Genomic DNA, 61,146 nt, shown 5'->3' with positions numbered 1-61,146 from the left:
TTAAACACAGATTTATTCTTTTCAAGCAGTTTCCAGGGAAAGGGAGAAGCACCACAGTAAGGGGCCCTCTTCCTCCCCCACCCCTTCACTCCGACCTCCCCCAAGGGCCTTCCAAGCTCTGCCCTCCTGACCGCCTCTCACGGCCAGCCAGCAGCACTGGGTGCAGGCTTCTGACCGGCCTGGGGACAGCAAGGCCCTTCCTTGAGCCCGCCCTCGCCCGCAGCCATTCGTGTGAAAGCACGAGTCCCGAAAGTATTTGTGTTCCTAGATCCAGGTTTGGGCAGCGAAACCCAGAGAAAGAGCCACCCAGCCCCACGGAGGAACCGTCTACAGCCTTAGGACTGGCCGCCCGTTTCTTGCCCAGAACTGTCTGTGTCGAGTCAGCTACTTTCTTGGCTGTGGACCAACTATGTCACGGGAAATTGGATGGGATTCCTGGCCACAGACAGTCCCAGAGGCCCTGGCTCTGCCATGGAGCATGCGCGTTCCAAGAACATTCTACTTAGCCCGAAGTTGGACGTGGAGCCCAAAGCCCAGGCATCACAGGTGGTGGTCCCTGAGATGACTCCGGTGTCAACGCCCGCCTCCTGGGATTGGCCGCTCCTCCCCTCAGGGCCTCTCAGGACAGCGGCTCTCCAGCCGGGTTCCTGGGGCACGACACACTCAGAAGGGTTTCCCTGCAGCGAAGTATTCCCCGGCTGCGGACCTTGAGGGCGGTGGGCACTTGAGGGGCTTGGTCCCAGCCTTTACGCTCTGGAGGGAAGGCCAGGTGCCCTCCTGGGTGGCACGCCCTCTAGGGCATCATACCGCCCAGTCGTGAGCCAGTCCGCCTCCCCTAGCAATTGCCAAGCAAGGCGGATCAGCTGACACCCGCTGGAAGAAGAGGCGCCTTTCCGCTGGCCCCATGCAGGATAAATCCCCGGCAGCCCGAACTGCTCCCTGGTACTATCTGACACAACCCCAGCAAACGCGCACATACCACATCACTGCTACGAAGCCTGCAGGTCAGAAGGGTTTCCTTAGGCTCCCAACCCGCAACTGCCTGCGCCCCTCCAGTGCAGGCCAGAAGGCGCAGCACCATGCACGATACCTTTGGGAGACATGCTATGAACACGCCTAACTACGCGCCGCGCGGCGCGCTTCAGCCAGCCCAACCCCAATCTGGATTCACGGTGCCCAAGGATCCAACGCGTCCCTGCAGGCAGACTGCCACGCATGCTGCATAGACTCAGCTCGGACATGGCCGGGAGACACGAGACCACAAAGCCTCAGAGTCTCTGAGAATTCAGCTCCCGACCTGGTACTTGCTCCACCTAGCACACAAACCCTACATGACGGAAGCCTCGTGTTTTCTAGCACGCCTGGCCCACGGCGACCGGCACAGGCCCTCGAGCAGTCACGCAGCACTCGGGTGGGCTGGGGGTTAGAGGACTTTCCTGATCCACGGTCGTTCCAGCTATCTGCTCTTAAGACAGGCACACGCCTCAAAGCTCCTGAGCCTTCTGTCCCACCACACCATCTTCTCTCCCCTTCCTGCCCCAAATCCAGACCCCGTGCAAAGATGCCCTGCTCTCACTGATGCCCGGGCTCTGGGTTCGAGTCCTGCCTACTACCTGCTCACCAGCCATCCAGGTGCCCTGTTGTCCAGCCAGACACCTCACGAACACTGAGGCAGATGTGGCTTGGTGGGGGAGGAGGCAGTCCTGGGTTTCAGGACCCAAAGTGTTGCCTTGCCCATCCGGAGCATGAGCAGACAGGCCCAGGCTCCCAGCAGGTGCGCCCCTGCCACTAGGATGCGGCACCCTCATCTCCCTCCCTCCTGATAACCACTGCTTTCCTGAAGGCACTGACCGGCCTCGCACACCGGAAGGGGCTAGAGGGTGCATGCTGCGTCTTGGCCTGGCAAAGGCTGATCAAGCTCTTTTGGTTCGTTCTGCCCTGCCGGGAGGAGGTAAAACTGAGATGGGTTTGATTTGGGCACCTGGACCATCATTTAGTGGTGCCCAGGAAACCATCCAAGGCCCGGGTCTCCGGGGGACGAGATTTGGAATGCGTGCGGAGGACGGAGCGCCGCTTCCCACTGGATTCCCCCGTGCGCACAGGCGTCCGTCGCTTTGGTCTGGAGGTGGCGCACCCCGAGCATCAGTGGAGAGAGGCTTCCTGGGGAGCAGCCGCGCTGCAGCTCTTTGCAACCAAAGGCCAAGGCCAACAAAGAGGAAGGCCAAACACGAGTGCTTCAAGAGCTATTAGAATTTAATGTGAGCGAGGCCAGGTGCTGATGTCCAGCGGGGCTGTGAAATAGATACGTGTGTGTGAACTCGGGCAGATTAAGTGGACTGCAGGGCTCTGGGAGAGCCCTCCTCTTGGTACCAGCAGCCTGGCGAGCTCTGCCCGCGGCCCCTGAACAGTTTCTGGGTAAAGCGGATGGTATATGTTGCCTCAGAAGAGTTAGTCGGGATCCTATTCCCCTTCAGAGTGAGGTTAGAGCATTTGCGCAGCCAGCGGTTCTGAGGAAGAGGTGCCATCGGGCAGCGGCAGCTGGTCGCACCTGCAGTCAGAACTGCTGCGGCGATCAGCCCCGACCTGCCTTAGCGGAAGAGACAGGTGTCGGGCAGGCGCCTCTGGCCCACAGGTGCCTCTCCCTTCCTCGCCCGGAAGAGCGAGACCCCTGCTGAGCAAGGGGCTCCTCCCCAGGTCTGCCTCGCAGGGGCTCTCTGGGGATGTCGAGGCCTTCAGGAAAGAAGGGTCTGAGGAGAAATGAAGCCCATAAACATTTCTTTTTGGGGGAGAGGGGTACTGGGATTGAACCCAGAGGCATTCTGCCTCTGAGCTGCACTACCAGACACCCTTTTTTGATTTTGTTTTGAAATCAGGTCTCACTAGGTTGCTGAGGCTGGCCTCCAGCCTGTGTCTCTGCCTCCCAAGCACTAGGATTCCAGGCATGTGCCCCCACGCCTGGCTCTGCAGGTATTTCTTTTCCAAACGTAAGGTGGAAGTAGAAACCAGAAGGAACGGCTCCCTGGGGAAGGCTGGCTGGAGTGCGGCAGAAGGAACGGCAGCCATCGCAGAAGAAGCGACACGTAGGCCGAACCTGCAGGGCCAGCGCCATGCCAAGGCGCTCAGGCGCGGCGTGGAGCATTCCAGCCCACGCCCTCGGGGCGCTCTGAAGGGCCACAGGGATGCCCTCTGCCCCCTGAACTGGGCCAAGGAATAGGGCGAGCCCGCGTGGATTCCTATTGCCAGCACCCTGGGATCAGTACGCCTCTCCCTCTCCAGCATTCCACGGAGAGGGGCAGGGGCCGGCGGGCGCCATTTGTCTGGGCTGACATAGAACAGTAACGTGAGGAACTGGTCTCAGACCTGATGGTTACAGTTAGACGAATCGGGTCTCCCGGCCTCTCGTCCCCATCCCACCTACCACCCGGTCCCTGCTGTCGCCCCGGGGTGAGGAAGGTGGGGCCTGGGGGACCGGGAGGGTTGGGTAAAGGCTGAGGGGGTGGCATCCGGACCCAGGAGGACCGCCAAGCAGAGGATGGAGCTGCCCTCAAGAGGCCGCAGGTGCCGGCCGTCACGTGGAGCTCCGCACACTGGGGAAGGCGTGGCGGAGCTTCTCCATGATGTCCTCCAAGCACAGGACATCCTGGCGCTTTGACCCCACATCATCTGAGATGGAAAAGAGATTCGGGAAGATAGCCCGCCACTTTCTCCATGAGGCCGAGAAGCCGAGGGAGCGTGCTGCTAGGTGGACAGGACCCGAGTGTTTACGCCTTCCCATTGCAATGGCTGACAGGAGGCACTCGACGCACGTGTATGTGTGTGCGCGTGTGCCTGGAGACCGACCCCAAGGGGTACTATCCCGGAGCTATATCCCCGGCCCATTTTTAGATTTGGCTTCGAAACAGAGGCGAAGTCGCGGAGCCTCATGAAATCGCTGAGGCTGGATTAAACCTGCGACCCTCCCGTCTCAGCCTCCCGAGAGCTGAGATGACAGGTGTGCGCTATTTGTAGAAGACACAAATGAGCGAAGCGGTCAACAAACCAATCAAGCCTGACCCTAAGCTCAAAGCCATGAGAAGCCAGCCCCAGCCCTGGGCCGGGGAGCAGGACCAGCCGGGAGCCGGGAGGAGGCAGCTGAGGGGCCGGGACTCACCTGCAGCCTCCGTGTCTGGAGTGGTCTGTCCCTTCTCCCGAGTGTGGCTGCCTTCCGACTGCTGCGGAGAGGAAGCTAAGGACGAGCCTGCAGAGCCTTGGCCATCAGATTCACTGGGTGGCTAGCAAGAGGGAGGGCCGGATTTAAGTACTTTCCTTCCCTGGACGGAGCCCCGAGCTTGGCGGTGACCCGAGAGACCTCAGGCACATCCTCTACCCTTGAATCTGAGAAGTGTTGGGCAGTACTCCAGTGATTTCCCCTCGTAGGAAACTTGTTATAATATTTAATTACTAGTTAACTACTTCTTTCAGCAATGGGTATCAAAGACTCCCATTTAAAAAAAAAACTGTTTTACTAAATTGGAAAGGAACCTGGGGCATTCAACCCCCTAGCTACACCCCCAGCCCCTTTTATTTTTTATTTTCAAACAGGGTCTCAGGGCTGGGCATGGTGGCACATGCCTGTAATCCCAGTACTCGGAAAGTTGGGACAGGAGGATCACAGGTTTGAGGACAGCCTCAGCAGGTAGTGAGACTCTTATGAACCTAGCAAGACCCTGTTCCCAACCAAAAAAGAAAACTGGGCTGGGATGTAGCCTGGAGGTAGAATGCCTTTGGGTTCCATCCCCAGTATCACAAATAAAATAAAAATAGGTCCTTACTATATGGCTGACGGTCTTGCTAAGTTGCTGAGGCTGGCCTCGAACTTGTAATTCTCCTGCTCCTACCTCCCAAGTACTGGGATTACAAGCGTGTGCCACTATGCCTGGCAGGCTCCTAAGGATAGAGCCTTGCTGTCATTTCAGCTACAATTAAGTAGTTGAACCAATTTTCTCTGAAAACGTAGAGCTGCACACTTGAGCCTCGGTTGGCGGCATAACGCATGTCAGAAACCCCAGGGATGCATGTAAAGGCGGGCCCTCGGAAGATCTGGGGTGCGGGTGACTGGGGGTGGCAGGAAGTGTTCTTGCCCGTTGCAGACAATGACAATAATAGGTAACATTTGTGAAGACGGTACTATATTTCTGACACCATACTAAATTGTGTAAACGTATTGTTTCATTTTATGGCGACCACAATCTGTAATGGCGGAATTATTCTTTTCTCTGTTTGACCAATGAGGGGACTGGGACACAGCAGCATTAAGTAACTTTCCTTATGTCCCACAGTCGCTAACTGGCAGGGCCATCTTCAAAACCAGGGTGACTCCAGAGTTGTATTACCGCCAGAGATGAAAGGGGCTCAGAGTGAGAAGAGACCCCTGTATGGCAAAAATCTTTCTTTCACTAAACATGTGCGAAACTGCTTCTTCCTAGAAAATGCTATCCCAGCAAAATTAACATTTGGTGTGATTTTTGAAGTTTTCTTGTTTTTTTTTAATTTTTATTGTTATTATTCTTTGTACTGGAAGTTGAACTCAGGAGCATTCTGCCTCCACGCCTCTCCCCCAGCCCTTTTTATTTTATAAATTAAATTAAGCTTAAATTCAGCCAGGCATGGTGGCACATGCCTGTAATTCCAGTTTCATGCCTGTAATTACCGGAGGATCTTCAGTTCAAAGCCAGCCTCGGCAACTTAGGGAGGCTCTCAGCAATCTAATGAGACCTTTTTCCAAATAAATAAAATCAGGCTGGGAGTGTAGCTCGGAGGTAGAATGCCCCTGGGTTCCATCCCCAGTACCTCAAAAAAATCATTTTGGAATAGGGTCTTGCTGGGTTGCTGGGGTCCTGCTAAGTTACAGAGGTTGCTCTGAAACCTGAGACCCTCCTGTCTCGGCCTCCCAAGTACTGGGATTTAGGAAGTGTGCTGCCACCACTGGCTTGCAGTCGGGGCCTTCCAAGGGGATCCCACTGGGTTGCAAAGAAGCAAGCCCTCAAAGTCCTCGCTCTCTAGGCCGAGGGCGGCGGCGCAGGCTTGTCATCCAGCATTCGGGAGGCGGAGACCGGAGGATGGCGGTTCGCGCCCAGCCTCCGTAGCGAAGCCCTTCGCAACTCAGTGAGACCCCCTTTCAAGCAATAAAGACTAAAAAATAGGGCTGAGGATGCAGCTCGGAGGCACAACGCCCCCGGGTTCCACCCCCGGTGCTGCTCGGCCTCGGGGCTGGAGGGCGGCACCCAGGGTGGGTGGCAGAGCCCCTGGGGCGGCTCCCAGCCTCACCTGCAGGAGCAGCTCCCGCAGGCGCTGCAGCTGCGACTCCAGCTGCTTGTTGTGGTCCTCCAGGATCTGCATGCGCGTCTCCAGGCGGCTCTTATGCTGACGCAGGATCCGCGCTTCCGCCAGGAGCTCCTCGTGGCGCTGCTCCCGTGCCTCCGAGCCCTCGGCCAGGGCGGGGGCCTCGGCCGCCTCCTCGTGCCGCCACTTGAGGCGCCTCAGCTCTCCCTGGAGCGTGCTGCCCAGGACAAGCAGGCCCGCTGCGTTCCCGCGGCCCCTCTCCTCCGGGGTGAGCCTCCCGCCGCCCCCACCCCAGCCCGGCCGGCCCACTTGGGCATCCAGACACCTAGTGCACAGAGGGCTGACATTTCACCTAAGAAATGGCCGGGGCCTCCGAGTGCTGCTAGGGGATTAATTCTGACATTCACAGCAGGCAGAAACCTGGTCTGCAAATAAAAGAGGCATTAGGGCCTCTTCACAGCCTCCCCCAGTTTGCCCCACTTTCTTTTGTGGTGCTGGGGATGGCACCCAGGGGCTTTCCACCTCTAGGCTACGCTCCCAGACCTATTTTCTATTTTATCTGGAAACAGGGTCTCATTAAGCAGCTGAGAGCCTCACTAAGCAGCTGAGGCTGGCTTCGAACCTGCGCGATCCTCCTGTCTCAGCCTCCTGAGATTAGCCTACTGGGATTACAAGCGTGCGCCACCACGCCCGGCTTGCCCCGCTTTTTCTTTTTTGTACTGGGGATTGAACCCAGAGCCATGCTACTTTTGAGCTACACCTCCAGCTCTTTTTATTTTTTTGTTTTGAAACAGATTCCAAAGAGATGGCCTATGTGGGGGAGAGCACCTACCTACCTTTCTTCCATTCTTTCTTTCTTTCTTTCTCTTTCTTTCTTTCTTTCTTTCTTTCTTTCTTTCTTTCTTTCTTTCTTTCTTCCTACAACAGGACAGACTCACTCTCGGGGCTTTTTCACTCCTCGATGAATGATGTATGTTCCTAACAAGTATGCCTGGTCCGCAGTTCACACCACCCATGACCTGCCACGCCAGCTGGACCACTGTCAGCGTGCTCACTGGCGTCTGCACGGAGCTGGCCCTACTCGGTATCTGCTCGGGTGTCACGGCAACGTCAAATCGCTCCAACTTTCTAGAACCCTACTGTTTCACAATGCGTCTTTCCTGGACTGCGGACAGATGCTGTGCCGACTGGCCCTTGTCCGCCCTTCCCACCTCCACGGCTCCGTTCCAAAGCCTTGCCACTTCAAGCGTGGCACCGCTGTCCCTGGGGGCTACTTACAGAGGCAGGAAGGCGGCCCCCAGACCTGGGAGTCAGAATTCGTCTCTTTCCAAGCTTTCCCAAGGGAGCTGTGCGCGCTGATGTTTAAGAAGCGCCGCTGTACGGCCCGCAGTCGTCCTCACTTGCTCAAAGGGACCCGGCCTCCCTCAGCGCTCGGCTGCTACCTCTGCCTCATGGAGGCGAATGGCAGCCCTGTGGGTCTTCACTTCCCTCCCCCAGCCCTCAAATGCTTATGCAGTGCCAGTGTCTTCGGGTATCTTTAGTAACTGCCCACTCGCTCCTTCTACTGGCAGCATGGAAAGTCCTGGAGCCAGCACGTGGCCACTGTCTTCTCTATTCTCTCTGTGTCCCTTTTGGTTGCATCTAGTAGGTCCATAGGAAATTGGGGTTCCATTAGAGGAGTCAGATGATCATCTTAAGAGCTAGCACTTACTGAACACGTACTATCCAGTGCAAATGGCAGCACATGCCTCTAAGCCCGGCATCTGGAAGGCTGAGACAGGAGGATCGCAAGTTCAAAGCCAGCCTCAGCAACTGAGCAAGACCCTCGGCAACTTAATAAGACCCCGTTTCAAAATTCAAAGGGCTGGAGGTAGAGCCTAGAGGTAGAATGTCCCTGGGCTCAATTCCCAGGACCCAAAAACTAAAAGAACCCTTACAGCCAGGCATAGAGGTGCACACCCGTATCCCCAGTATTTGGAAGGCTGAGACAGGAGGATCCCGGGTTGAAAGCCAGCCTTAGCAACTTACTGGGACTCTCAGCAGCCCGGTGAGCCTGGCTTCCAAATAAGAAAAATGGAATAAAGGGCTGGAGGTATACCTTAGAGGTAATATGCCCCTGGGTTCAATTCCTAGTACCACCAAAAAACCCCCCAAACATTACTATAAGCCAGGTACTTGGCTAACACAGTGTACGCCTGATCTCATTTGATCTTCATAAGTGAGCCTATGCTACCTTATAGACAAGGAAATGGAGGACCCGAGTCTAGGCTACTTGCTCCAGGTCACACTGCTAGGAGGGGCCAGGCCTGGACTCAAGCCCCGCCTCTGAGCTGCCCGGGCCATGGCCGTACCCACCGGTTCTCGTCTTCTAAGTGGGCCAGGATCTTCTCGAGCTCCCCCTTGCTCTCGGAGGCCCCCCGGTCCGTGATGGGGCTGGGGTGGCGCAGCAGGTACTGGTCCTCGTCGCTGTGGGGGTTGGGGAGGAAAGGAAACGGCTTTGAACAGAAAAATTGCGCAGGGCATGAGTTGTGTGCAGGCCCCAGGAGATGCGTGCTGGGGGAGACACTTCCAAGCTACACAGGGGCCTGGAATTCCCGCTGGGGAGGGGTGAGGGACACGGCGTGGCAGGCGAGGTGCTGTGGGTGGGGCCTGAGAGCATGTACAGGATGCAGGGGCGCCTCCCTTCCCTCCTCCAGCACCCATCCCCCTTTGTTTCTTCTCCCAGGGGTATTTGAGACCAGCTGGCTGGGTGTAGGCTGGGGGGCGGGGGCAGGGGGTGCCTGGAGTTTCAGGGCTGCTTCCCAGGGTCCTGGCATCAGGGACCTGGCCCTTAGCCATTCTCAGTCAAGTCAGTGATGTCTCCCAGGATAGGAGTGGTGCTGGCATGAGGCTTATGGTAGCTTGCAACTTTGGGAGACGGCAGTTCTCCTCCCGCATAGAAGTTGGGCATAGAAGGCTGGGAGGCCCCCAGGGGAAGGGGCCTGGCTTGCTGGCTCAAGGGGGTGTGGCCTTCACCCCCTCCCCACAGACGCTCAGGGAACGCCATGTCTGAAAGCAGCCTCCTGGCTAGGGAGTCAGGCCCCTAGCGCCACACTCCTGCACACAGGCCCTCCCCAGAAAGAGGCAGAAGGGTCCCGAGGAGACCTAGTTCCAGGAAACAAGCCGCGGAAACTCACATGCTGTCGTCTGGGGACAGGCTGTCGTTAAAGAAGGAGCAGTTCTGACTTTCCATCTCAGCCAACCTGGGGAGAAGGGGCAGAAGGCGGCTGCAGGGATCTGCTGGCCCACCCACGATGGGATCTTGACTTCTGGAACTGCGCATGTGCCTGGCACCGAGCCCCCTCCCCTAGGACTTCCTCCAGCCCCTCCTCCCACGCCCCAAACCCGCTGGTACCTGCTGGCGAAGTGCTCAATGCGACAGTGTGTGTCGGCATGCGGCAGCATGGGCGACGAAGCCGGCCTGGGAGGGGGCAGAAGACCCGAGGCTGAGCGGCCCGCAGCAGAGGGTGGGCAAGATGGCCCGAGCAGGACGGCCAGCCGCGATCCTAGCCTCGGGGTTCTAGGCCCGATTCTCAGGCCTCGGGCGTCCGGGGCAGGCCCGCCGCGCCGTGTGCCCTGGACTGCCCATGTGCCCTGGACTGCCCGCCACCGCGCTCCGCAGCCCTGTCGCCGCACTCACGTCTCGCCGCAGTCGGCCTCCAGCACCGACTGCACCGGCAGATAGCCGCGCTGAGGGTGTTTGCTGAAGTAGCGCTTTGAGCGGAACTTGTTCTTCAGGGTCGTGGCCAGGTCCCTCACGTTCTCGCTGGATGTGGTCTGTGGGTGGCAGGCCAGGGAACTCACTCCAGTGGCGCCGGCAGTCGGCCGCCTCTCTGTCTGTCTGTCTGTCTGTCTGTCTCTCTCCCTCCTTCCCTCCCTCCTGAACCCTGGGGTATTCTAAGCTACAACCTCAGCTCTTTTATCGTTGGCCCTGGGGATTGGACCCAGTGCCATTCGGTCTCTGAGCTACATCCCCTTTTATTATTGTTTTTGTTTTCAAATCAGGGTCTTGGTTGAGGGTCTTGCTAAATTGCTGAGGCTGGCCTTGAATCTGAGATCCTCCTGTCTCAGCCTCCCAAATCCTGGGGTTATAGTATTTGGGACTAACTTGCTCTCCACTCTTGTTCATGCCTAGCACAGCCCACTCCTAGTAAAAGCTCTAGAAAACTGAATCCTGAGCCGGGCCGAGGATGGTTGCAGGTCGGTGGGCAGCTTCAGGAAGCAGTGAGACTCCCGTCAACCTAGGGAGACTGCGCTTCCAAAAAATCAAGCCAAGCTGGGCGTGGTGGCGCACGCTTATAATCCCAGCATTATGGAGGCTGAGACCGGAGGATCGCAGTTCGCGGACAGCCTCAGCTACTTAGTGACGTCCTCTGCAACTCAGTGAGACCCTGTTTCAAAATAAAGAATAAAAAAATAGGGCACGGGGTGTAGAGGGAAAATGTCCCTGGGTTCCATCCCCAGACCCGAAAAACAAAACAAAACAAAACAACAAAAAACAAGCCGGGCTAGAGCCGGGCGTGGTGGCGCACGCTTGTCATCCCTGCACTTGGGGGGCTGAGACAGGAGGATGGCACAGGTTTGAAGCCAGCCTCAGCTACTTAGTGAGACTCTGTTTCCAAATAAAATAGAAAATAGGTGTGGGAGTGTAGCCCAGAGGTAGAAAGCCTTTGAGTTCCATCTCCAGTACCACCAAAAAAAAAAAAAAGATTAAAAATCAAAAAGGCTGGAGTGTATGGAGTGTAACTCAGCAGTAGAATACCCCTGGACTTATTTCCCAGTAGCACGCACGCGCGCATACACACACACACACACACACACACACACACATATTTGAGGCCGGGGATTACCACTACCAGCCAGTTTTCTGTCTTTGACTCTTACAGTGTTTTCTTTTCTTTTTTTCTTTTCTTTCTTTCTTTTTTTTTTTTTTTTTTGGTGGTACTGGGGTTCCTGGAAGCCCTTCTACCTCCGGGCTACACTCCCAGACCTATTTTATACTTTTTTTTTTGGAAACAGGGTCTCCTAAGCCAGCACAAGTGGCCTCGAACCTGCGCGATCCGCCTCCGAGACGCAGGGATTACAAGCGTGCGCCACCACGCCCGGCCTTATTCTTTTTTTTTTTTTTTTTTTGGTGGTACTGGGGTTCCTGGAAGCCCTTCTACCTCCGGGCTACACTCCCAGACCTATTTTTATTTGGAAACAGGGTCTCCTAAGCCAGCGCGCGCGGCTGGCTTCGAACCTACGCGATCCTCCTGTCTCTGCCTCCCAAGCGCGGGGATTACAAGCCACCACGCCCGGCTTTACAGTGTTTTCTTTCAAATGATAAGAGATAAAACGTAAAGGGCAGCTCCCTGCCCCGCCCCGCTCCCTGCCCCGCCCCGCTGGGCCACACAGGTTTCCGTTCCAACAGCATTTGGAGAAGAGATGCGAGCTCGGAAAGACGGCTGCGGGCAAGGAGCTAGGAAGCCGCGTGGCAGAGCGGTAGCGGGGTGGCGGGGACGTGCCTGGGGCTCTGGGAGGATCTGGGGTGCGGAGTCAGCTCAGGACGCCACACATGGAGCCATGGCCCGCAAACACACCCGCACAGGAGCAGCTCTGTGGCTGAGTCCCGCCTTTGCCGGCCTGCACTGCGGGCTTTGAAGGGGACATTTGCCCGTGGAGACAAGTGGAACTTGTGGGCCAGGTAAAGCACACGCCTTTCTTTTTCTTGAACTGAGCACATGTGTGAGTGCTCCTTGGATTGGGCCGAGGGATGTTCTACCTCTGAACTGCGCCCCAGTCCTTTTATTTCCTTCTGAAACAGGATCTTGCTAAGCTGCCGAGGCTGGCTTCAAACCTGAGCTCCTCCTGTCTCCCTCTCCCAAACACTAGGGCTACAGGTGTTTGTCAGCAAGTTTGGTGCCGAGTCACCGATTCTAGCACAAACTGCGCAGCAGGGGAAAGACCAGGCGCTCAGCTCAGGAGCCTGCAGGCCGCTAAGGGGAAGCCCAGAGCGCAGTGGTGCCCCTGGAAAGGGCTCGCCTTCCCGAGACTCCGCTGTGCGGTAAGACAGCGACTGTTTTTAAAGGGCTGAGCGCCCCCCGACCAACTGCAGGGAACTGGGCGGAGCTCGGAGGTCCCGGCCGAGGGCAGAGTGCGGAGGCTCGTACCGGCGTGTAATATTCCATGATGGGGTAGTGCAGCTTGTTGCCCTTGCTCGCCCTGCCGGTCAGGAAGCAGGTCTGGCAGATGTCCACGTTAAATTGCTTCAGACTCCGGTACCTTGGGGAGAGGAGACGAGGGAGGGAAGACAAGCCGGTGTGCCGGTTCCCTGGTCCCGAAGGGGTGAGGCGCAGACAACGTCCAGCTCCCGCGCCCACCGCTGGCTGAGTCCTCAGCAGGCGGCAGCGTGGCGCTGGACACGGGAAATCTCCAAGACACCACCAGCCCACACTCGCCGGGGCATGGGCAAGCATGGGCCCCGCCCTTCCTGGCAACCCTGCGTGAGAACCGCAAGGGTACAGAACCGGGTCTCTGAACGAGGCTGCCCAGAGGGCCCAGACCCCCAGGTGCCAGCGCGGCTCTTGGAGAAGTTACGCTTCCAGAACAAAGGCAGCGTGTTCAGCTGGCCGGCTCAACTCAACTAGGTCACTGCCAAAGGTTCTTTACTTTCTCTTTCGCTTTTGCAGCGCTAGAAATCGAACCCAGGCCCTAATGCAAGCTAGGTAATGCTCTACCACTGAACGACACTCCCCCGTCCAAAAGTTATTTGTAGTGATAACTTATTACAGAAAATATAATAGCTCTTCAGGTCTACTTCCAAAGCCTGCAGAACCACCCACATCCTGAATTGCTGAGGCTGACCTCAGACCCGCAAGCCTCCTGTCTCAGCCTCCCAGGACTTAGAGGAGTCCGATGATGCAGTAGCTGGTCCTGGATCTACCACCAACTAGCCGTGTGAACTTGGGCAGTTCACACCCCACTTGTGTTTTACATTCGCTCATCTTATAAGAAGCCGTGTTCGTACAGACAGGTACATGCTAGTAGTCTAAAAAGTTGAAAAGTTGAGCCGGGCATGGTGGCACACACTTAGACCAGAACAGGAGGATTGCAGTTCGCGGCCAGCTTCACTACTTAGTGAGCCCCTTTGCAACTCAGGGAGACGCTGTTTCAAAATAAAGAATAAAAACTAGGGCTGGGGGTATATTTCTGAGATAGAATGCCCCTGGGTTCCACCCCCAGCACTGCAAAAAATAAAAGGTTGAAAAGTGGAGCTGGGTGTGGTGGTACAGGCCCATGAACCCAGTACTTGGGAGGCTGAGACAGGAGATCGCAGGTCTGAGGCCAGCCTCAAAAATTCAGCAATGCCCTGTTTCAAAATAAAAAAAAAAAAAAACAAGCTGCCGGGTGTGGCGATGCATGCTTCTAATCCCTGTGATTGAGAGGTGAGACAGGAGGATCTCACGGGATCAAAGCCAGCCTCAGCAACTTAGTGAGACCCTGTTTCCAAATAAAATATAAAATATAGGTCTGGAAGTATATCCTGGAGGTAGAAAGTCTGTGGGTTCTGCTCCCAGTACCACCATAAATAAATAAATAAATAGATATAAAAAGAGCTGGGGGTGTAGCATGGAGATCAAATGCCCCTGGGTTCAATCCCCAGTGTCTGTATGTCTGTCTGTCTGTCTGTCTCTCTCTCACACACACATACACACACACACACACACACACACACACACACACGAGTGTTTTATAAAGGAGGGTAATGTTAACAGGGAGAATGTATTGTAATAATGTTTTATTCCTTAAAAATGGTTGAGAGTATACACAGCAGGGGGCTGAAATGGGTTCCTATCAGCTAACAAGAGCTAACTATTAAATTAAGGGTTATTAGAGACTTCCAGGAAGATGGCAACCGAGAAAAGAGGGGCTTAAGAGCCCCGCTAACAACCAATCTCTATTACCACAAAATCAGCGCCTTTCATAGCCAGAAAACACCATCACCAGAGAAACAAAAAAATCACCAGGCTCCAGAGAGGAGGGGGTCTCATAACAGAGCTCAGAGCCACAGAGGAGATACGCCGGCTCATGGCTGAGGACACGGCAGCAGCGCCTTACTGCCAGCGGCAGCGGCGAGCTCACCGGACGGCTCCAGACCAACGCACTCAACAGCCCACCAGGCTCCAGAGAGGAGCAGCAGACAACAAGCCGAGGTGAGCCGCTGCGGAAGAGCCCGGACAGTGAGCCGAGGTGAGCCGCTGTGGAACAGCCCGGCGGGATTCGGCAGATTTTTTGGCGCAGGAAGCATCTAAAGCTCCCAGTGGCTGGGCTCAGCACACGCTGCAGGGACTCAGAGTGGAGCTCAAAAACAGAGAAGAAATACGCCAGCCTCATGGCCGAGGGCGTGGCAGCAGTGCCATATTGCCACCAGCGGCAGCGGCGGCAGCAGCGAATTCACCGAGTCCAGTACAGCTCCATCTGCATATTCAACAACAGTGAGTCAAATTGCGGGCCCCAGAGGAGAAATCCCAGTACTGACTCCCAGGGACTTGACCCAGTGGGGGAGTGGCGGTGGCAGAGATATCACACCATAGGAGAACGCGCAACCTGGCACCCCCCCCCCCCATAGTCTAAAGCAGCCTCTATCGACTCCCTGGGTCAGAGACTCTGTGATACAACCCAGTAAAGGAGTAGTGGGGACTGAGATACCACAGACTCGAGATCCAGAGCACCTTAAGTGAAGTCGTAGTGACCCAAGGGAAGAACCCAGAGAAGGCACAAACTTCTGAAATCATGGGAAAGAGGAATAACAATGGAGCAATGAATGCCCACAACCCCACAACATCAGAACCCGATAAGACAGAAATTCAGAGATTTCTAGAAGATCAAATCAGGAAAATAACTGTAGAAATAATAGAGGTGTTTCGAAAAGAATTCAGAGAGAGCCAAAAAGAGATAAAGGATGCAATTAATGAAGTAAAGGCCTCAATTCAAAGCACAAACAACCCATTAGACCACATGGAGAACAGAATCTCGCTCTTAGAAGATGATCATTCAAAAAATGAACGCATAGTTTCTAATCTAGAAAAAAAATATCCGACAGCAGGAATCTGACATTGAAGAAATATGGGCCCACTTTAACAGAGCTAACCTAAGAATAATTGGAATAGAGGAGGGGATCAACAATGTCTTCAAGGAAGTAACAGCAGAAAAGTTTCCAAACATAGAGCAAGAGGTTGATACAAAGGTCCAGGAAACTTATAGAACTCCCTTTAGACAGGATCAGAGAAGAGGATCCCCACGCCACATAATTGCCAAAATGACCAATGTGGAAGCCAAGCAGAGAATCTTAAAGGCAGCAAAAACAAAGGGCCAAGTGACCTTCAGAAGCAAACCAATTAGAATCACTCCAGATTTCCCAAACCAAGTCATGAGAGCCAGAAGGGCTTGGAGTAACATATTCCAAACTCTGAAAGAAAACAACTTCCAGCCAAAAATTTCCTACCCAGCAAAACTTTCTATCAAATTAGATGGAGAAATAAGAAGCTTCCATGACAAACAGAAACTGAAGGAATTTATGTCTTCAAAACCAGCGCTAGAAAAATACTCAAAGAGATGAACTACAAAGAAGAAATAGGTAACACACACCAGAACCAGAGAAACAAGAGTTTCCATCCAACAGACAACTGAGATTGGTTATCTGTGGAGATTCATTATTTATGTTAGTCTTTTACCTATCTCTAAATTGTATTGTTTGCCTTTATTGTTGCTAATTTTTAGGATTTCTAGTTGGAATATTAATATACCTTCAGATATAGCATTTGGAAATATTTTATCCCATTCTATCAGTAACTTTTAACTCTGTTTACATTGTCTTTGGATATACAATATTTTTTTTATTTTTTAGGGAGTTTGTTTACCCTTCTGTTGCCTGTGCCATTGAAATCATATCCAAGAAATCATTGCCAATTTCAATGTTGTGAGGTTTTATGACCCAGATTTTCTCCTGAAAGTTTATAGTCTTAAGATTTATATTTAGGTCTTTTATCTATTTTGAGTTAATATTTGTATATGGTATTAGGTAAGGGTCCAATTTTATTCTTTTTCATGTCATTATTATTTTTCAACAATATTTAGTTAAAAGATTAGTATTTCCTCCACCAAATGTCTGTGGAAACCTTGTCAAAAATAACTTGACAATATATGGAAGAATGTATCTCTAGGCTTTTATTTAACTCCAATGGTTTATATATCTGCCTTTAGAACAGTACTACACTGTTTCAATTATTGTAGCTTTATATGGTTTGAAATTAGAAAATATATATCTTCTAGCTTTGTTCTTTTTCGAGATCATTTTGGGTATCTAGAGTCCATATTCCATATTAGGATAGATTTTTTTTCTGAAAAATAAATATATAAATATATGATAGTTTCACCTAAAAAATAGAAAAAAATATTCTCTGGCAAGAAAGAAAGCAAAAAGAAACATTGAAATGTTATCTTTAAGTCATCAAAAGCTTGGTATCAGACAAATGAAACTATTATGTGAGATTATCATTGTTAATTTTGGATAAATTGCTATAATACTAGATGTCAACCACTAAGCCAAGCATGGGAAGGAGGGATGGGGAGAAAATGGGGTGGGGATTGGGTGGGGGCTGACTGGGCGATGTGTGCATGTATGTCTACAAAAGTTTTTTGTATCTCACTATGATGTATGAATACAGTGCACCAATAAAAAATTTAAAAAAATTAAGGGTTATTAAAGTTCAAGGGTTTTCTAAGCCAGTTGGTTAAACAGAGCCATTATTTAAAAATTAAATTACAAGTCGGGCCTGGTGGCACATGCTTGTAATTCCAGAATTTGGGAGGCTGAGACAGGAGGATCAAGGTTCCCCGATAGCCTCAGTTACTTGATGAGGCCCTCCACAGCATAGTGAGATTTTGTTCCAAAATAAAGAATAAAAATAGGGCTGGGAGTGTAATTCAGAGGTACAATGCCCCTGGGTTCCATCACCAGTACCACAAAATAAATAAATAAATAAATAAATAATAAAAATTAAATTATAATGCCAGGCATAGAAGTAGTACATGTGTATAATCCCAGTAGTTGGGAGCCTGAGACAAGAGGATCTCAGGGTTGAGGGAAGCCTCAAGAAATCAGTGAGGTCCTGCTTCAAAAACAAAATAAAAAGGGCTAGGGGTGTAGCTTGGAAATAGAATACCTCTGGGTTCAATTCTCAAAACCAAAAACTAAAGAATTAAATTATAAATTTTGCTAGGCATGGTGGTACATGCCTATAAACCTAATACTTTGGAGGCTAAAACAGAAGGATCGCAGATTTGAGGCCAGTCTCAGCAAGTTAGCAAAACCCTGTTTCAAAATTTAAAAATGAATGAACAAAACAGGACGGGGGTGTAGCTCAGAGGTAGAATGCCCGGGTTTAATCCTTAGTGTTCCCCAAAAAGGTTATAAAAGCTCACAAATAAGCAAATGATATTAACTAAAGGTAATAAGTATACAAACCTCATCACTTCTTTTTTGGGGGATTGAATCCAGGGGCATTCTACCTCTGAGCTACAAGAAGCCCTATTTTTTTCTTCTTATTATTTTTGCTTATTTATTTCTTTAGTAAGTTGCAGAGGCCTCACTAAGCAGCTGAGGCTGGCTGTGAACCCATATCCTCCTGTCTCAGCCTCCCAAGTACTGGGATTACAAGCTTGTGCCACCATGCCCAGCATGTGGAATGCTTAACTTTGTAAAAACTTGGAAGTGATGAACTCTTGTTTTTTAAAATTTTACTTAATTTTATTGTTGTTGTTGTTGTTGTTGTTGTTGTTGTTGTTGTTGTTGTTATTGGCGGCACTAGGGATGGAAGCCAGGGGCATTCTACCTCCGAGCTGTATCCCCAGCCCTATTTTTTATTTTTTATTTTGAAACAGGGTCTCCCTGAGTGGCAGAGGGCCTAAGCAGCGGAGGCCGGCCGCGAACCGCGATCCTCCGGTATCAGCCTCCCCGGCGCTGGGATGACAGGCGCCCACGCCCGGCCCCCTCATCACTTCTAGATCACTTCTGGCTGATCTGTGCTCGTGGGAGCAGACGTGCCTCCAGTTCCAGCTCCCCAGCCTGGGCGGTGCTCGCGCAGGCCTTGCCGCGGGCATTCTAGGCCAGACTTGGGGTTCTGGAGCGCTCACCCTGCGGCTGCGCGGCGGGCGCCGTCTAAGTGCGCCTCGGCAGGCTCTGCTGGGCCCTGCTGTAGGAAACCCGACAGGAGCGGGCCTGGAAGCATCCGCTCCAAATCAGGCGTCCTTTTCTTTTTTCCTGACGGTTGATTGCGAAAGTTTTGCTGGCACGCCATTTACTAAGGGATAATTAGAGTGTCTGCTATCCATTTTATGATGGGCGTCAAGACCTCATATTGCAGCTGAAACAAAAGGAGTTCAAGCCGGGCGTGGTGGGGCGTGGTGGCGCACACTTGTAATCTCAGCACTCAGGAGGCTGAGAAAGGAGGATCACAGTTCAAGGCCGGCCTCAACTATGTAGGGAGGCCCTTTGCAACTCAGTGAAATCTTGTTTCAAAATAAAGAATAAAAGAGTCGGGCTGGGGGTGGAGCTCGGAGGTAGAAGTTCCTGGGTTCCATCCCCAGCACCACAAAGACCAAAGTTAAGCATTCCACAGTGGGAAGGGTTATGACCGGCACGCCGAGGCCCAGCGGCTTGGCGGCAGCGGCCGGCCATCGCTCGCCGTCCCGTCGCCGTCCCGCCCGTCGCCACCCCGTGCGGTGCCCGGCTCGCAGCCCACCTGAAGCCCTTGATGGGGCACTGCCGGCAGATGGAGCACTTGGTCTGATGCTTCACTTGCTCGGCCATGGCGACCCGGTGCAGGACGGCCAGCCACACCATGGACTGCGGCTCCAGGCTGACCCACTCCAGGAACTGGGAAGCCTCGATCACTGGCTTCCCGGTGCTCTAGGGAAACCAGGCGGAAGGGCTGGGGCGCAGCGTCAGCCCAGACGGGCTCTCCAAAGGACCGCAACCGGGCACCCCAGGGCGCTTCTGTCCGGGGCATCCCGACAGACTCCCGTCTCGGCTCGGAGCGCTCCCCCCGCGCCTGCTGGGTCCTCTCCCTTCACGGCTCGCCGCCCCCTTCCCTCCGAAACGCCGTACTCACGAAGCGGAAGCAGCTCTGAACACTGGGCTCCACGTTGCTGCCCCCGAAGGCCGCCACTTCGCCCAGCTGGCGGGGCACCTGAATGGCCTCGTGAAGCAGGACGCCCAGGTGGCGCTGGTCACACTGGCTGCCCGAATTGGCCACTTGGCTGAACAGGTCTGCGGGGCCAGCCCCGAGGCAGGAATGGCCAGGGAGGTGCGGAAAGGAGCGCGGGGAGACTGCCTCAGCATCACCAAATCTCCCCATCGCCGAGCCTCGAGCCTCGCCGTCGCCGAGCCTCGCTATCACTGAGCGGTACTGGGGATTGAGCCCAGGGGCATTCTACCTCTGAGATATATATCCCAGCCCGATTTTGATTCTTTATTTGGAAACGAGCTCGGTAAGTTGCAAAGGGCCTCACTAAGTAGCTGAGGCTGGCTGCAGACCTGGAAGCCGCCAGTCTCAGCCTCCGTGTACTGGGATCACAATTGTGCACCTCCACCCAGCCCTCCTGCTTATCTGATGTCTGGGCTCCTCCCGCAGGCCCTCTCCTCCACCCACCGCCACGCCAGGCCTTCGCGCTGTACTCACACTGGAGCTTTTCTTTGACTTCCGTGCCACACAAGCAAGCGATGCCAGTCTTAAAGGACAGCGCCCGCATCTTTCCGCTGCGGCCACTAGGTTTAAAAAAGGAGACTGAGGACACGAAGGTATGCAAAGAGTTAACATCTTGCCAGCCATTTTCCTCACCAGTGGACCCCAGCGGAGCTCAAGCCAAGCGTGCACGGAGCTGAGCTGGTCCCACGTCCTCCCGCTATGCCCACCGGAGGAGTCCCATCGCGTTGCGTGCGGAGGCTGCCGGCCAGAAAGCCCTCACCTGTCAAACACATTGAGCAGCCAGTTGAGGCTCATGTCCACGCAGAGAGGCACGTTGACCAGGATGCCCCTCTCCTCCTCCAGCCGCTCGTACAAGGCAGTCAGGCAGTGAATGACCTCCACCACGTCCATCACCTGCTCGCCGGCCTGCAGCTCATGCTCGTTGAAGACCTCCAGGGCTGTAGACAGAGTCACCAGGTCCACTGGAGAGAAAGCAGAAAGAGGCCACTGTAGCCCAAAGTGGCCCCCGGGTTACCCAGGGCGGTGAGGCGCCGCCGCGCCCAGGTCCGACTCTCATTTGCCAGTGTGAACCAAGCTTGGAGGTAGAATGCTCCTGGGTTCCATCCTCAGTACCACAAAAAATAAGAAATCAATGAAAAAAGAGTTGGGGGTATAGATCAGAGGTAGAACACCCCTGGGTTCAATTCCCAGCACCACATTTCTTTTTAAACGGGCTTTCTAAATTGCTTCTGTGTTGTTTTGACTCCTATGGGATCCTATCCCAAATTGAGTTTTTCAGTCTTTATGTAAATAATAATTTTTCTCCTCCTCCTCCTCCTCCTCCTCCTCCTCCTCCTCCTCCTCCTCCTCCTCCTCCGTCTCACTGAGGTGCAGAGGGCCTCACTAAGTAGGAGGCCTTCCGTGAACCGAGATCCTTCGGTCTCAGCCTCCCGAGTGCCGGGATTACAAGCCGTGCAGCACGCCCGGCTCCTTTATGTAAATTTCAACTGCAGGTCGATCTGTCCTTCTTCTCAGAACCTAGGGGCTCTCTGTGAAGGCTCGGGTGCGGCTGAGCGCGCCTGGGTAGGAGGTGTGAACAGCCAGCCAGGAGGCGCCTCGGCCTGCGGCCATGCTGACCCCAGCCGCAGGCATTTGCTTCTGCGGTCGGTTCTGTCGCTACGCCCGGTCCCCAGGGTGCCCGCGCGGGCTGGGAGACTCCTGCCCTGAGTGAGTTGCTTGATTCCCCACGTTGGGGTCCACTTGTGGGTTGGGGTTGGGGTGTGGAGGGCTGGAAGGCAGAGCCCAGCCTGCGGAGGCTCCCCGCCAAGCCGGCTGCCCTGGCCCGGAGGGCGCGGAAGCAGGAAAGGGCAGAGGATGTGGGAGAGGAGGGTGGGCGCAGGGAGGCGGGACGTACGGCGCAGGGCCTTCTGGACTCTTCGGAGCTTCATGGCGGTGCGGTAGGCTGAGAACTTGATGTTGTTCAGGTCGGCTGCAGAGATCAGGGAGATGCGAGTTAAAGCCACAACATACCGCTTCACACCCCCAGACTGGCCCAGAGCAGCATGCGTGCACGCGGAGACGTGCACGCGGAGACGTGCACGCGGAGACGTGCACGCGGAGACGTGCACGCGGAGACGTGCACGCGGAGACGTGCACGCGGAGACGTGCACGCGGAGACGTGCACGCGGAGACGTGCACGCGGAGACGTGCACGCGGACGCGGCAGCGCCGCTGGCAGCGGCAGTGTGCGCAGTGTGCGCTGATACGATGACCCTGGAAAACAGCTCAGTGTCATCTGGGCAGACACCGCAGCGAGCGCTATAGCATGGCTCAGGAAACACACACTCACTCGTGTGTACATGTGCACGTAACTTCAGCTTTTCAGAAAGCAATTTAGAACTACTTTAATAATGTGAGAACATAAACTAGTACCAAATCTGACTCTTGCTAAGGGTATATTGATATTTCCTAGTCTAGATCAATTCTTAGCGTGTGTGTGTGTGTGTGTGTGTGTGTGTGTGTGTGTGTGTTACTGGTGAGTGAACTCAGGGCTGTTCTATCTCTGAGCTACACCCCCAGCCCTTTTCATTTTAATTAATGTATTTGTTGTGGCACTGAGGATTGAGCCCAGGGGCATTCTACCTTTAAGCTACCCCCCAGCCCTTGTTTATCTTTTGCTTTATGAAGCAAGCGCGCAGTAAGTTGCTGGGCTGTTCTCAAAGCTGCAGCCTTGCTCCTAAGGCGCCCCGGTGCGGGGCTCATAGGCCTGCAGCACTGCGCTCGGCCCTAGGCCATTTGCATTTAAAATGCTCATCCCAGCGCACCAAATCCATGTCACGACCTGGAGACTGAAAAACACGCCCTGGGGGAGTACTTGCACGGAGGCCATGTACGGGAAATCCTCAGCAGCGCTGCTCTCTTTAGCTCTGACCAGAAACTCACAGCCCATCGGGGTCCAACGGGTGAAGAAGCTGCTCGACCCAGGGGGTGCGCATATATATTCCCAGCGTTTGGGAGGCTGAGACTGGAGGATCGCAGTTCGAGGACAGCCCCAGTAACTTAGTGAGGCACTAAGTAACTTAGCGAGAACCTGCTTCAAAATAAATGTTTGTAAAAATAGCAACTGCTAGCCGGGCGTGGTGGTGCACGCTTGTCATCCCAGCATCGGGGAGGCAGAGACCTGAGGATCTGGGTTCGCAGCCAGCCTCAGCTACTTAGTGAGGCCCTCTGCAACTCAGTGAGACCCGGTTTCAGGATAAAGAATAATAAATCAGGCTGGAAGGTATAGCTCGGAGGTCGAATGCCCCTGGGTTCCACACCCCCACAACAGAGAAGCAGATCACACCTGGCATCCACAAGTGTGACAGCCCAGGGCACCGCCCACCCTCCACTGAGGAGGGCAGAGGGGAAAGGATCTGAGAAGGCAGGTGGGCACGCATGTGCTTGGAGTCCCACTATGGGAGGCCAAGACAGGACTTGAATCCAGGGATGTTCTACCTCTCAGCTACCCCCAGGCCAAGTTGATCTTTTAGAGGGCTTCGCTCAGGTGCTGAGGCTGGCTTTGAACCTGCAGCTGCCTGTCTCTGCCTCCCAAGTACTGGGATTCCAAGTGTGCGCCACCACGCCCGGGTATCCATCGTTCACGATTGACATTTTGTAGCCTTTAAACCACTACCTCCCATTTCCCCTCCCAGCCCCCGACAGCTACTATTCTGAGTCTGACTATTTCAGATTCCTTACGTAAGTGAGATCGTGTGGTGTCTGCCTTTATGTGCCTGGCTTATTTCACACAGGAACGGCCCTCAGGTCCACCCATGTTGCCGCGAATGGCACGACTTCTCTCTTTAAGGCTCACTCGTGTTCCATCGTGTGCATAGCACATGCTGTCCATCCTTCACTGTTGCTGGAGGTTAGAGGACAGACAGTCGCAGGCCCCACCCCCGCGGGCCACCCGCACTCTTACCTAGGGTTTGGTACAGCTCAGTCATCTTGGGGTGGTCCCAGCAGGTGGTCTGAGCCTGGTGGCTGCAAGTAAAAGCGTCAGTAGCGCCGGTGTGTGCCCACCCCAAGCACGCACGAGTGCTTCTCAGCGAGAAGTTGCATGCGAGAAGCCCGAAGATCCCTGGGGACGGGCTGGAGGATAGAGGGGTGGGGTAGGGAGCGAGTGACAGGCGAGGGAGGGTGGGCATGGACAGACCGCTTCTCGGGACCACTCACTTGATGTAGTAGGGAACTTTATTGGGTGAAATTGCTCTTTCCCAGGGGACCTGGACGGAGGCTGGTAAAGAGAAAGAGAGTTGATGCCGAGGCAAGGGCGCTCGGCTCAGGGGAGGCCTGACTCTCTCACGGCCCCCGCTTACTAGAGTCTCGGGGTGGCAAGCACTTGTGCGTGTGCGTGTGCATGTGTGTAGGGTGTTGGGGGCTGTTCTAACTCTGAGCTACATCTCCAGTCTGTACATCTCCGGCCTATTTTTGTTGTTGTTTTTGTTTTTGTTTTTGCAGGACTGGGAATGGAACCCAGGGGCATTCTACCTCCGAGCTACATCCCCAGCCCTACTTTTTAGTATTTTTATTTTTGCGACAGGGTCTCACTGAGTTGCGTAGGGCCTCCTCGCTAAGTAGCTGAGGCCGTCCGCAAACTGCGATCCTCCGGTCTCAGCCTCCTAAAAGCTGAGATTACAAGTCTGGATCACACCCGGCTATTTTATGTTATTATGAAACAGGGTCTCGGGTCTTGCTAAGTTACTGCACACTAGCTTCAAACCTGTGATCCTCCTGTCTAGTCTCCAAGTAACGGGATTACCGGTGTGCACTCCCTGCCCAGCTATGGATAAACTCTTAGAATGAACACATTTCTCTCCCTGACGTGGGAAGAGGAAGCGCTTGTCACTGATGCCCTAACATACCAGGATGTGGCTGCGACGGACACACGGTTGTGCCCTGGCCACTCCCACACTGCCCTCCCAGAGCCTTTCTACCCAGCTAGCTGCACGCGGCTCGATTGCTCCAGTGCGCCAAGGAGACCCTCCCCTCCTCGCGGGGGGCACTTCTCAGCCTGTGGGCCAGAGGGGCCCCGACTGCCTATTTCTCTTGCCTCTCTCAGCCCTGTGGCTTCATCTCCCAGCTCTCCCAGGAGAGGCTAGGATTACCTGGCTGGTCAGCTCACTACCGGTTTCCCTGAGTACAAGAGCCCTCTGCAGGTATGGCTGCATGCCCCTGAGAATAATAGCAATAATTCTAACCGCGACTAACATTTACTGAGTTCCTACCCTGTTCCAGATACTATGCTCCTGTGTGTGTGTGTGTGTGTGTGTGTGTGTGTGTGTGTGTGTGTGGGTGGTACTGGGTATGGAACCCAGAGGTGTTATACCTCTGGATCACACCCCCAAGTCCCTTTTTATTTTCAAACAGGGTCTTGCTATATTGGTGAGGATCTCACTAGGTTGTGGAGGCAGGCCTCGAACCTGTTATCTTCCTGTCTCAGCCTCCCACCATGGCTGGCTTTTTCCTCTTTCTACAGATGAAAAAAATTTAGGTTCAAGAAAGTTAAGCTGTTTTTTTATTTTTGTGGTGTGGGGATGGAGCCCAGGAGCATTCTACCTCCAAGCTATGCCCCCAGCCCTATTTTATTTTTTTATTCTGAAACGGGGTCTCACTAAGTTGCAGCGGGGGGTCACTAGTAGCTGAGGCTGACTGTGAACCTGCGTTCCTCCTGTTTCCCAAGTACCGGGATTCCAAGCGTGTGCCACCGTGCCCAGCTCAAGAAGGTTAAGCTGTTTGTTCAAGCCTGCACACCCGTTGCGTCGAGGCCCTGACCCAGCCCAGGTCTCTGACAAGCGCCACACTCCACCGCTTCTTGGATGCCAAGCCCCAGGGGACAAAAGATGATTCTCTTGGAAGGAGGCCGGCTGGACTCACGTACAGGAAAGAAAGTGCTGCGAGCCAGGTCCAAAGTCCCGATGGGCGTCCTGTAGCTGCTTCAGCCTGTCGCCAACTGCCACCTGTGGAAGGGCGGCGGGGACGGCGGGTTCCCAGGGACGGTGACGGAGGCTCCTTGCCATCCTTGCCATCCGCCCGGCTGCCTCTGCCCTGCTCCGCCCTCCCACTGTCGCCTCCGAGTCCTCCCCCACGAGTGAGTCCTCCCCCACGGTCCCTAGTTCCAGGCGCAGTCACTCTTGCCCTACCCACCCGGCGAGCAGGAGGGCGCTCCAGCCCAGGCAGGCCCTCCCGCTCGTCCGCCCCCTCGCTCCTGCAGCCGCTTCTGAGCCCCACGGTCGCCACCGCTCTTCCAAGGTGGTTTCTTGGTGTGCGGCACCCGGGACCGAGCCCAGTGGCATCCTACTCCTGTGCCTTGAGCCTGCAGTCCTCCTGTCTCAGCCTCCCAAGTGGGACTCGAGGCGGGCGCCACCACGCCCCGCTGGCTTCATTTCAGTGCCCTCCGTCCCCAGCCCGGCTGCCCCTCTACCTGGAGCTGCTTCCACCGGATGTTGACCTGCTCCAGGGCCCGGGAGTTCTCCATGGACAAGTGCACGTCAGAAATGGCAAGTTGGTGGGCCAGGTCATTCACCAGCTTCACTCCGTCCTTCGCGGGGGAGAATTCTTCCCTGAAGAGCTGGAGATCCAGGACCCCAGGCCACGGCACATACAGTGGGAAAGAGGACCCGTCACGCACTCACCTCAACTCCGCCCTCGCGCGTCAGCTTTTCTTTTCTTTGTGATATGGTTTGGGTTTAGAAGTCCCGCGGCTATCCTGGAGATGACGCTGAGTGGCCAAGGAGGGGTCCCCGGGCATTACGGAAGGTCCCGCCTCCCCTCTTCCTCTCTCTTGTTTCTGGTCCCCATGATGTTAGAGCAGAACCTCGTGCTCTTCCTCCCTCTGCCGCCCGCCTCTAGGCCCTGAGCTCTGCAAACCCAGCCTGACGTGGACTGAGCCTCTGAAATCTCCAGAACTGTGAGCAAATCATTCTTCCTTCCTCCAAGTTGTGTGTGGTCAGGTTTACTGGGTCGCGGCAGGGAGCATGCTGACCGAGACGCTTTGGTTCGGTACTGGGGATTGATACCAGGGACACCCTAGCTCTAGCTTACACCCTCAGCATACTTTATTTTTTAATTTGAAACAGGGTCTTGCTAAGCTGCTGAGGCTGGCCTCAAACCTGCCATCCTCTCATCTCAGCCTCCCAAGTATTGGGATAACAGGTGTGTGCCGCCACGCCTGGCCCCAGAAGTTTGCTATTAATAACACAACTTAGGTACTTTTCTCTTAGGGCAAGTAGACTAAGGTGTGGGTGACTGCTATTCTGCTCCTCTCCTCATCTCAGAAAACGAGAGGAAGGGAAGAAAGTGAAAGAACAGAGTAGACTACAGCCAAACCAGCCCCCAGTGGAGCACGTAAGTCCGGGCGGGCTGAAACACCTCGGCAGAAGGAGCACGGTCAGGGCCAGGAAGCATCAGGTCTGGGGGAGGGGGGGCATGCCTTAATGGCCTGTATGTGCTCCGGGAGTGAATCAATAAAGAGGTCCCCGATGGGCTCCCAGGTCGCACGGACTCCCTCGGCTTGGGTGAGAGCGGAGCTCAGTTCCTCCATCGCCCCTTGCATCTCCAGGAGCTGCTCCAGCGTGCGCTCAATGTGGCGGTGCTGGTCCACGCAGCGCGCCGTCAGCTTCTCCCAGAGTTCGCTGGCCACGGTCGCCTGCTTCCACACGAAGCGGCTAAGGTTCTGGATCCGCTGTCTGGGGGAGGAATCTGCAAGGGCAGGCAGGCAGCGAGTCGGTCAGGATCCTCAGGCCACGACGCCCAGAGGAGAGCAAAGAGGAAGACATTCCTTTGTACAAGGTGCGCGCGCGCGTGCGTGTGTGCATGTATTCACACTCACGCGAACACATTTTCCAAGCCTGAGCTCCTTTTGCACATTGTTTCCTTGTGTGTGTGTGTGTGTGTGTGTGTGTGTGTGTGTGTGCGTGCTGCTGGGGACTGAACCTAGGGGACTTCTAACTCCAAGCTACACCCCCAGCCCTATTTTACTTTTTATCTGGAAACAGGGTATTGCTAAATTGCTGACAGCGTAAGTTGCTGAGACTGGCTTGGAACCTGCAATTCCAGTATTTTTTTAAAGAAGATTACCTTTTTCTGTGGTACTGGGGATGGAACCCAGGGGCATTCTACCTCTGAGCTACACCCCAGCCCTAATTTTTTATTATTTATTTTGAAACAGGGTCTCACTGAGTTGCAGAGGGCCGCACTAAGTGGGCGAGGCTGTCGGCGAACCATGATCTTCCTGTCTCGGCCTCCCGAATCCTGGGATGACAAGTGTGCACCGCCACACCTGGCTTTCAGTTTCTTTTAAATAAACTGTTTATTTTGAGATTATGTCATAGATTCCCATGGAGTTAGAAGAAATAATACAAAGACCGTATGCACCCGTCACACAAGTAGCAACACCTTGGAAAATGAAGAGTCCTCACAAGCAGGACCCGTCGTTGACGCAGCCGCCCGGTTTTGTTGAGCTCCCGTTCATTCCCTGTGCATCTGCACACGCGTGCATCTATGCACTTGGGTCACGTGTTGGCCGTGTACCTACCATCACAGTCCAGAGATCATTTGGGTTTTCCCCACTTAATACATCACAGTGTTTCCTCATAATTTAAAAAACCGGGCAAGGCAGCTGGATATGATGGCACAGACCTGTAATCCCAGTCACTGGGAGGCTGAGACGGGAGGATCACAGGTTCGAAGTCAGCCTCAGCAACTTAGAACTTGTTTTAAAATTTAAGAATAAAAAAGCAGCCGGGCGTGGTGGCGCAGGCTTGTAATTCCAGGCTGAGACAGGAGGATCGCAGGTTTGCAGCCAGCCTCAGCTAGTGAGGCCCTCTACAATGTAGTGAGACCCCGTTTAAAAATAAAGGGTAAGCCGGGCGTGGTGGCGCACGCTTGGAATCCCCGCGCTTGGGAGGCTGAGACAGGACGATGGCGCAGGTTCGAAGCCAGCCTCAGCTACTTAGTGAGGCTCTCAGCAACTTAGTGAGACCCTGTTTCCAAATAAAATATAAAATAGGTCTGGGAGTATAGCCCAGAGGTAGAATGCCTCTGGGTTCCACCCCCAGCACCACCTAAATAAATAAATAAATACAAATAAATAAAAGGTAAAAAATACAGCTGAGCTGTAGCTTGGAGGTAGAAAGTCCCTGGCTTCCATCCCTAGTTCTGAGCAAAAGGGGAGCTGTGGGTGTAGCGTGGAGATAGAACACCCCTGGGTTCAATCTATAGTACCAAAAAATCGGGTGGGGTAAATAGTACCTTATTTCAAGACGCGTGTCTGCGGCCCACTTACATCCCTAAAGAGAGCATTTTATGACGTGCTAGTGAGACGGGTTGGTGGGAAATGCCCCGCTTTTCTACCTAGGCTTCTAACTTGGAAATTCCCTCTTCTGCCCTCAGAAGACTCAGAACCCCAAAGCCCCAGGCGAATGGGAATTGTCTTGCTCTCCCTTGGCCGGGGCCCAGTGGGCAGCAACAAGTGCTAGCCCTCCTGTTGCGAGGCTGGAAATACAGACAGGGTGACCTCTCCACCAGCGGAAAGGGCCGGGACTCATCAGGGGCAGCACACAGCCACATCGCTTTTCCTCTCAGATTTTCACCGGAATTTTCATATTCTGACAACGTTTAAAAATTTTAAATTAATCCTTTATTGGTGAATTTTAATCCTACATCCCAGTGAGTCATAGAGATACATTCATACATGCACACAAAGTCACGTGGTCCCTGCTCTCCCCAAGGAAAAAGACCAAATAACGGCATGTGCATATTTGGATTTGAAAGGGTTTTGTGTAGTTGCTGATGATTTTGTTCATCTATTATGGAATAAAGTAGTATGTTTTTATAGTTATTTATTTGGTACTAGGGATGAACCCAGGGGCATTCTACCTCCAGCATACGTAGATCCCCAGCCCTCTTCATATTTTGTTCTTTGAGAGAGTCACTAAGTCACTCAGGATCTGGCTACATTGCTACATTGCTGAGGCTAGCCTCAAACCTGTAATCCCCCAGCCTCAGCCTCCCATGTACTGGGATTACAAGTGTGTGCCACTGAGCCTGGTTCAAGCAGTATTCTTAATTTTTTTTTTTTTTTTTTTTTTTTTTTTGTGGTACTGCGGTTCCTGGAAGCCCTTCTATCTCCGGGCTACACTCCCAGACCTATTTTATATTTTTATTTGGAAACAGGGTCACTTAAGCCAGCATGGCTGGCTTCGAACCTGTGCCATCCTCCTGTCTCCGCCTCCCAAGCGCGGGGATTACAAGCGCGCGCCACCACGCCCGGCTTAATTTTTTACTTTATTTTATTTTATTTTATTGCAGTTCTGGGTATGGAACCCGTGCTGGTATTGGGAAATGGCTTCAAAATGTATTTGAAACTAGCTGTGGTATTAGTACGTCAGAGCTTGGATACAGGCGGGCACTCAGGCAGAGAAGGAGCCCTGCAGAGTTCCCAGCACCGAGGAGGACGCTAGGGAGAGCCCAGGGCCTTTTGCATTTTATTTCTTTATTTTTTTGAAAACTTTTTAATTTTTTAAATGTTTTCTTTTTCTGTGGGTCATATTGAAAATGGCACGCATTCAGACGGTGCTTGGTGCCCCCACTTCCCCTTGTTTCTCCCAACAAGGAGCGTCCAGGCTGACCATGCCAAATTCATACTTTTACACGTATTCGAATGTAGCTCCTCCATGAATCAACCTCAGCCTTCCTCGCCAAGATCTGGAACCAACCCAGGCCTTTTGCATTTGAAAGGCAAGCAAAAATTCCCCACGGATGTGGGAGGCAGCCACAAGCCTTCAAGACATCTCTGGCTCTGATCATCACTTAACACATTTTGGGGCATAACAAAAGGCTGGGGGTCTGTAAGGAGGCTGGGTGGCCGGAAGGAATCCCGTGTCAGAAGACCTGCCGAGAAGGGGCGGAGCTAGTCGGTCAGAAGATGATAGGTAGAACAAGAAAAAAGATAATGTATCTTTATAAGACTGTTCTGTGTCCAAAAACCTCAGCAACTTATTTTCATGTTACTCCGCTGCATTTATTTCTTTAATGCAGTGCTTTAACCTGTCCTATCCTTCTGTCTTTTTAATAATAAAATTGATTAAGCTTACAGCAAAAAAAAGAAAGTTCTGGCTATTCTTTTCTAAGATAGTTAAGAACAAGAACCCGTGACTACATCTCACTCTGTTACAGAAGCCAGGGGCACTCTACCTCCCAGTGACACCCCAGCCCAAGTTTTTTATTCTTTACTTTGAAACAGGGTCTGACTGAGTTGTGGGGGGGAGCTCACTAAGTAGCTGAGGCTGGCTGTGAACCGCGATCCTCTGGTCTCAGCGCCCCCACCCCAATGCTGGGATTACAAACCTGTGCCACCACGCCCAGCTCACCCACAATATTTTTTAAAGGGCCAAGAGTGAAGCTTAGAGGTGGAAGGCCCTTTGGTTCAATCCCAGTAGTAGGAAGAGGAGGGGAAAGAGAAGGAAGAGGGAAGGAGGAGGGGAGGAGGAGGAGGGGAGGAGGAGGGGAGGAGGAGGAGGGGAGGAGGAGGGGAGGAGGAGGGGAGGAGGAGGGTGGACAGAGCACCCACCTTTGCTGTGAGGAAGCGGCTCCTCTAATTCTTCCAATGGGTGCTGCGACAGGAAGGCCTGGGCCGACTCGAGCACAGAGTAGATATAGGGGCCCCGAGACTTCACTTCTTCCATAAAGGCCTGTGAAGTTGAGCAATATGGTCAACAAGAAAGGGAAGTGGGTCACTTTCAGTTCCATCCTGCAACTTGCAGCCTTTCTCCTCAGTGGCACTCCATCCCTAGGCATTGCCAGCTACCTCTGAGTTACCCAGACAAAAGGACTGGCGCTGTCTTCCCCAAAGGCAGACGAACGCGAACACTAAGTCACGTTCAAAGAAACAAGCTTGGTGAAGCCACAGGATGCCGAGGACCATTAGGATCTGGCTTTTCTGGGATGCTCATAAAGTCCCTACTTAAGGGCCTTAGAGCAGTCAAAAGCAAGATGGACAGGATTTGCATTAAAGTTTTCATTCATTTTGGTGACATATACAGAGTACACCAATGAAAGTTTACGACTTCATGAACTTCCAGAGAGTGATTCCACCTGTGTAACCAGTACCAAGATCATCGTCCCTGGATTCAATTCCCAGTACCTCCCCCAACACACACACAAAGAAACTCCACCAACAGCCAGAAGGCCCCTGGTGGCGCCTTCTGGTCACTATCTCGTCCTCCCCCTAAAAGGCAACCACAACCCTGACTTGTAAGCCCCCCAATTTGTTTTGCCTATTTTTTGAACTTTCTATGAACGGAATCATACAGTAAGTGTTCTGTTTATATCCGTTTTGTTTTCACTCAACATGCCGTCTGTAATTTAACCTCAGCATGCAGTTATAGTTTGTTTTCCTGCTGTATTATATTCCATTCTGTATTTATTGCTAAGAAATGTTATTTTCTGCCGGGTGTGGCGGTGCACGCTTGGAACCCCAGCATTTGGGAGGCTGAGACAGGAGGACCTCGGTTCCTGAACAGCCTCAGCTACTTAGTGAGGCCCTTTGAAACTCAGTGAGACCCTGTTTCAAAATAAAGAATAAAAAATAGGCTGGGGATGGGCTCAGAGGTAGAATGGCCCTGGTTCCCTCCCTAGTAACACACACATACACACACACACACACACACACACACACACACACACACACACAATGTTATTTACTTATTCTAGAGGCAATTGGTGTCATGGAAATATCAAAGATTTCAGAAAAGTATAATGACTAAAAGCAAAGAAATTCCAGTTTCTCCGTGTAGCAGTAACCATGGTTAACAATGAACCATATCCCTCCTGTGTCATGTATGTGCGCACACGTGCACACATATCCATAGTCTTCCGCATGCCACTGAGATCTATCTGTATATAATTTTGCATCTTGTGTGTGTGTTTTGTGTGTGTGGCACTGGAGTGGAACCCAGGGCCTTTCTACCTCCGGGCTACACTCCCAGCCCTATTTTCTATTTTATTTGGAAACGGTCTCATTCAGTAGCTGAGGCTCCTGCGTGCTCCTCCTCTTTTGAACCCGCGCGGTCCTCCCGTCTCAGCCTCCCAAGCGCTGGGATTCCAAGCAGCGCCGCCGCGCCCGGCTGTGTGTGTTCACTTAACATTAGATTATGTTGTTTCCCCATTAAAAGTCAAGGTGGGAGCTTAGGTAGGAGAGAAAAGTCAGTGTGCGGCGCGGCCCACAGTGCTCTGGGCACCTCCCCGCCCAACGCCTCACACCAAGACTGGATTCGAACGCACCGCGTGTGTCTCCTTCTCCTGCTGCACCAGGGCCACGTCCCCCTGCAAGGGCAGCTGAGCAGATAAGTCCTCATCCTTCTGGCTGAGCCAGTCGATGATTTCCTGGAGAGGGAGCTGCAGTTTTCCGCTGTGATCTGAGAAGGCCTCCAGACGAGCCCTGCACACAATGGGCAAGAGGCATGATGGACAGTCTTCTTTTCAAGTGCTAAAACATATTTTTCCCAAAGCAATACTTGTGTGCAACCTTAACCTCTAAAACGGATTCAAGAGGCACTGTTCCAGCTGAAGTGGAAGAGGCCGCGGAGCTCCTCCCTCCCCTGCCGCTCCGGAGGCCCTCCAATGGAGGCCCTCCTATGATCGCAACTGAAGCCAATAGGCGGGAGCCCCGCGGGGAGGGAGCCCTGGACGCAGCTGCCCTGCCGTGCCCATCCGGAGCTCGCCAGGCGGGTGGAGCGCCCAGCGGCAGGCCGGGAAGGGCCGCCAGCCAGCGAGGGCTCAGGGGCCCAGCCCTTCCCCTCGCCCTGGAATTGCAGCCAATTGCCGCGCACAGAGGCTGCCCCCAGAGCAGGAGAGGGTGTGGACGGGGAGAGTGCAAGGGAGATGGTTGAGCACGGGGGCACTACGTGTGCAAGGATGCACACACCTCCAAGCAGCTCAAGGGGCCCAAAGGATAACAAAAGCATCGGCTAGAGCTTTGAGGTATGGGAGAAGAATCTGTCCCATGAAGCCGGCTCTGTCTGCCTCCCGGGGCCCCGCGTGAGCCCTGAGCAGGCTGTGTGCGGCCATTGCGCCATCCCCCTTAGCCACAGGGACACTGTCTGTGTTCAGTGCTTCCCTCAACCCATTCCCACGCCCTTTCCCATCTGGGTCGCCATTCCCTTTGCCCAGAGGCCTGCGTACTTTGCCCGAGGCCACACAGTGGAGCTCCGCGAGCCCAGGTGTGTGACGCAAGGGCCTTCTCTCAGCTTCCCACGCTGCAAAGCCCGTCAGGAGCCAGGAGCGTGGCCTTCCATGACGGGATGGAGGGCATGGCAGGCACACGCGTGGGAGGGGCCGTTGCCTCAGGCTGTGCCCGGGGGGCCTGGACAGGAGTGGCAGTGTAAAGGGGCTAGGAGGACAGTGAGCGGAGAGGAGGAGCACTCCAGTCCTTCCCGTGCTCATCAGCACGCAGGTTTAGAGGACGCTATAGGCGGTGGGTGGCGCACGCCTGTCATCTCAGGGCTTGGGAGGCGGAGACAGGAGAATGGCAAGATTGAGGCTAGCCTCAGCCACTTAGTGAGGCCCTCTGCAGCTCAGTGAGACCCTGCTTCAAAATAAAGAATAAAAAATAGGGCTGGAGTATACCTCAGGGTAGAACGCCCCTGGATTCCATTCCCAGTACTGCTAAATAAATAAATAAAAAGCCAGGAGTGGCGGCGCACGCTTATAATCCTCGCGCTTGGGAGGCTGAGACAGGAGGATCGCATGGGTTCGAAGCCAGCCTCAGCTACTTAGTGAGGCTCTCAGCAACTTAGTGAGACCCTGTTTCCAAATAAAATATAAAAAAGGTCTGGGAGTATAGCCTGGAGGTAGAAAGCCCCTGGGTTCCACCCCCAGTACCACCACAAACACACCACAAGGAAACGCTGTCCATATTATTTGAATAAGGCCTGTCCTGTTGAGGTCGTTGACACATGTGTTATTTACTCCTCGGTTTTGCAAAGTGTTACGGGTGCAATATAGTCGACATGACGGCCACATGCACAGCAATGCGCGCACGTGTGCACTAACATGATCTGGTCTGTTCATTGTAACTATTTAAAACGGAGGCTCAGCCAGACATAGCACAGGCCTGTAATCCCAGTCCTGAGAGGCTGAGAGAGAAGGCGCGCGGGATCATGGGTAGCCTCGGCTACTCAGCAAGGCTGTGTTTTTTTTTTGAGTGGGGAGGTGTGGGTTACTGGGAATGGAACCCAGGGACATTTTACCTCCGAGATATACACCTAGGCCCATTTTTTATTCTTTATTTTGAAGCGCGGTCTCACAAAGGGCGTCACTAAGTAGCTGAGGTTGGCCCAGAACCGTGATCCTCCTGTCTCAGCCTCCCGAATGCTGGGATTACAAGCATGTACCACCACACCCGCTGCAAGATTGTTTCTAAATTAAAATTTTTTAAAAGCCTGGAGGTGTAACTTGGAGGTAGAATGCCCCTGGGTTCAATCCCCAGAAACACACATGTGCACATGTATACACACACACACACACACACACACACACACACACACACACACGATAGAGGCTCAGATCAAAAAATCTGAATTTCTCAACCAAGGTTCTATCCCCAGTTCTATCCCCAGTGCCAGGGAAGGAAGGGGAGACGCGGACGGTGGTGCTGAGGACCCAGGATGGTCCCGGTCCCTAAGGTCCCTGTTTGCAGGGCCAGCTCTTACCGGAGGCTGTGAGACTTCTTTTTAATTTCGTTCCAACACAGATTCATGGCTGATGGTTCCGAGGGGCCCACAGCACCAAGAGCCCCGTTCAGCAGCTTTGGACTTAGGCAGGGGACCCCAGCACCATCCCGAGGCGGCGTGGGGCCGCTGACAGCAGCTCTAACCTGGAGAGAGACAAACACAGATGGCCTGTGACCCGAGCGCGCCCCGCCAGTGCCAAGGGTGGGAACCCCGAGTGCAGGGCGAGTCAAGGCTCACAACCCTGTTCTCTGCAGAAGTGATGGGGCAAGATACAGAAAGACAAGCGGGCGTGGTGGGCACGCTTGGAGTCCCAGCATTCGGGAGGCTGAGACCGGAGGATCGCGGTTCGCGGCCAGCCTCAGGTACTCAGTGAGGCCTCTGCAACTCAGTGAGAACCTTTCAAAGTAAAAATTTAAAAAGGCTGGGGGTGTATCTCAGAGGTAGAATATCTCTGGGTTCAATCCTCAACACAAAACAAACAAACAAACGAATGAATAAATAAGCAGACGAGGTAGTAGCTAGGAAGTAGAATGCCCCTGGGTCCATCCCAGAACTAAATAAGTAAATATAATAAAAGAGGCTGGGGGTATAATTGGGAGGCAGAACATCCCTGGGTTCAATCTCTGGTAACAACAACAGAAGCCGGGTGTGGTGGCGCACACCTCGAATCCCAGTGCTTGGGAGGCTGAGACAGGAGGGCCACAGGTTCAGTGCCAGCTTCAGCAACATGAGACAGAGACTCAGCACCCCATTTGAGACCCCGTTTCAAAACAAAATAACAAAAAATTAAAAGTGGCTGGGGGTGTAGCTCTGGGCTAGAACACCCCTGGGTTCAATCCCCAGTACCACAAGAAAGAAGGAAAGAAAGAAAGAAAGAAAAGCAAGCTGCCTCTAGCACAGTGCTGGGGGCAGGAGCCGGTGGAGGGAATGGGAACTGGAGCAGGGAATCTCCGCGCGGACGGCTCCGCCCTGGTTCCGGAGACCCACACCGCCGTCTGCCCTGCTGCAGAAAGAAGCTGGCTTTGCTATGACTGAGATTCCTGGGGCTCCCTCTCCCTCAGACCATACTTCCTCCTGGAGTAAGATGCTTCGGGCAATTTAGGAAACCCTGGGTTCAGTTTTCAATCTCACACACACACACACACACACACACCCCAAAAACCAAAAGCACGGCTCAGCCTGGTGTGGTACTGCAAGGAGGCTGAGACAGGAGGATTGCAGGTTCAAGGCCGGCCTCAGCAACTTGGCCCCTCAACAATTTAGCAGGATGCTTATTTCAAAATAAAAATAAAACTGGGTGTGGTGGCGCACGCTTGTATGCCAGTACTTGGGAGGCTGAGACAGGAGGATCACAGGTTCGCAGACAGCCTCAGCTACTTAGTGAGGCCCTTTGCAACTTGGTGAGACCCACTTTTAAAATAAAGAATAAAGAATAGGCTGGGGGTGTTGCCCCTGGGTTCCATTCCCAGCACTGCAAATGAATAAATAAATAAATAAATAAATAAATAAATAAATAAAAACTGGGAGTGGTGGCGCACACTTGTAATGCCGGTTCTTGGAAGGCTCACAGGAGGATTGCAGGTTCTCAACTTGATGAGCCCTCTGCAACTTAGTGAGTACCTGTTTCAAGATGAAAATGATAATAATAAAATAGAGCTGGGGTGTGTTGCTCAGAGGTAGAATGCCCCTGAGTTCATTCCCGGTACCACACACACACACACACACACACACACACACACACACACACGGAAAGTACTAATAAAAACGCCTGGGGGAGGGGTATACGGCAGAGGTTCCATCCCCATCAGCACTAAATCTGCAAATAAATATAAATAAAGCCAGAGCTCCCAGGCCGTGGAAGCGAGGGAGGGAGCCGCCTCAGGGCTGAGCCTACCTGTGCCGCCCGGGGAGTCCGGGGCAGGCTCCGGCAGCCCCATGCTGAGCCCTCCCTCGGCAGGAACCGGGAGCAGGGTCCTCAGCGGAGTAAGGCTGCTCTGGAGGCCAGCGGGCGAGCAGGGCCAGGAGGCGGGGGCTGTCTGTTTACTGACCCCCCAGGAATCCAGAGGGGGCGGCCATGTCAGGGGCCTGGCCGGTGAATCGGGCTTTGTTCCTGGGGAATTCCGGCTGGCTCCCAACTGGGCCCGCCACACCGGGGCCAGGCTGGCCCTCCAGGCTGGCATGGGGGAGGGCGGGCCTGCCATTCCCTGGTACTGGGGGCTTCGGCTTCAGTGCTTTCTTTTTTTTCTAGGGCTCCTTCTGCCTCTAGACCCAGAAGACCTGGGCGCGTCGGTGCACACTCCTGGTAAGCAATTTCTCCAGGGCCAGGCAGGAGGGCTGGGAATAGTCCTCAGCTGTGCGGATGGGCGGTGAGCCGTGTCCCTGGGGACAGAGCTGCGGCCGCAGCACCGTGTAATCTTAGGATCCTATTGTTTCTACTGCAGATGAAACCCAGGGACATCGCCCTCCAAGCCACACCCCAGCCCTTTTTCCGTTGTATTTGGAAGCAGGGTCTTGCTAAGTTGCTAAGGGTGCCCTTGAACCTGCCATCCTCCTGTCTCAGCCTCCCGAGAATGGCGCCACCACGCCCGCTGAACGTGGTCATCCTTGAATGAACATGGGGCCGAAGCTTCAGGGGAACCCACTGTAAGAACACCGTGCCAGGCCGACAAGCCTAACCCTAACCGAGACAAGAGCACCGCGCCCTCGCGGGGCCTGGAGGACGGGCATGGACCCAGCAGCCCCCCTGTGTTGCCCGGGTGTGGCAGCCTCTCCTCCAGTACCAGCCACTTGCCCGGGAAAAGGTTAACATTCCGCGCTGGGCCCCAGCGCTCCGCACACGGGCAAACGCTGGCTTTTGACCAAGAACAGTTCTGTTCTGTCGTCTCTCCCACAGATCTTCTGGGCCCACATTGTTCCCGAGCTGAGGCCCACACACGGGAACAGCTGGACAGCCGGTCGACCCTAGGGGTCCGGGCTGGAGCCAGGGTGAACGGGGCCTGAGCTCCCCTGGTGCTCAGAACTGGGCTCAAGCCAGTCTCACGAGACTTGAAGAGCCCTGCAGTAGAAAACAGCCCTTGCTTGCTGGGCGCAGTGGCGTACACCTCTAAGCCCAGTACTTGGGAGGCTGAGACAGGAGGGTCACAAGTTCAAGGGCAGCCTTGGCAACTTGGGGAGACCCTGTTTCAAAATAAAAAGGGTTGGGGGTGTAACGTCAGGTAGAATGTCCTCTCTTGGGCTCAATCTCCAGTACAAGAAATGGAAAGGAGGAAGGAAAGGAGGGAGGGAGGAAGAGGAAGGAAGGGAGGAAATAAAGAACGGAGGCTGGGAAAGCCGTTTGCCTCTCACGCCACACTCCGCACAGGGTCCTCTAGCCACCCCATGAGTGTGGCGACCAAGGCTCTGCGGAGGGGGGAGAAGCCAGTCCTGGTAGAGGAGCGGACAGTCAGATGAGGCCCAGCCCCTGCCTGTGGCCAGTCTCGGAGTGGTGTCCAGCGAGCAGGACTCACCTTCAGGCAGGATCCAAGCTCGGAAAGGCTGGGTTACTGGGAGGCTTTTTTTCGTTGCTGTTGGTATTGAAGATGGAACCCAGGGACATTCTACCTCTAAGCTGTACCCACAGCCATTTTGAAAAAATTTGAAACAGGTCTCACTAAGTGGTTGGGGTCTTACGAAGTTGGCTGAGGCTGGCCTGAAACCTTCGATCCTCCTATCTCAACCTAAATCCTAGGATTACAGGCGTGCAGCACCACGCCGGGCTTGAGAGACTTTTTTTTGTTTGATAGTGGGGGTGGAACCCAGGGGCATTCTACCTCTGAACTACATACCCAGCTCTATTTTTTATTCTTTATTTTGAAACAGGGTCTCACTGAGTTGCAAAGGGCCTCAGTAAATACTGCCATCCTCCTCTCTCAGCCTCCCAAAAGCTGGGATTACAAGCGTGCGCCACCACGCTCGGCTTTTAGGAAACTCTTAAACGGGCCCTGGATTTGAGAATAAGTTGGAGCAGCAATTCCTTTCCAGCCAGATGTGGGAAAGAGCTCGGCAGGACCTGACCTCCACGCCTCTCTGGCTTCACTTTTCCTCCTTGTCCTCCCCAGAGCCACATTCTTCAGCAGGCTGCTTCTCTCTTCCCACCCCCTCTGGGAAATGCAGCGGCTGCCTGCTTCCAGAACAGGGGCTCTCACTGCAGCCCTCTGGAGAAGCGGCGCTCGCTCCCCTGCTCGGGAGCGAGCCAAGGTGTGCTTCTGCGTGCCCTCCCTGCGTCCCTGGGACCTCCCTCCCAAGGGTCAGGAAAGCTGGCTGTCCTCTCGATTACTGCCTCGGGCGTGTCTGTCCTCCAGACACACACAGCACACACGCCACCATCACCGCACTCTTGGGGAGAAGAGAGGGCAGAGGCAGGCGTGAGGCTCAGGCAATGCTCAGCGCGGCAGAGCCGGGAGCCGCAAGGAAGAGTGGGCGCTGAAGAGCATCCCCAGTACCGAAAAACAGAGGCCTCGTCAGCGACACAGGCCGGGCCGAGGAGGCCCGGGCCACCCAAGGGTTTGCGGACACAGCACCTCTGAGCCCTGGGAAGCTCGGGTGCTCCAAGGACAGTGCCCCCTTGTCATTCCTTCATCCGGGACTCTCACCAGAGGCAGGGGGCAGGTGCTTCGGAGACTGGCGCTGTGATGGAACCTGTCAGCAGCCCGCCACTCGTGGCATCGCGGGAGGGTGGAGGGGCATCCCTGCATGACCAAGGTTCATGCGGTGGGGCTGAGCAGACCACCGGTGAGCATTAAGCACCTGGAAGACAGACAGGAGAGATTGATTGATTGGTTGATTTTTTTGCGGGTCTGGGGATGGAACCCAGGGGCGTTCTACCTCTGAGCTCCACCCCCAGTCCTATTTTTTATTCTTTATTTTGAAACAGGGTCTCAGTAAGTTGCAGAGGGCCTCACTAAGCAGCTGAGGCTGGCCGCGAACTGCGATCCTTCCGTCTCAGCCTCCTGAGTGCCGGGATTACAAGCGTGCCCGCCACGGCCGGCTAACAGGAGATTTAGGTCCAAAACCAAGAAAAGGCCCGTAAGCCAGGGGTGATGGTACACCCGACATCCCAATACTTGGGAGGCTGAGACAGCAGGATCACAGACTCAAGGCCAGCCTCAACAATTTAGCAAGGCTCTTAGCAACTTAGGGAGACCCAGATTCAAAATAAAATAGGAGCCAGGCATGCTAGTGCGAACCTGTAATCTCAGTACTTGGGAGGCCGAAATAGGAGGATCTCAGGTTTGAGGTCAGTCTCAGCAACTTAGCGAGGCCCTATTTCAAAAGAAAAAAAAAAAAAAAAGGCCAGGGGTGTAGCTCAGAGGTAGAGTGGCCCTCGGTTTACCCCCAGTTAAAAATAAATAGGGCCAGATGTGTATGTCGAAGGTGAAATGGCCCCAGGTTGCACCCCCAGGACCACATGAACACACAGGTCCAGCACGCACCCACAGGTACCGTGGTTACTTCTGGAAACAAAGGTCCAAATCTCACAGCGTCTCCCGGCTGCCATTAAATAGAGGCTTTAATTGATGGAGGAAGCATTTCTTTCGTTCATTGGGGCCCGCGGCCTCACATCACCATGCGGATCACTTGACTCACGCCGTGCTCGGCGCCCCTCGCCTTTTCCCTCCTCCCGGCACTGGGCGTCCGGGGTCGCGATGCAGGGTCACAAGGGTCACGTACTCAAGCGTGACTTTTCCATGAATGAACCCAGCCTTCTTCCTCCCCTCCGCTGCCTTTCTGGCTTTGCTGGGTTTCCCCTCCGTTACCTGGAGTCCCCGATGCTCCCTAGCCTGAGCATAGTAGAGAAAACATACGCCAAGAAAGTATTTTATACCTGTTTATCAACACATTGTAATTGTACGTCATAGTGAGATTCAGTGACTGTGTCTGGGTGGGTACTGGGGAGGGAACCCCGGCGCATTCTATCTCAGAGCTATGTCCCCATCCTGATTTTCTTCTTTATTTTGAAGCAGGGCCTCACTGAGCTGCGGAGGGCCTCATAGGTTGCTGAGGCTGGCCTCGAACCTGCGATCCTCCAGTCTCAGCGTACCAAGTCCTGGGCTGACATTCGCATCAGAGTGGATTCAGAGTGCAGTGTCCTGATGATTGCCCTCCAGCCCCTCCCTCCCTCTCTACATTTAGCGAGCTTTGCCGCAACCTTCAGAGGTGCAAGGGGCATCATTTGAAGGGTTCGCTTCCCCAGTCGTCCTCTTCCCCTCCACACTGCCTCCCCAGCCCCGTCCGCCATGCTCCTGCGCTCTTGCCTCCGTTGCTGGACGTCCCTTTGCGTTCCGGTTTCCTCACAGGTCTCTGCTCGCGTTCTCGCGCGTCGATGCAGTTCACTTGCCTGGCTTCCACGCGCAAGAGGAAACATGGCGGCGCACTCTGTGAGGCGGGCTGATCTCGGGACCTGCCCACTTGCTTCCACAGAACGCCATTTTGTCCTGGCCGAGCGCTTGCCGTGGGCCCGCCCCGTCGTGCTGACGCGCTCACCTGTGGCAGGCGCCTGGGCTGCTGCCGGATCTGGGCTCTTTGTGAATTCTGCTACACACCTGTGGCCGTGGCTACCACTGTGCATTCTGACTTGAGTTCCATCCCCGGCCTCCGAGGAGCCTCATTCTCATCTCCACAGTGGTTGCACTAATTTTCCGTCCCACTAACAGTGTAAAAGACTTCTAATTTCCCCACAGCCTCGCCAGCCTTTGTTATTGTTTATTGATGGTCATTGCTTATTGGCTTGTTTTTGATGCCTTCCCTTCTGCCTGGCAGGAGATGGAATCTCCGTGTAGTTTTCACTTGCATCTCCCCGATTTCTAGTAGTTGAGCGTTTTGACTTGTTGGCCATTTGTGTTTCTTTTGAGAAGTCTCCGCAGTTCGGTTGCCTACCTTTGGGTCGCGTTGTGTTTTCTTACTGTTGAGCTCTCTGGGTTCAAGGAAGTCCTGACTGCTTACCTAATATGCTCTGTGCTGAAGATACAGAGATGAACAGCTGTGTGGGAGGGGTGGGGAGGCATTGAGGTGAGCCAATCGGAACAGAGTGCTTAAGGGCAAATACTTGAGGAGCACAGGGTGAGGAGCCAGCCCGACTCGACACGTCCACCGATTCGGACATGCTGCGTCTGAGATGGGTCTCTTTTTTTCTTTTCTTGTTTTTGCGGTAGTGCGGATGGAACCCAGGGCCATTCTACGTCCGAGCGACACCCCAGCCCTGTTTTTATTCTTTATTTTGAAGCAGGGTCTCACTGAGTTGCGGAGGGCCTCACTAAGTAGTAGCTGAGGCTGGTCGCAAGCGGCGATCCTCCGGTCTCAGCCTCCCAAGTACTGGGATTACAAGTGTGCGCCACCACGCCGGCTGAGATGAGTCTCTTCCCTGCCTGTGCAGGGAAGGGGAGACGACGACTGGGCCACCTGTGCAAAGCTGATGTCACAGAAGGGCACAGCAAATTCAGAGAGCATGGAGTGGAGGAAGGCACCTGCCCCTGAGCTCGCGTAGAGAAGGCGCACAGGGGCAGTACAGAGCGTCAGGCACCGCTCCGTTAAGGATACAGGTATTAACAGTATGGATGAAGAGGCAGAGGAGGGAACACCTTTCTCGATCTGGTTAGGTCAAGCAAGGTCTTCCTAGAGGAATGCTCTGGAGGTGAGCTGGGAAAAATGGAAGGTGCCTTGTGGGACAGAGCAGGAGAGAAGGCTAGAAAAGGAGGCTGTGGTCAGATTGGGCAATACCTTGAATGGCAAGGCTAGAAAATTCTACCCTTTGTGTTAGAGACAACAGGAAGGTGGCTGGCTGTGCTGGGACACACCTGTAATCTCAGTGCTTGGGAGGCGGAGACAGGGGGAGCTCAGGATCAAAGCCAGCAGCAAAGTGACTTAGTGAGACCGTTTCAAAATTAAAAAAATAAGCTGGGCATAGTGGCGCACGCTTGGAAGGCTGAGTCAGGAGGATCGTGGTTCACGGACAGCCTCAGTTACTTAGTGAGGCCCTCTGCACTTAGTGAGACCCTGTTCCAAAATAATAAAAATTGGGCAGGGGCTTTAACTTGGAGGTAGAATGCCCCTGAGTTCCATCCCCAGTGCTGCTGCAATACATACATACATACATACATACATACATACGTACATACTAGGGCTAAGGATGCAACTCAGAGGTAGAATGGCCCTGGGTTCAATACCCAGTGCAAAAGAAAAAAGGAGGAAAGAAAGAAAACCTAGAACTGCCACTGCCCTGCTTAAAATCTTCTGTATCTGTTTTTTGGGGTACTGGGGATTGAACTCGGGCATTCTACCTCCAAGCGACATCCCCGGCCCTTTAAATTTTGAAACAGGGCCTTATTAAATTACTGAGACTGCCCCCAAACCTGTGAAACTCCTGTGTTAACCGCCCGAATTCTGGAATTACCGAAGCACACCACCACACCTTGACTTAAATTTACATGTTAGAAAAAGCTTTATTACCAGGCACGGTGGCGCACGTCTGTAATCCCAGACAGGAGGATTGCAAGTTCAAGGCCAACCTCAGCAAGTAGTGAGACTCATCGACCTAATGAGACCCTGTTTCAAAGAGAAAATAAAATAGGGCTGGGATGTAGCTTCGAGGTAGAATGCCCCTCAGATGAATCCCCAGGAGATAAAGAAGGAAGGAAGGCGGGCAGGCAGGCAGGCAGGCTGAGCCCTGTTGTCGGAGAGGCAGGTGTAATTGGCAGGGGCTGCCGGGAGGTGATCAGTCAGATCCGTCAGAGAGCTGACCTGCGGGCTTGTGATGAATGGGAAGAGAAAGGTGAGGGAGGGAGAGTTGCTAATCCGAGAGCTGGCTGGCTGTGGCCAACAGCGGGAGGCAGACGCAGACTTGGTGCACCGAGGGTGAGGTAGAGACATCTCGTAACCTCTTCTTTTGTGCGTGGAACTGGGGATGGAAGCCAGGGGCACTCTACCTCCGAGACTGTCCTTCTTTCTATTCTTTATTCTGAAACAGGGTCTCACTGAGGTCCGCAGGGCTTCACTAAGTAGCAGCTAAGGCTGGCCGCGAACGGTGATCCTCCTGTCTCAGCCTCCCAAACGCTGGGGTTCCAGGCGTGCACGCCCGGCGGGCTGTAACCTCTCGATGCCGGGAGGTGGGCCGGGACCAGGAGAGCCAGGAGCACACGACTTAGATGTGCAGACAGCCGACTGTGCCGTGAATGCCCACACGTGTGGGGAGGGCACTGGCAAAGACGCTCTCACGTGGCCAAGGCCCTCTCTTGTCATCCGGGCTCAGACCTACAGTCCCTGACCCGAAGGACAGGTGCCGGGCAGCTTGCCCTCCTCGCGCTGCTGACCAAGCAGCCGCCATTTCGAGATTATTCCAGTGGTTCCAACATTTTAGGTGTTAGGCCTCTTCTGAAGATAAAGAATCGCACTTCACCCACTCACGCCCACGATAGGAGCTGCACTTTTAGAATTTCCAGGGCGAGAACGGCACATACATCTAAAGATCTGTGGGCTCCTCCGTGAAGAGCCTCCTCCGTCCCGCAGCCGTCTATGGCGCGGACGGGGTGGCTGCAGGCTCAGGGCTCAGGGCCGCTGCTGTAGTGAAGAGCCTTCGGGGTCACACAGCTCCGTAGTTCCTTTCCCCACAAACGCTTCCCCCAAAGCAAAGCGTGGCTGAAAAGCTGGCTCCCCTGTGCTCAGACCCCACGGACCAGAACTACTACTCGCGCATTTATTTGTGCATGGCACTGGGGATGGAACCCAGGGATTTACTACCTCTGAGCCCCACCCCCAGCCCTGTTATTTCTTATTTCAAAACAGGGTTTCCCGAAGTTGCGGAGGGTCTCACTAAATTGCTAAGGCTCGCCACAGACCCGCGATCCTCCAGTCTCAGCCTCCCAAATACTGGGATTACAAATGTGTGCCACCACACCCAGCTTCACAAAATTATAATGCTTGAAATTAGCAATGTATTTAAATAGCTTAGCACAGTATCTGGTAATAGTGCACGGCTTAGCAAATATTAGTTATAATCATTATTGTATAGTATTCCCCTGAAACAGGGTCTTGCCAAGTTGCTGAGGCTGGTCTCCAACCTGCAATCCTCTGGTCTCTGCCTCCCAAGTACTGGAATTGAAATCATGTAACAGCACGCTCAGCCCATAAGTTATTTAAACAAGTAGACATATGCCTACAGTTCACCTGCTCTGTAAGTCAAACTGCAATGAACAGCTTTACGCATATTTGCGACTCTTAGTATAATTTCCTAGAAGGGGAATTCCTGAATTAAAGGTTATAGAACTAATTTCAGGCTAGTGACACATATTTCTAAATTACTCCATAAAAAGTTCTACCACTTCTTACTACTACCAACAATGCAGGAGAGTGCCAATTTCTCAGCACGCTTGCCAACAATAGGTATTGTTGTATTTGCCAACTTTTATGTGAGTGGAAGTGGCATCTTGAGGATGACTTTGCATTTCCTTAATTACTAAAGAGGTTTAAATGCCCCCTCCCCGTATTTTGGTGGCTATTTGTAGTTCTTCCTGTGTGCCTCTGTGTGTGTGTGTGTGTGTGTGTGTGTGTGTGTGTGTGTATGTGTGTGTATGAACCCAGGAGCAGTCCACCTCTGAGCCACACCCACAGTTTTCTTTACTTATTTTTTATTTATTTATTTATTTTTTGCTTAAAAAAGCTTTATTTTTTCATTTGGTCCCAGGCTTATGAGGGGCTCTAGGGTGGTTAAAGAGCTGCCTAGAGGTGGCTGGGGGAGGCTCAGACCAGAGCTGACATCAGGAGGTGCAAAGGAGCCCCTTCAAAGGCCACTGGGCTCCAGGCTCCCCAGTCATGCTTGAGAGTGAGCCTTTCGGAGAGGTACTCGCCCAGCCCGGCCTGGGGGCTGGCCAGCCGGCGGAGGTCGGTCAGATGGTCACCCATCTTCTTGAGGCGTTTCACCTCCTCATCCAGGAAGTGGTTCTCCAGGAAATCACAGAGATGGGGTCTGTGCGGGCAGAACCCAAGGCGTGAAGGTCCAAAAGGGCTTGGTTCAGGTTCTTCTCCAGGGCCATGGCAGCTTCCGTGGCGTCCAGGGTCTCACTCCACTCATCTTGAGAAGGCTTCCGCACGTCCTGGAAAAGGACGCGTCCGCCACGCTGGTTTTGCATCTTCAGGAGACTCGCGGAAGAAGTGGCCCACGCCTTCCAGGGCCACATTGTCGCGATCGAAATAGTAGCCCAGAGAGAGGTAGGTGTAGGAGGCCCGCAGATGCAAACTGACCAGGCGGTTGACGGCGGCCTCCACCTCGGTAGAATAATTCTGACGAATCTGGGAGGTCATGGTTGGTGCAGGGGAAAGAGCTAACCACGAAGAACGGAGTTGGCGGGTCCGGGATGCAGGCGACGCCGAGACAGTGGTCCTGGAGATTTCGGATGGAGGGAAGACTGGAAGGCAGCTGGAAGCTGGCAGAGAGGGGTCTCTGGGTCTGCTCCGTTGAAGCACGAGACAGATCCTCGGGACCTCTATGCGGCTGCTCTTCTTTACTTATTTTTGTTTGAAATAGGGGTTGCCTTGAATCGGAACTCTTCCTGTCTCGGCCTCCCAAGTACTGGGATTGCAGGTGTGCGCCACCATGCCAGGTGTGCGCCACCATGCCAGGTGTGCGCCACCATGCCAGGTGTGCGCCACCATGCCAGGTGTGCGCCACCATGCCAGGTGTGCGCCACCATGCCAGGCTCTGTTTCTTCTTCTGTGAGCTTTCTTTCCTTTTCCCGTTCCCTGCTCACTCCTCTATAGATTAACTTCCTTCTTTCTCTACTGACCTGTTGCCAAGTTAATGCTTCACAAGATAAAGTAAGATAAACCCTGGACAGACAAAGATCTAATATCGAGACTACACAAACAGCTTAAAAAGCTTAACACTAAAAACAAACCCGACTACAAATGGGCAACTGAAATGCAAACGGCCTACAATATATGAAAAATGTTCATCATCACTAGCGATCAGGGAAATGCAAAGAAACACGACGCTGAGAATCCATCTTGCTCCAGTTAGTACTCCAGTTAGGACGGCATTAAGAACACAAATAAGAGCCGGGCGTGGCGGCGCGCCCTTGTAACCCCAGCATTCGGGAGGCTGAGACAGGAGGATGGCGGTTCGCGGACAGCCTCAGCTACCTAGTGAGGCCCTCTGCAACTCAGTGAGACCCTGCTTCAAAATAAAGAATAAAATATAGGGCTGGGGGTGTAGCTCGGAGGTAGAGTGCCCCTGGGTTCCCTCCCCAGCACCACACACACACACACACACACACACACACACACACACAGAACACAAATAATAATACATGCTGGCGAGTATGTGGGGCCACTGGAGCCCTATTCCATTGTCGGTGAGACTGCAAACCAGCACAGCTGCCACAGGACCCTGCGCTAGCGCTCCTGCGCATCTTCCCAGGGGTGGAACCAGATTAGGATGCTGTGTGCGTATCCATGTGCGTGTCCATGTTCACAGCAGCGCCGCTTACGACGGCCAAACTAGGATCCAGCCCAGGTGTCCATCAACGGACGAGCGAACACACAACCTCGGGGTCCACGCACAATAAATTTAGCTCATCCAAAAAGAAGAACAAGACGCGCCGTTTGCAGCAAACGGACGGAACTCGAGACCATCGTGCTAAGTGTATCCAGCCCTTAGGGGCGAGGAGGCGCATGGTGTCTCCTCTACGTGGATGCTACAGAGACATTTGTCAATGTGGGGAGCACCAGACAGAGGAGCAAAGACTCCAGGGAGCGGCCGAGGGGGAGGGAAGGGGAGAGGATGAGTCATAAAGAATGCGGTAGTAGAATTACCGCGCTAAGTGCATGCAAAATCTCCAGCTCCAAGGACGCATGGGCAGGGACCAGTGGGGAGGGCGGTTAGAGAGTCGGTAGTTTTCTAACACCCGTAAAATTACAAGGCACCCAACTAAAATCCAATTAAACCCAGCGATCCGAATTTGCATCTTCTGTCTCAAGCCAGGCAGAAGGGAATTAAGTGCCTTCTGCTTACTGTGACTTCAAGGCACTTTGCCTTTTGAGAACCTTACCTACTAACGTGTCACGTGGTAAGACTTCAGGGTTGCCAAGGTCAAAACACTGTTATTGGCCAGGCATGGTAGAGCGCGTCCCATAATCCCCGTACTTGGGAGGTGGAGACAAGAGGATTATAGGTTCGCAGCCAGCCTCAGCAGTTTAGTGAGACCCTTAGCAATTTAGCGAGACCCTGTTTCAAAATAAAATAATAAAATAGGACTTGGGGTGTAGCTCGGAGGTAGAATGCCCCTGGGTTCCACCCCTAGAACCACACACACACACACACACACACACACACACACACACACACATGCGCGCGCGCGCACTATCATCCCCTCGATTTATACAGTACAGTAGCCACATTTTGGAACTAAGCAAGGTATCCATCCACAGAAGAACGAATAAAGGAAAGTGTGACACACTCAGGGATTTTACTCAGCCATAAAGAACAAAATTACATCATTTGCAGGAAAAATGGATGGGACTACAGAACACTGTGCTAAGATCAGCCGGTCTCAAAAAGTCAAGGGTTTTTCTCTCACACGCAGAAGCCAGAGAGAAGGGGGGGTCACGGGCCTTGAGAAGTGAGGTGTGTGTCCCCGCCATCTTGCATCCCATTGGGATGGATGACAATTAGAGAAGGGCTTGCGCTACGTGCAGAGCAGTGCAGCAGTAGACGGCTTGGGGAGAAAGGGGGCGGGAGGATGGAACAGGTGGCACCGCGCCGTGCCCACAGACGCAGGTGCCAGCACAGATCTCACTGGCGCGCTCGGGGAGGGGAGGCGCCGAGTGCCGTGCGCACGACGCTTGTGTTGCGCTGACCCTCACGAGGCACCGCTGAAAGGACATTTCACAGCACTCTTCCTCCCTCCGCTCACCAAGTCCGCCGGGCAGCCTCGTAGACTGGCTTTCTTGATCTTTAGCGCAACCCGCTAAGCTCACGACTCCAGTGCCCGCTGAGGGATGAAGATGCCGAGCTGCAGGCGGCTCCAGACCTCCCAGCGCCCGGGCCAGCGCTCTCCGTCCCGCAGCCTCGCTGTTCAGTGCCCCGTGCCTCGAGCTGCCGCCTCCGCACACTGGTGCCCCCCATCCTTCTTTAATGAGCAGAGGCCACGAGGAACTGGACATGAATCAGATCTGGTCCTCAACTGGTCTTAGGTAGGAAATAAGGCATATAAACCAAAAAAGTGTAATGTAAAGGAGAAGGTGAATCATACCCTGTGTGGGACTGGAAGCCATGCTCTCAGAGGAGGAAGTGTTCCCTTCCCGTTGGAGGGTTGGATATATTTATCGAAGAGATGCTTCAGCCAAAGGGAGGAGAGTCGGCTGCAGGAGCACCGTGGAGATGCGATCGGGTGGAAGAACCCTTCTGTGCTCTCCCTGTGGAACCCTGCTACACACCGAGCTGTAGCTTTTAGAAACACTAAACACTACAAATATCCTTGGTTCCGGAAGACACGGACGGGCCCTGTCAGCACGATCCAAGAGGAAGAGAAGACATTGTCTTTTCTCTTGAACAGAGTCAAAGCTTTAAAAACATGTGGGAAATACCCAGGATTGCAGGATGAAAATATGATTGTTGGCTCAAAGAAGACAAGGTTCATACTTATATTCAATGAATATAAATATTGGTACTGGGGAGCGAACCCGGGGCATTCTACCTCGGAGCCATGCCCTCAACCCTTTTCAGTTTTTATTTGGGGGCATGATCTCACTAAGTCGCTGAGGCTGGCCTCAAACCTGCGATTTTCCTGCCTCAGCCTCCTCCATATTTGGATTGCAGGCGTGTGCCATCACGTCCCGCTTATTTATGTTCCATATTTTGAAACACCGTGCTAGGTAGAGAACAGGCATTCCCTGAGTACTCCCGACTCGGTTACTGAGTTGAAGCGCAGTTGGTTCTGTGTTCAGGTCCTTGGCTTGGGACGCCCACAGTTTCTTGCCTGAGCGACGCAGGCATGACATTAGACGTTTGAAGGAAGGCTTGAAATGGCCAAAAGTTACAACCAACAGAAGTATGTGCCCACTGCTATGGGAGGAAAGAATGAATAAGCTGTAATGCGCCCACATAAGGGAGCCCTATGCAGCACTTTGAAAAAGAACCAGCCTTCCCGTGGGCTCCCGATCCCCCTCTCCAGTCCGAAGTGCCGCTGTGACTGCCCTGGCGGCACGGCAGTGAAGACGAGACGCGCATTTCATTGGTTGGCAGCAAACCCTGTCAGGTGCTCCTAAAAATATCTTCTGCGGTGTAGCCAGCAGCCAAGGCTCTGCATCAGAGCCAGCGCCCTGAAGGAAGAGACAGAGAAAGCCCGACTGGCCAGCTGGAAGGGCCCAGCCAGGCATCGAGGCCAGCCCCTTCATTTACAGGTGGGAACAAGGAAATGCGTTCCCCAGAGGTTTGCTGTCAAGCACTTTGGAGAAATAAGATGGATTTTCAACTAAGGAAATCAGAGATGCATCTCCACGGGCCAGAAGTTTATTCTAAGAGCCAATCGTTGCTTTCTACGCTGCTGGTGGAGAGTACATTAGTAAGCCATTTTGGGGAGTGACTTGACAATATCTCCCCAAAGTAATCATTTTTAGCCTCTGTGAGGGGACAATTCAGCCAAGATAATGCCCTGATCTAAATAGTTACCTGAGAATATCCATGCAAGAGTGATCATAGTAGCCCGAACTGCCACAGCCCACACCGGAAAGAGCCTCAAGGCCCATGAGCGGCGGCGTGGATAAATCCATTGTGGTCTGATCACAAACACGTCAGAAAAAACGAGCGAACCGGTGCCGGTGTTCCAACACACGCATTTCACAGAGACGACAGCGAACAGAAAGAAACAGTGCTTGAACTATACACCATGGATGGGAACTTCAATAAAGCGGCAATGGAGTTTGCTTAAAGATATCTATACAGTAAAACATAAACAGATGCGTGAAAGTAATAAATACTACATCCAGAAGAGTGGTTATTTTGGAGAGCAGATCTTTATGTAAGGCTAGAAAGACGGCGACAACTCTCCTGTTTCTCCAACTGCTTTTCACTGTTTTATACTTAAACTCACTTGAATGTACAAAATATTGCAATAGAGAATGTTTAAAACTGCACTGCTCCATGAAGGGACACACAGAGTTTATAATCCAGGTGGGAGGACAGCCAGAAGGGTACACACACACTCACACGCGCACACTCTCACACTCACACATGCGCACGTGCACACACTCATACACACTCACACTCACATGTGCGCGCACACTCAGACACACGCACACGCGCACACACACGCACACACACTCAACAACAATCTCAACAACATGTCCAGGGAGAAAGGGAAAAGGGAGCAGGTGGGCTCCATCGGGAAAGGCCAAATGTTCCGTGCGTTTCTGTTTCTACCCCTCTGGACCTGTGTGAATGACAACGCACCAGCAGAGTATAAAAATAAAATGAAATAAATTAACTTAAAAATGGAACCTCCCACACTGAAAGTTGATAATTTGGGACATAACAAAAAAAATAAATGTATTAAATACAAATGCTGGACTCCAAGGTAAAGGCTTATTCCCTAAGTCGACTTCATGCTCCAGGAGGAAATGCTCTGGAGAAGCAGGGGCTGGAGCTGGGATCAGAAGACAGTGTCAGAAACCCACCAGGTACAGGAAGGAGAAAACATGCTTTTCATCTCTAGACTTTTCCACGTTTAAAATGCAATGTGGCTGCCGGGCCGCACGCCTGTAATCCCGCCTGTAATCCCCGCGCTTGGGAGGCGGAGACGGGAGGATCGCGCAGGTTTGAAGCCAGTCTCAGCTACTTAGTGAGACCCTGTTTCAAAAAAAGGAAGGTTGGGGGTGTAGCTCAGAGGTAGAATAGCCCTAAGTTCAATCCCCACTACTGCAAAAATAAAATAAAATAATAAAATTAATTTAAATTAAATATAAATATAAATAAAATGCAGTGTGGGCTAGACTATTTTACAAATTTTTTTCCATGTGACTATTTCTTCCAGGTTTGGGGTTTGGGGTTCTTCTGAGCAAGTGTTCCTGATAAATGTGACCCTGATGTGGTGTGCGTGTGCGTGCATGTGTGTGTGTGTGTGTGTGTGTGTGTGTGTGTGATACTGGGGATTAAACCCAGGGGTATTCTACCTCCGAACTACACTCCCAAACCTATTTATTTATTTATTGAAGTACTGGGGATTGAATTTAGAGATATTCTACCTCTGAGCTACAACCCCAGCCCTATTTTTATTCTTTTTTTTTTTTTTTTTGGTGATACTGGGGTTCCTGGAAGCCCTTCTACCTCCGAGCTACACTCCCAGACCTATTTTATACTTTTTTTTTGGAAACAGGGTCTCCTAAGCCAGCACAAGTGGCCTCGAACCTGCGCGATCCTCCTGTCTCCGCCTCCGAGACCGGGGATTACAATCGTGCGCCACCACGCCCGGCCTTATTCTTTTTTTTTTTTTTTTTTTTGGTGGTACTGGGGTTCCTGGAAGCCCTTCTATCTCCGGGCTACACTCCCAGACCTATTTTTACATTTTTATTTGGAAACAGGGTCTCCTAAGCCAGCGCGCGCGGCTGGCTTCGAACCTGCGCGATCCTCCTGTCTCTGCCTCCCAAGCGCGGGGATGACAAGCGTGCGCCACCACGCCCGGCCTTATTCTTTATTTTTGAAACAGGGTCTTAGTAAGTTGTAGAGGGTCTCACTAAGTAGCGGAGGCTGGCCTCGTACTCGCAATCTTCCTGTCTCAGCCTCCCAAGTGCTGGGATTACAGGTGTGAGCCACCACGCCCGGCTTATTTTTTATTTTGAAACAGGGTGTTGCTAAATTGCAGCGGCTGGCCCTGAACCTGCAATCCTCAGGTCTCAGCCTCCCAAGTGCTGGGAGTACCGGTGTGCACCGCAGCTCGACACCCCGGTAAGTTTCTAAGGCTATCATCATCTCAGGCTTCATTAGCCTGCGTCCATCCTAGGCGACAGAATGGCAGTTCTGACATCAAAAGCGCCTGCACCCCACCCGTCCTCGCGTCCAGCCTGTTGGGTCTTGGCTAAGTTTGCTGCTTCGCTGAAGGGAGGTCGCGGCAGGCTGAGCGGGCCGAAGGCACGAAGGCAAGGCACGGAAGAGGAGCGCCTCCCCGCGCCCTCTGCCCCTTCGCACGGCAGGAAACAGAACCCGGCACAGGCCTGTCCTCCCAGGGCAAATGGCGCAAGGTGTCTGCGCAGAAACTGGACGTGTACTTCAGCGCCCAGCACCGCCTTTTCCAGGGGAGTTCCCAGAGTTTCGAGAAACATCTCCCCACCCAAACTTGAGAAGGAATTACCTCCTGAGGTCTGTGGCTCCCAAAGGGCTGTGTGTGCGTGTGTGTGTGTGTGTGTGTGTGATGGCGGGGATGGAACCCAGTGGTGCTCTATCTCCAAACTACATCCCCAGCCCTTTTTATTTTTTATTTTTTTTATTTTGGCGCTGGGGATTGAACCCAAGAGTACTCTACCTCCGAGCTCTACCCTCAGTTTTGTTTTATTTTGTATTTTATTTATTTATTCTTTTGTGGTACGGGCAATGGAACCCCGGGGCCTTCTAGCTCCGGGCTACACCCCCAGACCTATTTTCTATTTTATTTGGAAACAGGGTGTCACTAAGTGGCGGAGGCCGGCTTCGAACCTGCGTGATCCTGCTGTCTCAGCCTCCCCAGCGCGGGGACTCCAGCGCCCACCGCGCCCGGCCGTCGCTTTGACTTTCTCTTGGTGCGTTGCAGTCATGCGTCCTAACAGGTACACGACGGCAGGCACACACGCACACCGCTCACCTCATTGCTATTTTTGCACACAGGGTCTCACTATGTCGTGGAGGGCAGCAGTGAGGTGCTGAAGCCGGCCCTCACCCCGATTCCGTCTCATCTTTTCTCGAGTATTGGAATTGCAGCTGCGCAGCACCGTGCCTGGCTAGTTTGAAATTTTGAAACAGGATCTCGCTAAATTGTAGAGGGCATCGCTAAATTTCGGAGGCTAGCCTTGAATCTGTGGTCCTCCTGTCTCAGCCTCCCAAGCACTAGGATGGTAGGCCTGTGCTGCTGGCATTTTTGAAAGGTTACTTAAGGGCCTTTGGTCTAGAAACAAGGGTTCCTTTGGAAAAGTCGGGCTAAAGCGAAGTAGACATACAGCCTTTTAAAGTCTTTGTTCTTCGGAACAATCAAAAAGAAAACATAAGAGAAAAAGTGTGTTCCAGATGGCAAGCGTCATGCTGAGTGGAAGCTGCCCGCCGTCCTCGCCCAGCGCAGCCCGCAGCCTGCTGGGTCCCAGCACCCCTGAGGCCTGCCTCTACCGCTTAGCTAGCCAGGGAGGGGAAGTCCGCGGGGCGGGACCCCAGGGGAGAAGCCCCCTGCCAGGCCACGCGAGCTGTGCTCTCCGGCGGAGCTGCCCGCGGAGGCAGAGGACGCCGCGGGGCGGCGAGCAGGGAAGACCGCCCGCCAGGGAGCCCCGCCGGGGAGCGCCTGCAGGGGCTGAGCCCTCCCGGCCGGCCTCCAGGTCCCAGCCGGCCTCACTTCGGAGAGAACTCCTGTGTCCTGTCTGCTCGCCGGCATCGCCTTTGCTCCGAAAATCCAGCTCCTGCGCCTCCTCTCCCCTCCCTCCCAGCCGGCGGGAGCTCCCACCTCCCCTCCTCTCCCCAGGAACCCCGGAACCCTACCCGTGGACAGAAAGCCTGTCACTGAGAGCCGCAAGGAGCGAGGAAGAAGAATCGCTGCTCTCGGGAGCAGCCGGACCCTTTGATCACAGTTGCTCAGATGGGCTGCGGTTTCTGTCCCTGGGCATCCTCCCTTCTTTCCTTTTCTTTTCTGCTTTAGGAATCGAAGCTGTGGCTACTTCATTATTAACATTTTTAATGCAAGTTTTCCCCCCAAGGCACCTGCAGGCACGCGCTGCGCGCGTCCTCTCCCCCTCTCCCTCTCTCTCTCTCTCTCTCTCTCTCTCTCTCTCTCTCTCTCTCTCTCTCTCTCTGCTTCGGTCCCTTCCCTCAGCCCACTGAACAAGGGCGAGGCTGGGGACCATTTCTCTGTGGCCTACCTTGGATTCTGATTCTGGCAGGTCTGAGAAGCAGACTGGAGATGGGAGGCCGGGGTCGGACTGGTTCTGTGAATCAGCAAAGAAGTCTCCGAGACAGGGATGCCGATAGCAGCGGTGTGCACTCTCCCTCCTCCCTCCTCCTCCTCCCCCTCCCCCTCCTCCCCCTCCTCCTCCCGCCGGCTCACCCGGGCAGCTCTGTGTTGCTATGCAATCATCACCAGCGCTAGCAGCATCGCTCCGACCTCAGGCCAAGACACCCTTGACTGAGCAAAGGCCGGAGACGGCAAGGACAGTCTCGCAGAGCTGCCCGAGCGCGGGCTGAGGAGGAGAACGAAGCGGAGGAGCCCGGGAGCCGCGGGAGAGGGGGAGAGGAGGAGAGGGGGAGAGGAGGAGAGGGGGAGAGGAGGAGAGGAGGACCGGCTTCCACAGGGGAGGAGGAGACAAAAGAGCCCTGGAGATCAATACAAGCCGTGGAGCTGAGCTGGGAGCCAGGAGCCTGGGCCCCAACTTCCACAGGAGCCCAGAGCCAAACCAACTTCAGAGCCAGCCGCTGGCAGGGCCCCTCCGTGGCCAGTCCAGGATTCGGTTTCTGGGTTAGAGGTTGAAACTCTCTGCTGTAGAATTGTCATGGTACTCAAGGTCCAGGCTTGGACCCAAGGCAGTCCACCAGTGACCCCTGTGTCCTGTCCACACCCCCTCTTAGATCTTCTGTGAATAAAAGAATCTTAGCATCCTGGGATAATGGTGGGTGTCTGTGATCGCAATGCTTGGGAGGCTGAGACAGGAGGACTAGAGGTTTGAGGCCAGCCTCAGTAACTCAGCCAGACCCTCTGCAATTCAGTGTTGGTAAGCGGAGACAGGAAGATCTGGGTTCCCGGCAGGCTAGGGATATAGCTCAGAGGTAATATGCCTCTGGGTTCAATCCCCAGTACCACAAAAGGGGGGTTGGGGTGCAGTTTGGAGGTACACAGCTCCTGGGTTCAATCCCTAGTACCAAAAGAAATCTGAAGTGGGGAAAATGAAATGGACCTTGAATGATCTGAGAAAAATGTAAGTCTTCTGTGCCTCCCTTCCACGAATCCGCTTCCTCTCCCACGAGTGCCCACAGCCGACTGGGCTCTTGTCACTTGTGAAAGGTCTCAGCATCCTGAGGAAGCTGGGAGAGGCCGCGGCCAGATTGGCGAGGTTATATCCCCACCAATTGCCCAGCGCACAGCAGGTTCCTTACAAGCTGCAAAGGTCAAATGGATGGACAGGTGGACGGCTGGCCGCGTCGCCGTGGGAAAGCTCTCATCCCCATCCTCTGGAGACCTAGAGCATGAGCGGCTCCAGGCCAGAGCAAGGCACAGAGAGCCCTCTCCTCCCTCGGGCCTGCGAGTTCTGTGCGGCTGGCTTCCTCTCACCCAGAGGCCTCTTGAACTAAAGTGCAAAGTGCCGAAAGGGCAGGGCGTGGTGGTGGGCACCTGCAATCTCAGTGCTGGGAGCCTAAGACAGGATCGAAGGTTCAAGGCCAGCCTTGGCAAGTTAGTAAGCCTCTCAGCCACTTAGTGAGACTGTTTCTAAATAGAAAGAAAATAAAACTGGACTGGAGATGTTGCTCAGAGATAGAATGCCACCTATGGGTTCAATGATAGTATACCCCTCCCAAAAATAAATAAATAAATAAATAACAAAAGCAAACAAATAAAAAAGTGTTTAAAGGACTAAGAATTATTATTACTATTTTAGAGTTGTATTTTTCTTTAATTTGTGATCTTATAAGGAAGCCGTGTTTAAGTTAGCATTTTTTTTTTTCTTTTGCGGTACTGGGGATGGAACCCAGGGCATTCTACCTCCAAGCTACACCCCTAGCCCTATTTTTTTTTTTTTTTGTGGTACTGGGGTTCCCGGAAGCCCTTCTACCTCCGGGCTACACTCCCAGACCTATTTTTACATTTTTATTTGGAAACAGGGTCTCCTAAGCCAGCGCGCGCGGCTGGCTTCGAACCTGCGTGATCCTCCTGTCTCTGCCTCCCAAGCGCGGGGATGACAAGCGTGCGCCACCACGCCCGGCCTATTTCTTGTTCTTTATTTTGAAACAGGGTCTCTCTGAGTTGCAAAGGGCCTCACCAAGTAGCTGAGGCTGGCCGCGAACTGTGATCCTCCGTCTCAGCCTCCCAAGTACTGGGATTCCAATTGTGCCACCAAGTCCGGCTAAATTAGCATTTATTTTTAACTGACAAATAGTAATTACGTATATTTATGGGGTACAATGTGATGTTTGGATCTGTGTATATTTTGTACAGAGTCGGTCCAGCCAATGAACATATCACCTCACCAACTTAACCATTTTTTTACGGTTTGGGAAACTGTCCCCAGGGATCTTTGTTAGACCCCTGGGAATAATTTCCCAAAAACTCCCCAAAGAAACAAAAAAAAAACAGAAAAAGAGGAAAAGATAGAAACACAGGAGACAGAAATACAGCCCCATGCCATGGGGGGCTGACTCCAAATGAATACACCAAAGGAATTACACGTGGACCAGACTTTTTATACCCATGACCTCCATCTTGTTTGGGTGACTCTGACATAGTGAACGTCCCTGTTAGGTACCTCCCCCAGCAAGGTGTGGTGAGGTGTCTCCTTTCATGAAGGTCGACCCCTCCTACCATCTTAGCTGGCTTATCATGTAGATGTCTCTATCTAGATAGAGGCAGGCCTCGTTCTCCTCTCCTAAGGACTTGTTAATCACCTTTAGCTAGGTTAATTTACATTGGAATAGTTGCCTGATTTTAGGCAGAAACCAAGTCCTTGCACAGATTTGCCCCCACCCAATTTTTGAAATATATTAATAATCATAGCTTTCTCAAATCTTCCTAGGCCATTCCCAATACTGGTACAATTTTTGTGGTAAGAATGTTCAAAATCTATTGTTTTAGCAATTTTTTTTGGTGGTACTAGGGATGGAACCCTTCTACCTCCGGGCTACACTCCCAGACCTATTTTATATTTTTATTTGGAAACAGGGTCTCTTAAGCCAGCGCGGCTGGCTTCGAACTTGCGTGATCCTCCTGTCTCTGCCTCCCAAGCGTGGGGATTGCAAGCGTGCGCCACTATGCCCAGCCTTGTTTTGGCAATTTTAAAGTACACAATACATTTTTGTTTAACTGTGGTCACACACTTGATTATTGTCATTATAGAAATTTTCAATAGTATCTATTGAAAAGACCCAGGTGGGCAGTAAACAGTGTGTGTGTGTGTGTGTGTGTGTGTGTGTGTGTGTGTGTGTGTGTTTTGCTGGGGGTCTTCTACCTCTGAGCTACACCTCCAGCCCTTTCTTTTTTGCTTTGAAACAGGGTCTCGCTAAGTTGCTGAGGCTAGCCTCGAACCTGCAGTCCTCGCGTGTCAGCCAGCTGATCTGTAAAGAGAGAACTGGGGACACACTGCCCCGCCCTCAGGCATGTGGAGCTGCGGCCCACACACTAACCCCGCTGGGCGCGGGCAGGGCTGGGTGCGGGCCTTTGGAAGCGCAGCAGCTCTGCAGTAGCTCTCCCTTCCAGAGCGGCGCGGCTGCCCAGTGGCGCCCAGGCCTGGCCGGCTGTCCTCCCCGTGCTGGCGCTGGCAGCTTTCGGGGTAGCGCCACCCGACTCTGGGCCCAGGGACTACTTTACGATTCGGGGAATGCCTTGGACAGGAGCCTTGGCTGGAAGAAAGACCAGGGCAGGAGCGGGAGGGCGAAGGAGCCCGATGGGGGCCCACCGTGGGAGACCGGCAGGGTCGCAGGGAGCACCTGGAGCCATCTTGCTTTGTTTCCGGCCCTACAGAAAGCATTTCGGCTGCAGATACAATGCTGCCGTCTCTGCCTCCATACCAAGAAGCCCACAGAGCTTGTGGGAGGGTGCTGCAAGGGCTTCTTCACCAGGGGACGCGGGCGTCCTTGTGTTCTGCCTTCTCTCTTTGGCAAGACAGCCGGGAGTGCTGGAGCTGCTCCGAGGCTGGTTCCATGCCTCGTCTTTTGAACACCACTCCGGGCTCCACAGTGCTGGTACTAGGTTACCGCAGTGCACGAGGGCCAGCAGCCTTCCTACTTCCCCACCGCCACACGGCATTTAGTGTTTGTACTGTTTCTTTTCTTTCTCCTCCGTCCCTCCCTTCCTCTCTTCCTGGTGATTGAAGCCGGGGGCAGTCTACCTCTGAGCTACAGCCCCAGCTGTTTTGTATTTCTGTTTGTTTTGTTTTATTTTTTGGTGCTGGAGATTGAACCGGAGGCACTCTAGTCCAACCTACACCCCGGCCCTAGTTTTTTATTCTTTATTTTGAAACAAGGTCTCACTAAGTTGCAGAGGGCCATACCAAGTTGTGGAGGCTGGCCGCAAACCTATGATCCTCCTGTTTCAGCCTCCCAAGTACGACCATTACGAGGATTGAACCACCATGCCCAGCTTGTATTCTTTCTTTCTTTTATTTTCTTTTCAAAACAGGGTCATGCTATGTTGCTGAGGCTGGCCTCAAACCTGCGATGATCCTCCTGTGTCTGCCTCCTAGGTCCTAAGATTACAGGGTATGCCACCGCACCCAGCTTATTGTTTGGATTCTTGATGATTGGCATTCCAACTGGAGTTCCATGGAATATGAACCCGGGCATTCTACCTCTGAGCTACGCCACAGCCCTATTTTTTTTTTATTCTTTATTTTGAAACACGGTATCACTAAGTTGCAGAGGGCCTCACTAAGTAGCTGAGGTTGGCTTTGAACCTGTAATCCTCCTGTTTCAGCTTCCCAAGTACTGAGATTATAAGTGTGTACCACCATATTTATTTATTTATTTTTTGCAGTACTGGGGATGGAACCCAGGGACATTCTACCTCCAAGCTCCACCCTGGCCCTATTTTTTATTCTTTTTTTTTTTTTTGGGTGGTACTGGAGGTGGAACCCAGGGGGTTTCTACCTCCGGGCTATACTCCCAGACCTATTTTATGTTTTATTTGGAAACAAGGTCTCACGAAGTTGCTGAGAGCATCACTAAGTAGCCGAGGCTGGCTTTGAACCTGTGCGATCCTCCTGTCTCGGCCTCCCAAGCGCAGGGATTGCAAGCGTGCGCCACCTCGCCTGGCTTATTTTTTATTCTTTATTTTGAAACAGGGTCTCACTGAGTTACAAAGGGCCTCACTGCGTGGCTGAGGCTGTCTGTGAACCTCAGTCCTCCTGTCTCTGGCTCCCGAGTGCTGGGGTTCCAAGCGCATGTCCCACGCCTGGTGTCGATATGCTCCTGATCCCTGACAGCTAGTGATGCTGAACATCGTTTGCATGTATTTCTTGCCCATTTGTACTTTGGCCGAAAGGGAGAATTGAAGAAGAGATCAGTTCAAGTAATGTTATGTTCATGAATGAAGGTATCATTAACCACATCACTAAAATAAACTGGGAGGAAGGAGGGAGGAGGGTTGGGAGGGCGAGGGAGCACAAGTGCTGTGTGCATATATGTAACCTCGAACCTCACTCTCATGTATAATTAAAATGCATCAATAAAAGTGCTTTAAAGCTGAGCATAGTGGAGCACTCTTGTAATCCCAATACTCGGGAGGCCAAGACAGAAGGATTTCAGGTTCAAGGCCAGCCTCAGCAACTCTGAAGACCAGGCTAGGGCGATGCATGTCTGGAATCTCAGTACTCGGGAGGCTGAGACGGGAG

At 53.2% G+C, this 61,146-nt stretch overlaps 1 protein-coding gene and 1 pseudogene across 2 annotated transcripts; both read right to left on the bottom strand.

Moving 5' to 3' along the window:
- Nucleotides 1-3,568: 3,568 nt before the first annotated feature.
- DRP2 (dystrophin related protein 2) lies at nt 3,569-40,097 on the bottom strand (the record flags this gene model as incomplete). The annotated part of the gene is made up of 22 exons (XM_080719031.1): nt 3,569-3,663; nt 4,151-4,271; nt 6,307-6,538; nt 8,677-8,787; nt 9,498-9,563; nt 9,716-9,781; nt 10,001-10,137; nt 12,513-12,624; nt 19,146-19,312; nt 19,515-19,672; nt 20,085-20,170; nt 20,371-20,572; nt 21,505-21,579; nt 23,553-23,614; nt 23,807-23,867; nt 25,512-25,590; nt 26,055-26,201; nt 27,063-27,331; nt 31,203-31,323; nt 32,915-33,071; nt 35,344-35,507; nt 39,996-40,097. The coding sequence occupies 22 exons, from the start codon at nt 40,095-40,097 to the stop codon at nt 3,569-3,571; spliced, it is 2,790 nt and encodes a 929-aa protein (XP_080575157.1).
- Nucleotides 40,098-46,174: 6,077 nt separating this feature from the next.
- LOC308278533 (ferritin light chain-like) lies at nt 46,175-46,695 on the bottom strand (annotated as a pseudogene). The gene has a single exon. The product of its transcript is annotated as a ferritin light chain-like (transcript).
- Between the last annotated feature and the right edge of the window lie 14,451 nt (nt 46,696-61,146).

The sequence above is a fragment of the Muscardinus avellanarius genome (assembly GCF_963383645.1).
Source record: "Muscardinus avellanarius genome assembly, chromosome: X".
In the NCBI taxonomy this organism is placed as follows: domain Eukaryota; kingdom Metazoa; phylum Chordata; class Mammalia; order Rodentia; family Gliridae; genus Muscardinus; species Muscardinus avellanarius.
This window is presented reverse-complemented; position numbering and strand designations above follow the sequence as displayed.